The sequence below is a fragment of the Gallinula chloropus genome, assembly GCF_964237585.1.
Source record: "Gallinula chloropus genome assembly, chromosome: 18".
Classification (NCBI taxonomy): domain Eukaryota; kingdom Metazoa; phylum Chordata; class Aves; order Gruiformes; family Rallidae; genus Gallinula; species Gallinula chloropus.
The window spans coordinates 7884272-7956360 of NC_140103.1; positions in this window are offsets into that span (position 1 = coordinate 7884272).

The window sequence follows — 72089 nt, forward strand, 5'->3', positions numbered from 1 at the left end:
GGCTTTGGGCAGTATTTCTCCCAGAGATGCAGAAATCTCAAGACAGATGCTCTTTGTGAGCACCTCCAATGACAACTCCTATCAGACACCTCTGATCTGAGCAGTCACTGACCATCACACCACAGAAACCTTCTTCTCTGCCTCTCCGCATCGTGTCAACACACATACACACTAGTCATTTTATTTAACACCTTTTTTTTCCCCCATCTTTCTTGGGTGACAAATTGCATGAGACATACAGAGGAAGGGTGTGGTGGTTAGAGCTCAAATCTGAGACAAGGAAAATGTCAGTGGCTATTTTTACCTCTGCCTGAGACAAAACACATGCCTCAGAGCGGCCATTCACACTTTTTTTCCCCTCTTCAGCTCTGTTTGGAGCACTTTGGAAATGCTTAGGTAAAAAGGTGACTTGTCATCTCTTTCTACACTCTGACACTCATCTCTGTGGAAGTGGACCGCTTGGACCTCAGGAAGTTTGGCTTTTCAATTTCTATTCCTATGTGGCCCTCCAGAATTCCCAAATATCAGGAAGCTCAGATAACCCAGCTGACTTCTCTTTGTAGCTGTCTTTAATTTATCCACTCTGTCCCAAAGCATCTCCAATATTTCAGCCATCAGACTCTCTCTGATGGAAGTCTCCCCAAGTCCTTGTATATTCTAGAAGAGATGTGGACCATTTTTTGAAAGAATTAAAGAAAGTAAAGAATTGTTATAGTGAAAGGTAGAGCTGTAGTTAATCTGAATTAACCTTGAATTGAGTTATCTGGGAGGATAAACCCAAAGGTAAAGCTACCCTTACCCTGTGAGCCACCACTATTTTTCTCCCTCTTTCCTCCTTCCTTCCAAAATGTATGAACTTGATTAGAACAGCAAGGGAAAAAAAAAAAAAATCAAGAAGAAACAAGCCACCACTACCAAAACACCTCTACCACAACAGCCAGCCCTGAAAGTTTGTTGCCATGTCAGCAGGAAAAGCAATACCGGACTCTGAAAAATTAATGTGATGCTCACTTGCTGTCTAGTTCCTCCTCTCCTTGTCAATAATTCTGTTCATTCCACGAATATTAAACCTGTTTGCCAGAGCCCTTAATGTGACAAGAAGCTGATGCCTGAAAGCACAATTACTTTCAACTACACATCATATTTAATTTATTACATAACCTGGTGTTATTGGTTTTATTGATGAACTGTACAGTGTAAAATGATTATTTGTTAAAGATTTCACTGTTGTAAAGGAAAAAGGAAAAAAAAAGAAGGAGAAAAAGAGAAAAATCTTTACTGCTCCAAAGCAGCTACTTGTACATGTTTTGCTGCAAAGATTCAAGAATGGGAGTTACTATTATTACCCGATTTTTGGCTTCACACATTCTTTGCACTGCAGAACAGATTCACCTTCCTCCATCACTTGATTCAGTCCCCTACTGAGACAGGAACAGGCAGCAGAGGAGTTGAGTGAAGGTCTTCCTGATGGCATGATGTAAGTGTAACATGTCCATGTTCTGTGTCATTAAATCTAGGTGGTTTGTTTGGGCAGAACTATCTAAGTCCAGTACTAAGCTTAAACTTTATCTTTTCTTTCATATTACTGTAATGTGATAAGAGCTCTTTGGTGTCACTCATTTATACTGAGAGACTGTCTTGTTAGCCTGGCTATGATGTAAATGTGTTATGATGCTGCACATGGACAAAATGAAATGAGATTCCAGCCTTGAAAGAACGTATACCCTGATTCAAAAAGATAGCAGAAAAGGCAGTTTGCTTCATGCATATGAGAAACCAAGGACGTGAGGCATGTCAGAATTAGTGCCCGGATTAAAATAGACTTTCAATAAAGATGCAATTTCTTTGGCTTCCAAGTTGTCCACTGAAGTACCCTGTATTTTTACAGACTCTAAAGGATTCTTATGAGAGTAGTGTGAATGCTGATGGTTGGGTCACTGGATAATCCCTGCTGCCTATTCCCCATTTTAGGCTTTCTGTTCAGAGGCATAAATGACAAGCCTGACAAACGCACAGTCTCACTGGGGTAAGTGCTGAGAGGCTGAGGTCCCTCCCTGACATTTCAGCTCCCGAGGACAGGACACTGACTCACAGCTTTGAGCAGCCAACTGGACCTTTCACTGAGCCGCTATGGATCTTGCTTTCCTAATTCTAGACCCAGAGACAGTGACTGTGAATATCCTGAACAACACTGATGGCAACAGGAGATTGCAGAGGAGCCGAGACATTCCCAGCAGAGTGCCCCAGCAGAGTATTTTAGTCCTAATGCCATCCTCCTCCAGACATACACAGTTTGGGGAGGGGAAGTTCGCTTTATAAGTAGATGGATAAAAAATCAAGACACAAAGGAAATGCATTACTTAGTCCCAAGTTTCAGAAATTAATTCTCTGCCGATTCCTGAAACCATGATATCAGCTGGAGTTTTATCTCTGATTTCATTCAGGTAATAGCACAGCATTCTGAACAGAAGAAATTTTGAAGTCTGCAACCTAAATAGAGATGTCCCTCCTGATTAAAAAGTGCACCACGTTTCCATAACACACTGGGAGAAACGCAGTCTCAGAAGAATTCTTGGAATGGTTTGATACTGAAACAGATGTAATGAAGAATTCAACCTGCTGCCGAGAGACATTTCTCTTGCTAATTGGTTATAAACAATGCTACTGATGGCATCAATATATGAAACATGAATTAAGAAATAAGGAAGCCTGGGTTTGGAAGCATTTCTGCCTCATGGCTGACTGCAGATACCAGTTGAAGATGTTGTAGTAGGGACTTTTCTAAAATAGCTCTTTCCCTGTAGACATTTTTTTCTGAAAGTCTTGGACCACATGCTGCAGCTTCCCAGTTCACCAGGAACTTCACAGAGTCTCCTGGTTCCTTCCAGCTGTCTGACTCAAAAAAAACAGAAACAAAAAATGTGATCATTTTCTTTGCAGGGTTTTGACCCAAGCTCTATTTCCCTAGGTGGAAGGAAATTTTGTGGGTAAAAAACAGAAATACAAACCCAAATGGTCTGCATTTCCCAGAAAGACTTAAATAATAGGAATGATTCAACTTGCTGTTTCATTGCCTTCGTGACCCCTGGCATTTTCTGCCTTCCAGATGCCAACAAGATCTTAACTGGGATTCTGGGAAACACAAGAGACCTGCAGCCTATGATCACATAAAAGGAACAGAACAAGAAGAAAAGAAGTGAGGGGAGAGCAAGACAGAATAAAGAAGACGAGGGGGAAAAAAAAAAAAAAAAAAAGAGGTAGAGATGGTAAGATCTAGATGGCCCAGGGAATTCTGCTCATCCCCAAGACATTGGTGTTTATCTGAATAAGGATCCTCCTGCTCTATCATCTGAGTGCAATTTTCCCTCCTTCCCTTTCCCTATCTCCATTCCCTCTTTCTCTTTTCCCTTTCATTGCCTTTCAATAGCAATGTCTTCAAAATGAGCCTCCTGGTTTCCAGAGGGACTACTGAGTCATACAGGTCACCAAGGTGAAGCAGTCTGGATTGTGATTAGTTTTTCCCCAAATATGTTGTTCCTCCTGACAGCCCAGCCAGTCCCATGCATGTGCTTATGTACGAACGTGAGTCTCTGCCTGGCACAGCCACTCTGATAGCTACTCATTCTGAAGGACATGAAAGATGCCTCACCGATACCTGTTTTCCTCTGCTTACATACCCATCCCCGATTCTAGCCGTCCAAACTGAACTCTTGGGTAATTAAAAGGGAAGCAGGTAGGGGAGTTACAATTTTTGTTTTGTTTTTCAAACTCTCCCTCATCTCTGAGGAATTTGCCAGAGTTGATTTCTCAATTGCTTTTTTGATTTCTTCTCTGACGGCTTGCTCTGTGCCAGGGACGTGGCATTGACCTCCAGCAGCAGAACTCTCTCTTTGTTCCCAGCACTGTCCCGAAGCGCTCTGCAACTCATTGAAAATCCATTAATTCTGTCTGCGCCCTATCAGATTAAAACTTCTCTTCAAATAACATTTCAAATATCAGTTGCTTCACCTTAATATCTTTCTTCCATAACATTTCTCACAGCTCCACGCACACACTCCGCTCCCCTGGGCAATTCCCTTTTCTATGCGTATTGTTGATTCTTTAAGAACACACACTCTCCGCTCCCTCTTTTTGCTGATGTTCCCTACTGCATCTTGTTCTCTCCTACCTCATCCCCTCTTTCTCTCACTCCTATTCTTCTTATATGATCAGAAGCAGCAGGTCTTTTCAATGTTTCCCTGAGTCCCACACTACATCCCCAATAGAGACTCGCAGTTACTTCCAACTTTGCCTGCAGAACTTACTCAGCTGCAAAACTGAATTTGCTGGGGCCATGTTTATGAATGCACCAAATCATGTTTCTGAGTTACCCTGGAAGACCCACCCCAGTGATCTCTGTACCCACCAACTGAGACATCCCCATTTCCACTGGACTGACTCCCAAACCTTTACAGTCAGATTTCAGCTTCAGGGAACAGGGAGGCTGTGAGGTGTTTTGACAGCCCACCAACCTCACACAGCCTGGGCTATGACTTCACAGCCTCTGTCACAAGGCTTTTGTGGGTGGTAGCTCATTTTTGCTTCCATCACTGAGCCCCAGAAGTTCTGGATGCAGCATGGAGATCATGACTCAATATATCCTCCCCTTCCTCACCCAACACCTTCCAGATTTGGAACAGCAAAGCTTGGATGTAGGCTCTGTGTCCGTAGGCACGGGCTTGTGTAGGAGAGGCAAAAACAGATGACAAACACTTGATGCCATTTGAAACTCTCTCCTGACATCACTGAGGACCTTCCAGCCTCTGCCTAGAGGCAGAAATTATCCTGGGCCCAGTGGAGTTTGCTATGGATTCTCCTTTCTATGTCAACACTTGTCAAAGTGCTTATCTTAACTTCTCCGATCCCTTAATCCTCCTCCTCTCTCCTGCTGCCTGGCTGGCAGAGATCTGTATCTGCTTCGGTGGGGTGGCAGGAGGCTGGGGCAGTGCTGATAGACAGGCTTCATCCCAGGGAAATACAAGGCAAAAGTCAGTGAGAGGAAGCGCTGTTGGTTTCTCTGCAGAGGAAGTGGTGGTAACCCATAATAATCAGCTCCCACCCAGGCAATCAGTGTGCTTAGCCAGGAAAAGAGAGTGGATAAGTGAAATGTGGCTTAGAGGAACTAAGTAGGAGGGTGTAGAGCAATGCAAAGGCCAGACCTGGTGAGACACCTGGGGGTGTTTATCCCTGCCAGTTCCCACCCACAGGAAGCTGGTCAGTGTCCTTGGCCTCACTGCAAAGGCTGGGGGGGACATGGACATCTCAAGCCAGCCTTAGGAGCTGGTTTTGGGGACCCGAGCAGTGTCCAACATGGGGACTGTAAAGCTGCTGCTGAAGAGCTCATTCTCAGCTCTCCTTCCCCAACCTTTCGAGAGCAACAAGCTGTAACCTAGAGCCAGACAACACACCAGGTCCTTTTGCTTCATTTATATCCTCAAGGTACTTTTATGTCCATGTGGACCAACTCTCAGCTACCCTCCACGCTGATTTCCAACTGACGTCTCTCCAGTAAGTCAAAATACCACAGGCTCCAATCCCTGCTGATCCTACAGCGTTTTAGGAAGTGGTGCATCCAAGCATTAACACAGCCAATTATTTTTGTCCTGGGTGACTAAGGCAAGGGAGTTTGGTGGGGCAGAATTATCTAATGTGGTCTGAAATATTCAAGAGAAGCAGACACAAATCTGCATGTATTTCATTCACTGAATTTGGGAAGAGGTTGCCCACAGAGAGAAGGAATACTCCATATGGATGTAAACCTGTGCAAGGTGGAATGGACTCAACTGAGTGAGCAGTTTGCAATACATTATTTACCAGAGGAGTTTATCTTCTATTTTTGCTTACAGTACTCCTCAAAGTACTTCCAAAGAGTCCTTCATTATTCAAGGCGGAGATTTTTGTGTGCATATATGTATATATATGTATACATACCATCTCCAAGGACTTCTCAGGAGAGGTTTTAGTCTCAGTGTTTCAATTCCAATGGGTGAGTTCAGTCATATGCCCCCGGTCTTATTATTCATACTAGGAGGAAGCTGCAATCACTGCTGAATAGCCACATACATTAATTTTGAAATTCATGTTCGTCTCGAAAAATTCAGTGGTGCAAATGTTTATTGCTGTTGTTATTATTGTTTATTTTATAATAGCAGGAGGAGCTCCATTGTCCCTGGCTTCCTGGTGGACACAGAGGGGTGCGAGACAACTGAAGGAACTTCATTATATGTTTGGAGGATGCATTAATACCAACATTACCATTATATTCTTTCTTCCTGATATTTTTTTTTTCCCTGAACTGAATACTTAATTCTTTCTCAAGGACCGGCTTTAGCATATGCAGGGCCCTGTGTGAAATCAACTCAGCACAGTCATAGAGGAAAATTATATGGAGGGGAGTACTGGAGGCTGGAATTATGAAAGCTATATATATTTAAAAAAATTTGGACCCATGCTGACTCCTTTCTACTTCCAGGCATTTACCCAGGCCTGGTCTAGTGGCAGAAACAGAGAGAATTAGTTGGATCTGCTCCTTTACAAAGTAATCTTAAAAGAACTTATTTTGCAATTTTCTAATTATTCCGCCATTAGCACCCCAGTCAATAGGCAGACTGCAATCTGCTTGCACAGGGGTTTGAAGTTTGAACAGGTAGAAGGATCTTTCACACTAAAACTGTTCCCCAAAGGCTGCTGATGCTCTGAAGTGAGATGTTTTAGAGGGAGGGACAGCACCCTTGAAGCCAGTTTGCTTTCTCCTTTAATCAGGACACAGAACAACATTTCTGTGCTCCTCCTAAAGCCTAATCCCTGGATTTTCACCATTTTTGGACTAGGGACTGAAACACTGGCCCTGTTCAAAGCAATGGCAAAACTCAGATATGTCAGTCTCCCAGTGATGCCTACAGTTTCAAAAGGAAGAAAGGGGGGAAAAAAAAGGCAGAGAGACTTCTTGTGATGACCAAGAATAAAGCAGCCACAGCCTGGAAATCAAGACCTCTTTGAATGAAAGCTGGGATCCCCAAAATCTAAGGCATACCTCTTAATTAGTCTCTTCTGCAAAATATAGGCAGCAAATGCTGTCTTAAGGCAGCTCTTGGGTTTTATTTGCTTGTTTGTTTGTCTGTTTGTTTCTGAGCAGCCAAAGCAAACTTCTCCAGGGACCTGTTTGATTCCTCTCTGCAGTGTGGGCTGGAATATTGATCCTGAAGAAGAGATGTATGTTTTGTGTATGTGTGTCTGTGAGTATGCACAAGCTTGTAGGAACACAGAAGAGACCAGACAGGCTCACGAACTGGCCAAACAGCCCCAATCCCTCCCCACAGCGTGGCTGCTCCTCTCCCCAAGCCCAAGCTCAGAGAAGCTCATGCATGGCCACTGCCTCAAAACCCAGCTGTAATTTTCTGGCTAATGGAAGACGTATTGACAAAAGTTGACATTAAGTGGAACTAATTACACTGTAACTGCTAAATAACTAAGAAATAACTACCCTGTAATTTATGGTGCAGCACGGACTCCGTGCAGCAACTTTCAGAGCCGTTCTATCTGCACGGGGCGCACTGATGCATACGCTGCAGTGAGAGGCAGTCGATGCGAAACTGCCAGCTCTGCAAACACACTCTGCTATGATGAGAGCACAACGACAGTCAGGCTTCCCACAACCCACCGCAGCCCTCTTCCAAAGCAATACAATAAATGACTGCTAAGATGCTCTTCCCAGACCATTAATTTTATCTCTGGTTTTCATTTAGAGTCCTAATCCCATCTGGGATGTCCTCCCTCTCTTCAAGGTGCACGCAGGAGCCCACAGCACCTCCTGCACGCCTGGACCCCAGGGACTGGGGTACATAAAAAGGCTGGTGTCCAGTCAGGTTTGCTACCTGTTGCAACTGTGGCAACCAACCTCTTTCCACTACTGAAATAACTAGTCAGAGGAGGCATTAAGCATCCAGCTGGGAGCAGGGGAAGGCACGATTCACGTTTTCACAGGGAGGATGGGATACACCGAGGGACAGGGGGAATCTCATCCATACATCACTGTCAGGCAGTAATATCAGCATCCAATTCAGAAGATACGTCTGAGTGTGCCTTGTTCCATCTGATCAAACTCAGGATTTCTAAGGGCTCATCATTAAAGTAGATGAGAAAACAGGCATTCTGTCTCCAGAGAAATCTAGCAACTAAACATTTGTTTATGTCTCAGATAGGACCAAATCAGAAAATATGTTTTTGAAATATTTCTCTCCAGAAGTTATGCCACCGCCTACTAAAATGCTTCATTTTGATACTATTGAAACACAGTTTAGTACTTCAATACTGGATGGTATCAAAATATGTAACAGAATAAAATTAAGATTCTAATATAGAAGTGAAAACAAGTGGGAAATGGAGCAGGAAACAGCCGAAATAATAAAAAATTTAAAATCCATTTTGATTTCAAATTGATTCAATATTTTGCCTTTGAAACATCACTGGAATTAGAGAACTGCAATGAAGCATTCACATTTTACCTATTACCCAAAGAACAGCCTTTTCCCAGGAGGAAAATGTTCCCAGACTAATTTGCAGCCAAATGCAAACAACAAAATTTTTAGACTGGAAACTCATCACTGCAGAAGTTGGGTACTCTGTGGTTTGGTTGTACAGCACCAAGCACAGCATCTCCAGGCACCACCTCAACAGAAAGCACAAACGATTGAGTTGCTGGTCAGGGGGGTTGTTGATAAGTCCCAGAGGATGCTACACTGTGCATAAGAAAAAATGGAGACTTTGAAGGCAATGAGAGAAGGGAAAGAGAAAAATCACCCTGTGTTGGAGCAAGGAAGACAGAGAAAAGAGAGTGAGATTGCCAAGATAGACAGGGAGAGGGGTGCAATTCGGCACCTGTTTCTGCCTGCTTCGTTCCACCTCCATTATCATGCACCAGAACAGCTCATTCTTCTTTTTTCCAGAAAGCGTAATAATGTTCCACAGGTGAAGGAGTTATCTCGGCTTTTCTCTTTTTCAGCAAAGCTAACACTCAGTACATGAAATAAAGGTTATCTTGAAAAATAGACGCTGCAACTCGCATACAAAAGAGCCCTTTCCTGTGACAGGGAGTCTCTTCTGAAGGGGTCTGTTAGATTTCGTGCTTGGAAGAAGGAGAAGAATACGGATTGCTTGCTTAGTCCCCCTGCCAGGTTTCCAACCTGGCTTTTGAGCTGGACCTAGGACACTCTCCCCCATGCCATGAAGAGCAGGATTCCCCTGGGGAGATGGCAGGGATGGAGGAAAACAACAGTGCTGCATCAGGGATGAGAACAAAATCCAGCTTTCACATCCCTCTCTAATCAGTGAGGTCAGGGATGCTCTGAGGAGCAAAGACACCACGTGCATGTGAAATCGCACAACAAGGGGAAGGAAAAGACAAATTTCATGCATGTCCTTGTGTACTCTGCCTTTGTGAGGCCCCATCTGGAATCCTGTGTCCAGATCTGGGGCCCACAATACAAGAAAGATGTAGAACTGTTGGAGAGGTTTCAGAGGAGGGCCACGAAGATGATCAGAGGGCTGGAGCACCACCCCTACAAAGAGAGGCTGAAGGAGCTGGGCTTGTTCAGCCTGGAGAAGAGAAGGCTGCATCCCTGAAGGGAGCAGAGAAACAGGAGGGGAATCAACTTTTTAAAAGGGTAGACACGGGCAAGACAAGGGGGATGGATTAAAGCTAAAGGATGGAAGGTTTAGATTAGATATTAGGGGGAAGTTTTTTTACAGAGAGAGTGGTGAGGGGCTGGAACAGGCTGCCCAGAGAGGTGGTGGATGCCCCGTCCCTGAAGGTGTTCAAGGCCAGATTGGATGGGGCCCTGGGCAACCTTGTGTAGCTCCAGGCCTGGAAATTGGTAGCCCTGCCTGTGGCAGGGGGGTTAGAACTCTCTGATCCTTGAGGTCCCTTCCAACCCAGACCATTCCATGATTCTATGTTGGCACAACTACATACCGCACCCTGCACTGGGGGGAGCCGAGCATCCCACCTGTACACTCCCTCCCCTGGTGCAGTACACGGTGCAGGCAGGATAAGGACGGTGTGGGCTTATGTCTTTTGCTGCTCCACACCCACGGCACTGGGCTCACCAGGGCCGTGACTGCGGTGGCTGCAGTCTGCTGGCTGTGACGGAAATAACAACATAATGCGTGTTTTGATCATTTGCTTTGCAGCTGAATCGGGGCGGTTTTTAAAACAAACCTTAAAAGGATCTCTGAAGAGAAGCAGCCCATTTAAATGACTAAATAAAAGGTCTGGCTGCAGTTTTTAATGAAAGACCTGTGTGAACTAATACACTTTGCTTTGTGCCCCGAAGCTCATTAAATAACGTGCTAAGCCATGCAAAGTGATCTACAGAACGCCGCACTGTGATTTCTCTTTTTAAGTGTCACCGTGCTGAGCGGGAGGAAGGAGGACAGCTTCTGGGCAGCATCAGAGGGAGCTCAGGTGCTTATTTCATATTCAGCTGGAAGAGGTCTGGGCGTGTTCGGACCTCATTTCCTTGCAACAGCCGCCTGTCACTTTGTATGTTCTGAGATACCTAGAGAAACCCTTACAGAAGGGATGTGTTTATTTTACTAGCAGTTCCTGTCACCGTTATCAGTGCTTGGGTGAAATACAGAATTTTTATTTTCATTTAATTTTGTTTTGTTTTTAAATAACTGACAATAATTTTACAGAGCTACAGACGTTCATTTTCCTTTCTTTACACCCCATCACTGGAAGTTTCTGACTAGCTCCAATACTTCCTAAAACCCTGGAAGTGCTGACATAGCACAGAGTGACATCACACACCTCAGGCTCAGTCGTGCAGCTCTGTCAGTCAAATATTCCCTTGTTGTGAAGGTACTGGACACCAGTGTGGATGCTGCTGAAATGCTGACATTTCTGGACTAGAAAATGGGGCTCTTTCAAAGTCCTTTCCACCCCTCCAAGGATCTCTTCCCATTGTCTGCAGTGAGCTGCAGTTCAAAGACTGTCAGAGCACATAAACATGACACAGTAACTGAGAACATCAAAGAGCATTATGTTTTCTATACATAAAGAGTGACAAGCTGCCTAACTCTTTATATTAAAAATTCAGACAAAAAAACAATTCAAGAAAAATCAAAGCAAAGTCTCCAAGAGGGAGTCAGATGCCACACGTTTCTGTTACGTGCTCTTATCTTTTTTGCCTTGCAAAGTGGCCTTTAAAATCTGCTCCTAAAATATATATATCTATATATAAACCCCATTTGCAGCAGTTACATTGCTGCCTATAGAGGAAGAGTATATAAGAACCATAATATTTGGAGAGCCATGTTCTGGAATGGAAACTCTTCCACCCCAGCAGATGAAGCTGGAGGAAATCCTTGGAGAGCGCAAACTCTGTCACCACACCCCACATCCATGATTGAATTCCCTAAAACTGGGTCTATGGACTTAGTTCTGGTGCTGTAAAGAGAACGTAAAAAACAGAGGGGTGTAAGGACACAAGTGCCTCTATTCAGTAAAATAACTGAATAAAAGATACAGAGATTCAATGGGAAGCAATGAAGCCAATCTGCTGGTGGAAGGTAGACCCACGTTAAAAGAGCAGAAGAGGAATAAAGCTGATTCTCTGCCACAGAAGGCCTTGGCATGAGCTGGGCACACTTTGAAAAATAATGAAAACATTAATGGAAAGATTTTGTTTCAAAGAAGTGAAACAGTGATTTTCAAATTCAGTGAGGAGTTTTGGCCCAAGAAAAGGGAGCAGAAAGGAGTTTGGAGATCTTTAAACAAAACTTTGTGGAAAGATTATTTTTTTAACTCTTTTATACTAAGCTTTTGTTTCACATCAGCATTTTCATTTTAAAAAATCAGCTTAAAGGAAAAATAGGTGAAGAGGTTAAATAACTCTGAGAACTTCACTTCTTCAGCAAACGTAGCAGATAAAGCATGGCTTTGGACTTTTCTTTAAATTGTTTCTTTTCCTTTCATTCTCCTTTCAAATCTATTTTCAAACTCTGAATTATTTGAAGTGGATTTTGCCCTTTAACACTTTTTTTGAAGCTTCTTTTTCAAATATGCATTGGGAAAAATAAAGGGTTCTTAATATAGCTTTAATCACTGGTAACTCCTGGAAAAATACATGGCACTAACTGATGGTTGTAGGGTACCCAAAAGGGCTTCAATAAGACACCATTAACAAAATGGCCAAAGAGACTGGGCATGGCACAGGGACAAACTCCCACCTGAGCTTCCACTGGAGCACTGCAACTGGTTCACCGCACACCTTAATTTTCTACCCGCTCTGCACATCCTCCCTCTCAATCTCCTAAACACCAGCACAGATTTAAATACCACCTACTGCCTCTTTAGTAAAGAAGTGAAGCCCCAGGTAGCATTTCTGTGCACAAGGCAGCTACCCGGTGATGGCCTCAAGCCTTCTCCTTTCGCAGCCTCTGCTGCTCCCTCCAAATCCAGCCACAACAGCTTTTCTGGAGATTATTGAGTGTGCTCCATCCTTCCTGCCCTCTAAGCTGTGCCTAGAGAAATCAAACCCTGTGGGGACCTGCATGGGGGCAGCCAAAGCCTGTGCACAGAATACACCCAGCTAATCCAAACCAGAGGCGACTGGCCTGTGATTTGACTTGATTTGATTCTTTTTTTTCTTTTTTTTTTTGTTCTTCTGTGGGTGGTGTTCTTCTATCTGTTCCTATTTACAAGCTGGGGGTTATTTGAAGTGGGTTATTTATTTATTTATGCACTTCTATTATCACTACAACCAAATTGCAACCTTCAAGAAAACGTGTTTGTGAAGGGTGGCGGCGGGGGGGGAGTGTGGGGGGGAGCCAACAAATTGAAGTCAGAGAAAGGGGGCTACATCTTTATCAAAAGACAACATCAAATTAATTTCTCTCTGGTCTCAGGAACTCATGTAAAATTTATAGGCTGTTTGTTAATTTTCCTGTAGTGCCAGCAGCAGGGGTGTTTGTGATTCAGAGGGAAGGGATGGGAAGAAACGAGAGCTGAGAGGAAAGGGAGGCAGACTACAAGTGCCACAGCCTTGGCCAGGTTGACCAGGGTCCATACATGAAGTGACCTGGCTCACATGCCAAGCCTGGACGGGGAGGCAGCAGGATGAAGGGCTTTGGATGGGGGCCCACTCACTCCCTCTCCCCAGCACAGCCTGGCTACTTTAAATTCAAGCGGTGTGCCCAGCTCTCTGTACAAGGCTGCCCTTTCAACACCAACACAATGACTCTTCTTACATAACCCAACAGGCAATTTAGCAGGTTCACAACCCAAAATAGAAGGAGAATTAGTTTTGGATTAACACACCTTCTTTCCCCTCTCCCCACCCTCCTCTGCCATCTTCTTGCTCTGTTTCTTTGGTGGGCCCTGTAGCACCCCTGTGCCTCTTCCATCCCCTGGGCAAGACCAGGCAGGACAAGGGGCCACAGTCAAAGGGGGCTGGAAAAAAACCAGGGAGGTATCCCCAGTGTTTTAATTGAGGTGAGAGCGCATGGTCCTCACTGATGCTGTACAATGGCAGGGTCATTTAATGTCCTCAAAAGTCTCTTCTGCAATGAGAGACTTGCAGCTTCCAGCTTTCCTGGCTGTGACAAGCCCCATATTTCTTCTGGGACCACCAGAGCTGGGGTGGGATCACCAGCTGTGACGCTGGTGCCCTTCCTGCACCTTAGATCCTGGCAGAAATGCTTTCAGAAACACTGGGAAACTCTAAAGGATCCCAGTATACTCTTGTATGTCTCCTAACTTAGCAAAGGTTAGTCATTTCCCCAGCAATGCTTACAAGCTGAAGCTAAAGGCTACATGAACAGCACATCACAAACAAACAGAAAGCTGCAGGAATCACATGAATTTCAGTTTCGCCCCAAACTTTCCAGCTCTCACAGAAATGTAAAGCATCTGGTTCTTCATTTTAAAGACATGAGCTGGCAATACTGCAAAAATTCCCAGCTGAATGAGAATACATCTTTTTAAAAAGTGCTTCTAGCCTTGATTTAAAGGCTTCAGCAGCCCACCACTTCCCTTGCTAGCTGGCCTAACATTTTAAAAGCCCTGCTAAGCAAACATATGACTTATTCTTTCCTTTTATTTTTACCCTCCTCTTCCCAGTTTCAGAATGCGTAATCTCAGCCACCAGCCCAGGATGCTCACTGGAAACAAACATTCCCAGGTTCCAATTTCCCTTCCAGCTAGAAAGCAGATGTGCAAAACCCACCCTACGGATGTACTGGAAATGATCAAACCAACAGAAGATGGAGGTTAGATTAGATTGGATTAATAGAGAGAATAGATCAGTTCAAGAAATCATTTGTTGTTCCCCCCGACTATTGATTTTACACCTACATCTAACAAGCTACTTTATTGTTAGACAGAAAGAAGGAATGGCCCTGCCTGGGATGTAGTGTGTCCCCTCCAGTCCCTCCTGCCAGGAGAGGACCACAGTCATCCTCTCAGCAGCCCATGGCGGGGAGGAAGAGCGTGCCTGCCAGCTAGGGGCAATTTCTTTCCTCTACAGCCCTGGAGACGAACGCTGTGCTTCATAAACACACTTCAAAGATGCCACACTATTAAAAATACATGGACATCATGTGGATCTAAGCTAAATACATATGGCCTTTGATTGCTTGGCATTTCCAATTCATACAGGAACATTACTGCCATGCATTATTGATGATCGGTAGCATTTCACTGTCTCAAACTAAGGACACCTCTTTCCCCCCAACCCCCTTCTCCCTTCCTTACCATGCAGCACCCTTCGCTCAGAGACTGAACACTTTAATTAAGCTGTGATTAACTGTATACGTAATTCTGACTGTCACTGATTTAGTTCTAGAAATGCTACCGCTGCGAGTTGAGCTTGGTGCTGTCAGAGCAGGGGCTCTGCTTGCAGGGTACCTCCCACCTCCAGATCTCCCAGCCACTTGCACTGTGCCAAGGCACATCTGTCCAGCTGTTGTTTTGTTGGCGGGCACCACAGCACAGCCGGAGCTGCTTGTCGCATCGATGGTCTGTGGGGGAAAGCAGGGGCAAGGCACACAGCAAATAATGAGGAAAGGGAGATATTTGTCCAGCTTGAAAGGGCTTAAGATAGTGGAGAGAGGTGGACTGGGCCGCTGGTTTGGGCTAGGAGAGCAGCAAGGAAAGAATCCTCCCTGACTCTGCCCCATCCCCATCAGACACCTTCAGTTTTCCTGCACAAACACATCCCTGCTTCCCATTCTGCTTGGGAAAGCTCAGGCATCTTCTCTGTTCTCTCCCTGAAAATCCCAGCCACTCGTCACTTCTCTCCTCCCTGGCCAGGGGCACAGTTTGACCCTGTGTGTTGTGCACTGCATGTCCCCCACACACCGGTATGTCACACCCACAGCCAACACACCGTCCCCACGCACGTCCCCAGCTGCTTTGGGGAAATGCCACAGACAAACACTGGCATCTCTCCGGCTGTCACTTTATTAGCAGTTCCTCAGTCTGACTCAGTCTCCCTCCACATTTTATTCTTTTAAAGAGGAATTCTCCAGAAAGAAGAATTGGGGGGGAGGAGAAGAAGATTTGGAAAGAAAAAAGCAGAATCATTACAGCTGAGAAACAGCTCTTGAAACTTATTAGCTCATGACTCATCTCTCTGAAAGGAGCTAATACCTTAATTTCATATTTCTCTGCTCAAATGGAGACCAAAGCATAAACTGAAATGAAACTTTACACTAATGGCTTCTTAATTACACCCATCTAAAAGCAATTACCTGAGGTTTAACAGATACAAAGTTAGAGTTGATGCGGCCACGAGAAGGGAATTGTGCGGCAAGGTTGTCTGGGAAGAGATGGGCTGCGGGGAGGTGTAACAGCAAGGTGCCACCGCCAGGCTGCCGCTGCCTTCTCCTCGCTGCACCCTGATGCTGCAGAGCAGCTCAGCTGTACTCTCCTGCAGTCTCCCTGCGAGCACATGCATGGCACCAGCCCTGTATCCACAAAAGGAGATATTCCTCAGGAATTCACATGCTTTTAGAGTATTAGAATAGAAATTTATATCACAAAAACTCCAGCACGGAGGACTTGGCAAATGTGATGCCAGCAACATGTGGGAGATGGTACAAGGGAAAGGGCAAGTCTCTAGGAAACCAGACCTCCTGCATCCCCACTCCTGCCCGACAGCCCTTCTTTCTGCTGCTTTCACGCCTGCGGGAAGTGAATTATTCCCACCAGTCTCATGCTGCATTTTAAGAACTTCTTAATACTTATTGAAGGTTTTGAAATTATCCACAAAAGTCGCTACAGGAGATCAAGGTGGCAGCATTGCTGTTATTATTAGGAGTATTATTACTACTACGGCAGGTAGATTTCAGCAATGTTTTGTTCACAGTTTAATGGTTTGGCACTAACAAAGAGACTTCAGCAAGGCTGTGGAGCCCAGGATGCTGCAGTAGCTGTGTAGGTCTCCTGTACAATGTCTGGGAAGAATTAGCTGCCAGGAACGGGATTGAGAATGGGCTGTACACAGTGCTGAGAGCCACGTTAGCTGGGAAGTAATAACCATCGTGGAGGCGGATTTTAAATCCCAATACTCTCTAGAGCTTTAGTCTGAGCTGGAAGGAAACAAACTCCCCCTCCACATTTTATAGCCCAGAAGCCTCAGCTGGATTTAGGGACCTTCTTTCCCCTGGACAAAACCCAGGCAGGAGACATTCCTTTACCTCCAGAGCAGTGGGAGTGCAGAGCTAGGTGGTGCATCCCATCTCACTGGTGGGGATACGTTTTCTCTGGTGTTTGATATCAAAAGCAAAATCATCTTTGCAGCAGGAACTGAAAGCTACATCTCCTCCCACACCAGGGCTCTAGTCACCATGGCATACAGGCTGTGTCCTTTTATTGTCTTGCTGCTCCTGAGCATGATTTTCAGTAAGACCTGCAAAAATAAGCACTGCTGGACTTTGAGGCCAGGCAGGTTGGTGAGCTGGACACCTCTTTCTTTTCCTAGAGAAGCAAGAAAAATCTTCCCCTTTCTGGGATGTCCAGGTAGGACCTTATCTTCAGAGGCAAAGGAGACTATTTGACTCTCACAAGAACCAGTCCTAACTGAAACCAGTCTTTGGTGTATCAGGAAGATGCTGCAATTATTAAACTACTGGCTAAAAACAAGGTGGAGTTGAAAGAGGAATGGCTGCTGCTCATTGTGATGGAGTCATCCCTGTGCCTGCCCAGACCCCTCAGACCATGCAGAGACCCACCAACAACCGTAGGCAACAAAGTCCCTGCCAAAGACTCGAGCACCCACATCATTTTGCCAAGGCTTGCACTGTGCATCGCACCACTGAATGAGATAATACAATTATTGGATAATTAGAGTCATCAGAAAGCGTTCTGCAATGGCAGGCTTTTAATTGACTTCCCCATTAACAGTTAATGATCAGGCTCTGCCTCCTGCCAGGATGACCCCCCACTTCTCTTTCCCCCCAGGGACAAGCAGTTGACCTGAAAGGGAAAAGGCACAGCTGTCCAGAGTTCGTTCATGGCTCACGGGTCCTTCCAATTTGGGCAGGGAAGCAACAAACTGAGACTAATAGAAGGGAAAAAGAAGGTTTCTCAAACTGGCTGTGGGGACAGGGAGGAAATCCATCCTGAGCAGGCTCTGATTTAGCTGAGCTGGCCAATGCTTGTGGCCCTCTCCGTACCAAGGCAGCCCCTGCAAGAGGGTTGGTACAGCAGCACGCGTAGCAGCAGATGCAGTCAGAGTCCCATTCTTCTGCTGTCAGCTCAAAGCTCTCCCCAGTACTCACCCAGGATCCTGATGCTTTCCTCCTCTCTGGTCTGTTTAGTAAAGAAGTCCAGAGAACACGAATTCAATTTCACAGCTGCTTTCAGGGTGCCAAACACCTGGTGTTTCTTTGCACTGGAACTAAAGCTAAACATTTCCATCATATTTCACAAAACATAACTGGGCTGAAAGCTCTTGCTTTGGAAGAGGAGAGTGGAATTCTTTATTTTTTGCATTTCTCTCCAGTGAGGAATGAATTACTAGCCTCACAGCAACCATTGGATACCCTTCTGTTGAAAAATTTCTCAACACAATGCACACTGCAATGCCTTGGTGTAACGGGATCTTCTCATGAGAAATATTTAACCCTCATGCTGAGCTCCCATTTGGGTACTGAACACTTGGGGAAAAGGCAGAAGCTACTGCATCCAAGCACAAATCTTGCTGAGGATTTTCAGTGTCTTTGTGATCAATCAAGTAAGTTTTTTTCCAGCAGCAGTGGGAATAAAGCCAAGTTTCCTTTTCTTCCTGTAGCCCAGTAACCCAGGTTTCCCACCAGCGACTCCAGAGGCCCCAATTCCTCTTGGCTTTAAAGCACTGCTGGGGCAGGAGGCGGCAGGTTCATTAGCTAAATGGCATCCAGACAGAGCTGGTAACTGCTGAACTCATGCGTCAGTCAAGAGCAGCACCAGTTTCAGGCTCTTTTCACTGCCAGCTTTGCAAAACAGGTTGGAATTTCATACCATTTCCTGTTCTACTGCATAAAATATGCTTGAAACTGCCTAATTTATGTAAAAGTTACTTGGGAAGGACTGACAGACGAAGAGACAGAGAACATGACTGTGGAAACTTGGTTTCCTTAGGAACCAATTTAAAAATAAACCAACTTTCTGCCAGGGATGTGATGCCATCCTCAAGAGTCCAGTGCTTTCTATATCTGCAATTGCAGCTTTTCCTTTGGTCTGAGGAAGATATGCATGCTGTCCTCAGATGGTTTAAAACCAGGAATAATCTGAAGGACCCGAGATGTTTTGGGTTCGGATCGACTGATAAAACTCAAGGCTGAAATCTGCAGAGCCTGATTTATACAAGCTGAAGACCTGGCCTTCTGTGTTTCTGGAAAAAGAGAGCAAGTGGCAAACAAATATCTCCTGGTGCATTGATTCACCTTCATTTCTGGGCATTAGCTGGCAAATGGCACCCGGTTCAGATGGCTGTAAATGTGAATTTGAAACTTAAGCTGAAAGGCTTTGTGGATGCTGGTTGCTGTGAATCCCTGATGCGAGTCTGTCCATAGGAACAGCCAGGATGAAGGCAATGTAGGGTGCAGCCAGCTCTCCAAACTGGGATCTCAAGACACACTCAGATTATGTGATTAACCTAACTGTAAATCAGGTATATTGATGCTCTGCTGGCACTACGGGAGCACAAAACCCCCTCAAAGTCAGCAGAGAATCTTTGCAGTACCTCATGAAAAGTACTCTACATGTTTCTACTGGGTTCACTGCCACGGTCTTTTTTGTTGAGGATTTAGTTACAACTCATCTGGGGACCTGGGGTACACCCCAAAAGTCTTGCACGAACAGCTGGTGATGGGATGTGAAAGCACATGAAAAACTGTCAGGATCTATTGGGGGTTTTAAAATTCTTTTTTCTTGGCAGATGGATAAAGACAGAAATAATCCCAAACTCTGTTCTTTCTATCTGCAGGTCAGCAGATAGATTAAGTGACCAGTAAAAGCAAGAAGTGCCAGTTGAAAAAAAACAAAGGAAGCAGTGACCAAACTGTGTCTTTCTAGCACATTATTTTACTGTCTAGACTGGTTTTCAGATGTTTTGTTGTTCTGTATGCCTTGAGGCCATACCAAAGCTGGGATCCCCATGTACAGGCTGCTTTGTTTAATGAGACAAAATCCTTCCCCCCAGGGACCCATAATCAGAATAGGCAGGACAAACAAATGGAATAAAGTCGCTGTCTTCATCCCGTATGTACTGATGGAAACAGGACCCCAAAGAGATTAAGTGACCTGCCTGAGGCCACCCAGAAAACCTCAGGTGATGCCAAGGAAAAAAACACTCATGGTCTCTGAATCCTAATACCCAGATTTTTCTCCTAGACAGATATTCCTCTCTATTTCCAGAAGAGTCCAGGGAGATCCCAGTTAAGACACTGCTGCTCTCTCTCCTCCGACAGTGGCCCTTCTTCACGGAGAAATCCAGCACATGAGATTCCTCCTTCCTTACAGAACCTGGATGGTTTCCTACCTCCCTGGAGTGGGGGAGAGATCCTTCCCTGAAGGCGCTGGGAGGAGACGGTTAAAGGGGTGGGGGGATAGGGGAAAAAAAAGTCACCAGCCTTTCTGACGCTGGAATGTAAATAGTGTTTTGCAAAAGAGCCATTTATCAGTGGAATTATAGAATCTGTTTGAAGATTCCCCTGGAGGACGCAGTAAAAAGATGGCTTGTATGGAACTTAACGAGAGGTTTCCTGCAACACGCCTGGGCTCCGTGTAGGCAGGAGCACTTTGCTGAGAATTAAATCCGCGTTGGAAATGTTAATAAATGCAGACACATGTTCTTGTTTGTAGGACGCGCTGTGCCTCCTTTATTTATTTCCTTCATTTTATTCTTCGGGATGTAGCTACAGTGCCAGCCCCTTTGCCTGACACATCCCTGGGGAAAAAGTTGCCATCTCTCTCATTCCCATCCCTCGGGCTGTTCTGCAGTCCTTTAAGCCTACTGTACTGCTGCCAAGCCTCTAGCCAGGAAGCACAAAGGTAACCGTGGGGGATTGGATGATTTAGTTTCTGGGCAGAAATCAGCTTTCATCAAGGGCTGAAACAAAGAACTAGAGGTATAGACTCAAGACTAGCCAAGGCAAAACTACCCTTCTAATCAAGGCTGCGGAAAGGATTCCCCATCTGCTCTGCTAGCAGAGGGATGGAGGACAATGAGGACTGGTTTCCAAGCAGAGATGCCCACTTGGATTGAGTGTCCCTCTCCCATGGCCAGAGCCCCAGGTACATCCCAGGCAGAACAGCTGATCAGCTGTTTCTGCTGCCTGGACAGAGGATGCTCTCCAGCAGCTGAAAAAAAAAAAATAAAGTGAGTTTTCTTCCTCACTGGAAGAAAACCTAAACACAGGCATCAGCTCTTCACAGCCCTAATCTGTGCCACAGCTCACATCACCATCTTGGCCCATTTGTACCTTCAGACAAACCCTGTGAACTGCCTGAAGGACTGAAGCCAGCAGGAGAAGGTGGCTTGTCCCTTACAGCTGTTTCTAGGAGCTGCACAGATCCCCATGCATTCATGCAAATATTATTAATTTATTCCCTTCTTTTTTTATTCTTTCTGGCAACTCCACTAGTAAAGAGTGGAACATGAAGGTGCTAAAAGCTCCTTAGGTCTCTGCTGAGGTGCTCAGCTTCCTTGAAAAAAAATCACATACTTCTATTTAAGATTCCAAAACAAGTATTCACATCAATCCCTCTGTTCTGTGGGGAATTTCAAGCCCAACTGAATCAGACATGCACTGAAAAGTAGTATGATATAGCTTCTAAGAACCTTCATGCTTACCAGCACTGACAGTTGTCCCTTGCTCTCACCCCACACATCAGCAGATGGAGTAAAAGACTACAAAGGGCTCACCTTGCCCTCTCCATGTAGAATCTTCAGTGTCTGCCTCCTAATCTGCCCCTCCTCTCCAACTGCAGTCCTTCCTTCATTTGACCAACCCCTTCCCTCTCCATCCCACATTAATCACCTTCCCTGGACAGTTAATAATCTCCCTTTCCTCCCCCCTAGCACAACCATAGTCCACCAGCATCCTCTTCCCCACAAAACAGGTTTAAAGGGTGTCTTGGGACAACCCCCCCCCACATCCCTCCTGCAAATGACATCACTGCTCTCACTGTCTCTCAGGCTTCAACTCAAAGCAGATTTCCCCCCATCTCTCCATTTTTTTGCTCCACTTCCTTGGTCCTATTTAGTATAGAAGAAGGACAAAATCAGTTAACCAGCCCCCACTGTGTCTGTCTGAGGGCAGTTCAGCCCACCAAAACCCAATGACTGAAACTCAGCCTTGAAACTAATCTTTTTTTTTTCCAGTTCATATTATTCTCCCTTTCTGTAATTTAATTTACAACATAATTTCATATTCCTGCTCTAAAGCAGGATAACTTCTCTCTTTATATGTACATATATTTTTTTACCCTGCCAGGTTGGATTTGTGTCTGATTTTATTTTATTTTGTCAAACAAGGAAGCTGAAGTCACTTTGTTTCCTTGAATAGAGCAGGAGGATAAATCATTGCTGGAGATGTGCTGAGGCATCTTTCCAAACTGTGGATTCTTCCAAGGGAATGGAAGAAAAGTGTTTTAATCGGATGCTTTGGCACCTGAGCCTGCATGAGGGATTGGCCTTTGAATGTTTGGAGTATTAGATCCATGGAAGTATATTACACCACATTAACGAGTATTGATTGTATTGCTCCTTCTGGATCTGGGACAAATATTCACAGGTGTATGAAACTGCTGAAAGGGTCAGAGACCTTTACTACATTATTAACTAGGGATTTTTTCCAATGAGATTGTGGTTCACAACTGGGAATGAGAGTCTGCACAAAGAAAGAGCAGTAACAGTGACCCTGACCCCATGGTAGATCCTGAGCAGGGGGTCTTGGGGCCCTTCCCAAATGCCTTTTCATTGCACTGTCCTGGTCTTTCATAATCTGGATAAATTTTGCAAGAAAGAGCTGTGAAATTACTTGCTGTGCCACAGGTGAAGAGTGACAAAAAAAAATGAGCCTCACTCCACCCCTTTTTTCCCCTCTCCTCTGAAGTATCAGACAAGCCTCCAACTAAATGAAAGCTCCAACTTCACCATATACCACATTCTGTCTTTGCCTAAAGCTTTGTGATATCCATTTTCTGCTCAAAATTCATTTTAATCCTCACCAAGAAACACCCCTCAGCCCAAACCTAAAGGGAGAATTCTGTTCCCTGTTTAAAAACCACAGAGAAGAATCACGATTTTTCCAAAGCAATCCAGGGCTTGGGAGGGTGGAATAATAAATAAGTGTTCCCAAGTTAGCACTGGGAGTTTTCTGAGATGATTTTAGAGAGGAGAGGACACAGTCCTTTGGCTTGCCCTTCTCCTAGCAGCCTGGGGAGTTCCTGTCTTGCCTGAAAGTCTTTTTATTATGAAGAGATGATTCTTCTAGCAGAGGTCATCGTGGTGTGTGAGCATCCCTAAGCACCACTGGTACAAACCAGGTACTGTGGCTAAGTCGTTGGAATTCTTCTTTTATCTTTGCTGCATGTAAAAACCATGCCTACTGGTGAAAGCTACTACCAAATGCACGTATAAATACTCCTCCCAGCCAGCAGTACCCCTTCATCCATTCTGCAGAGGGAATCACCAAAACCATTTCATACAAGATGGTTGAGGCTGCTACCAGCCCTTAGGAGAAAGGACCAAGATCACCTTTGTGTCAGCAGCTGAAATATCTACTGCAGGGGACATATTTTCTTTCCCTGTACTCCAGACACTTCTTTGGTTGGACATTTTCCTTACAAACCAACAGTTTTAAACATTTTTAAAATTTTTTTATCATTGTGAACAAGGTTATTTACCACAGCCTAACTGCTATAGACCATTCTTAAAACACAAGAAAAACCCCTTGTTAGCATGACAGTCAAAGGAAGAGCAGGTCATCTCTGTATCTCAATATTGAGACTATCCCTTGGCCATCTTTTTGCCTGACCACAAGAATGCAGCTCTATTTCTGTCATCATATCACTTCTGACCTCATTGTGTACAATGTCTACAAGATCAGCTTTCCTACCAGAGTTTATTTGATGGACCCTGCCTCAGGTTCTTGCACCAAACTCGAAATGGGAGTTAGCAGCATGCCAAATGGCTTCCATCTCTATTCCAGCACCTAGACAATTGATTCATCTCAGGCCAAGCCAGTGTGACAGGTATATCCATCCATACAAGGACATTTCCCAGGTAGGATGGGCTGCTAAATGAATGCACCAGATTGCAGCTGACACCCATAATGCTGATTTTCCCCTCTCCTTATAATCATAATGGGATCTCAGCAATAGAGATGGATTTGCTAATTTCCATCTCTTCTCACTTTCTCCTTTAATCACTGTCAGGCATAAATTAATTTCTGCTTAAAGAGCTTTCAGGTAGAGATTCTGTCATTGCATAGAGCACTTAGAGGTTGTAAATCAGGGTAATCCCAGAACATCTCCTTCCCAATCTGAGATCTCAGTGCATGTAAGTATGAGTCATCAGAGCAATGTCACAGCCCTACCTGGGGTAGGGGAGAAAGCGAAGACAGTTGAACTCTTAGCGTGGGACTGTCAAAAGCAAAGTAACAACTGCTACTAAGTCACCATTTGAGTGTTCCTGCTTACATTCCCTTCTCAGGCCTGTATTTATCCCACCTCTGCCAAACAACAAATCTAAGTACAGCATTGTACTTGTGTTCAGTGGAAGTGGAGAGAGCGGAACGCGCAGAGGGCAGCTCAACCCTTATAAAAGCTGAATTACTGCTCAGAGGACCCTGTCTGTCTTCATTGCCGCCGAGGCTGATGGCTTCTCAAAGACGGGGGTTTCAGGGTGTTTAAGTATAGGCAGGGTGCACGGTACTGGAGATCTAGGCTGGGTGAAAGCTGTACGGCCACTGACTAAACCAGTAGGAGTAAAATCATTAAGAAAATATATCATTTTTCTTAAAAAATGCTAGTGAATAAATTATCGTTTCTTTTCATTAAAAATTCAGTGGAGATGAAACTGTGTGCGGTGATAATGAGCAAATGTTTATATTTGCAGAGAAGTGTAACTACATAGAGGGAAAGTTATTGATTTATCCACAGCTTTAACACATTTTGTGCAGCTACTTGGATGGATGTCTGTCCAGCTGGCTGCACAACTAGCAAGGGAAGAGTTGTCACATCCTAAAAAAATGGGCACATATCACTAAAAATTATTTCCTGAGGAAATTTAGACTATTTTTTAGGGTGTACTATAGAGTTATTCATTTAAGGGAAGCAAATCTGAAGACAGCATCTATGTCATTTTCTCCTACTCCTGAGTTTTCAAACAACAGAAAACATAGGGAAAAAACCCCACAAACCTTTCCTCAATGTTTCACTTTGTCTAAGATTTACTTTTCAACAACAACAACACTGACAGATTAAAAACTGCTTTCCATTTTTTTCTAGTTTATCCTTTTTTTAGTTTATCCTCTTTTTTTTTCTTCTTTCCCCAATTCTCACCATAAGAGATTGATCCACTTAACTAGGAGGAGGATGTGGGAACACAGAAGTGCCCAAGAGGATTTCCCCCCCTGCCCCACACCATACTCCACATGTCTCCTCCAGAAGACCTATTTTTTCCAACCCAGCCGTTCTTGGTTTTCTACTCTATGGGTTTCTAGACCATCCCTTTCAGTAGGCTCTTTACCTTCTTTCCCCATCTTTTCCTTCTCCATTAGCACCTCTACCTACAGAGGCTCCATTGCCCAGGCTGCCCTCATCTTGCAGGCTACCAGGAGGCCAGCTCAATTCCCAAGCCATGTTCCAAGGCAATGCCCTCTCCTTTCCCCACCAGCATTGTCTTTAAGTGTTTTCAAACGATGCAGTTTCCAGGCTCCCAGGCAGCCAGTTGGCACTTTTTCAAATGAGCCACTGAATGGCAAATGCAGAGATACACTGGGATAAAATGAGCTCCTCTTATTGATTTTCCAAACCAATATGGCACTGACGCTGCCTCTTTGTGCCATTTCCCTCCTCTGCCAGGAGGCATTCACACCTCTTCCATCATTTTAATTAGACATTACACCTGACACAAATGCCGAGTTGATTAACCTTAAAGGAGCTGAATAGGTTCTGTGATCGTTAACACGGGCCCCTGACATGCTATAACTCATGCTAACATGTGCCGTTGCACAAACTCACAGCTTCTTCAGCTCACTCTCCAAAGCCACAATGCAATGTAATAACATCTACAGAGAGCTTTTTATGAGACTGTCTCACATAATAATGCTATAAAAGCAAGATTTAAAAGATGGATTGCCCTGGACTCCACAGACTTCACTTTTTAATGTTTACATAAATGCACCTTTCCTCCGGTGTTTTCAGATAACAGGCCTTCCCAAGTCATGGAAGTCAAGGCAACCATCAGCTTCCCCAGAAGTGGTTCTCAGCAGCAAGCTGAGTGCTCTGAGGGATTCTTCCACCACTTCCCAGCTCCACCTCTGCTCAGATGGGGGACAGGAGGCAGAGGCAGCATGCAAAGACTTGTTTGTTCAACTGTAGCCCTCATGTGAGTTCCTAATTCACAGGAAGAACCTCTCATGTGAGCAGAAAGCCATCCAGCCTTAACGTGCCTTTGTTAGCCACAGACAAAAGGAGAAACGTTAAGTTGTGATACGTATAAGTGTTGCCATAGGAAGTTTTTCTGCTCAAATGCAACTCCTTGGTCTGTGCAAAGACAGCTCCAATGTGCCCTTGACCAGGATAAGCCTAAACCAGCCACTGCCTGGTGCAGCCCAAGTGCAACTGAATCATTCAAACCTAGGCAAGGGAACCATTATTGGCACAGATTTCATTTTGTGCCCAACAGCCTCAGAGGAGGAAAGCAGCCCAAGATGCACCAGAACTAGGCTTCCTGGTTCAGCCACGCTATTTGGTGGCACATAAAGGGTGTGACATCATCCAAGATTTTCCTGCCCTCATGTCAGTCAAATCTGATTCAACTTTTTGGAACAGTAAGAGGAGAGGTGATCCTTCTCTGCCAGCAACTGAAGGAAGAGGAAAAAAAGATTGTGAATGCCCCTATGTATCTGTGTTGGAGGGACAGAACGAGCTGTGTGGGGAAAAGAAAGAGGGGAAAAAACGTGATTTGGTATGGCTTAATTGATCTGGGATGAAGAGATACTCCTCATTCAGCAGGCATCATTCCACTGAGATTGAGAAATTGCTGGAGATGTATGAATTCTGACGAGATGCCCTGGTAGTTAATCGGCAGCACTGATTTTGCTATGCCTTCCTCTTTCACTTGTTTGTTTATCTTTGCCCTGCATTAAAACCTGTCAAGCCTGCAAACAAGACAATGTTTTTTGATTAGGCTGCTCAGCTGCCAATAAACCAGGGCTGGGAGAATTCCCACCTCCAGTAAAGCAGAAAGGTGTGTGATCCTGTTAGGATACAGCTAAGGTACATCATTAGCAAAGGAACTCACTTGAAGAGGTCTACCACTTCAGGTTGCTGCTGCCTTGAGCATCATCTTAAGTCTAGAGACCCCCATCCACACAATTCACATAGGCTTACTTAGGAAGAGCTCTGGAGCTTTGTGGAAGAGCTACCTGTCCCTACTGTGAGCAGAAAGCACTCAAGCCTGGATCTGATGCTTAAGTCCAGCCCTAACTTCACATCCTGCACACATACAGAGAGCGTAGTCCCAAAGCAGCAAGAGCTTTGTGTTACTCCTTTGTGGTTTGTTTACCTGCATTGTGGAAATAGAATAGATTTGTTCATGCCTTTCAAAAAACTGCTGACAATCCAAACCAGACATTAACAGGCAAGAAAGGCTTCTGCTACACAGCCTGAGATGTGTAAGAATGAGGCAGAGGTGACATATCATCAGGATATCCTCTTTGTTACTCCACATGCTCCCCCTGGCATCCAAGCTGTCTCATTGGACCCTGTTGCACAAGACTCCACCTGCTAAGCAGTGGTGAGATGGACAGAAGATGACAGCCTTCTGCTGATTTCACATTATTGGCTTCTTCAAGGTCTGTCCAGTTCTGCTTCTCAGACAAGGCAGCAGTGAGACACTCATGTCAAGTCTGAAAAAGCTGCTGCTACCTTGCATGGCAGCCCAGCAGAATGGAGGGAGAGGGTACCCACAGCTGGCTGCTGAGCAGCTTTCCTCCAAACTCCTTCTCTGCACTGGCAAGGCAGATGTCTTGCCAGGTTGAACCAGCACAAGTGGAAAACAGTGAACACAAACACATCTGTGGTGGTGTCAGACAGAGGAAGATGTCGGTGGTGCAAGATGACAATATTGCTCAACCCTCTTTCCACTAGCAGTAATGGAGTTATGTTCTCAAACTGCCATGCAGCCTGGGGGATAGCTCAGATACACAGACACAAGGAGGACTCGCTTGTACTGCACCCACTTGCCTTATCACCAAGCCAGAGCCCCTCTGAGTGGGCAGGAAGTTGGGGGATGGACATGAATGTGCCAAGGTGCTGGTGTTGCACAGGTGCAAAGAAACAGACCTGTGGTACCTGGAGGGGCAGGAGGGGTTGAGGAAGAGCCAGTCAATGCAACTTGCATCTACCTGAGCCTCCATGTGTTGGCTAGTTGAGTGTACAAACCCTGACCAGGAATCACATTCCAAAGGGCTCCTGATTACACCTTTTCACATATAAGTGACCCCGTGTCCTTTTCGCAAGCCAAGTATTTTCCTTCGTGGAACAGCTCCATCTTCCTGTTCTCTCCTCCACTCAGCCTGCTTCAGGAAGCCTCCTTCTTTCCCTATTTGCATAAGTGATGATGCAGCCATCCCAATTATCGAGGGAATCCACTGCTCTCCCCCTTCCAGCACCTCCCCCCTAGCTGCTGCTCTTTCCCTGCTACGGGTTTTGCTGGCAGATGGAACTGGAGCCTCCTCAGCCCACTGGCTCTTCCTTGAAGAAGAAGAAAGTGACAGCCCTGCAGGCAGCCAAAAGCGGCCGAGCCATGGCAGCATGACTAATCTGTCAGTCGGTAGCATCCCAAAGGCCAGCATCAAGGTTGTGCTCACACAGCCAGCTCTGCTAGAGGAAAAAGGGTGCTGAGTATGGGCTGGGGGCATTGTTACCCTCGCGTTGATCAAGTGTGCCCCACACATGCTTCTGAGCTGCAGAAGCTGCCTCTTGCATCTCTCCTTCTGTACCACAGTCTAAGGTTCAGGGAAAGTTAGCTCTGAAGCATCCAGTTGGGGGGCAACCAGAAAGACAGGGTATTAGCAAGCTCATACATATGGAAGGATGACCTTACCAGCTCCGCTCAGCGCTCGCTCTGCAAATCAGATATGATTTGCAATCAGCCATAGCCATGCTTTTCTCCATTTCACCCTCAAGTCCTGTCCTTACAGCACTGCTTACATATGTTTTTACCCATTTTTTCTTTTATTTATCTGTCCTACTTTTATCCCCATAACCTCAGCAAATTAGCAGTTACTTGCAATGCCTTTTCTGCCAGATGCCTCTCACTGTGTTAGGACTAGGCCTTTCACGCACATGATATGTTTCATAGCACTCTTTGTTTGCCTATAACAAGTTTGATGGCAGAGTCCAGACAACAATAACCACAACCATAGCAGGGCCCATTTAGCACGGTCTGGTCTGTACATAGCTTGGAGTTTTTTATATACATAGCATCAGATGGTCTACCCATGTGATCATCTTTTTCTGTATGCCTGGAAATGCTCCAAAGAGCTGATGAACCAATTGGGATTATAGACAAGAGTGAATTTAGTTATAGTCCCTGAGGGGAAACGAGCCCTGCATGGAAGGAAGTAGGACAGGGGAGATGAAAATAGCCTATCGGGAAAGCAAGCCAAAAACCTGCCAGTATACCAAGCAAAATGCAAGACAGCCTTCTCCCTTACTCCAACCCCATGGACTCCAGCATCCCACAAGCCATCAGCTGAGCTGTCAGTACACAGTCAGCAATTCTAGGACATCCATTTCAAGACCCAGAGCTACAAAGCATGAAAGCCAAATTTAGCAGTGTAGAACAGAGTGGGGGAGGATGGCAACGATGGCCATTCCACACAGTGCAAGGCACTAAGCAGCTCCTCCTGTGTCCTGGGCAAGAGTCTTTCCCACATTGGACCCCTGGTTCTGCTCTGAAAGGACACCACAGCAGAGGTAGTCAACCACCCCCTCCTACAACAACCTTCTGCATATGTACTCTCCAGGGCCAAACTGAATCCGACTGCTACTTTAAGGCTCTAGAGATCTTGCCCCTCATTCCTACTTAAGAGACCCTAATCTGTGCTCCAGGGATCACCTTCTGCTCTACCTTCTTGTTAGATTGGTTTTAACATTTCCTACTTGCTTGTTTCCTTCTCCCAGCCAGTCTCTCAGTTGGATCCAACATGCCCCATCTGCAGATACCCCAACGCAGCCTCTCCAGAGCAGACACACAAACAAACACAGCCCCAGCCAGGGAAGAGGTAAAATCCCTCCTGCAGATGGATTCCACGAGAGCCTTTCTCCAGGCCATTGTACCACAAACACTAGCCAGATGGCCTCACCACACGATGGCCCACCACGTTTTGTAAGCAGCAAAGGTGCCAATTATCTCTTCCTTCCCTGCTCCGAAAGCCTCACTCTCCCCACCAAACATGCACTTCCAGTTGTCCTGCTTTCCACATTCCAGGTTGGCAATTAGAATCTGCAACCTCTGAGCTTCTCCACAAACTGATGAGCTGCTAAAAATACAGCCCCTGCAGGCACCCATTCAACTTCTATTTCTGTATTTTTTTATTATTTATTTTTTTTACTTTGACTCTTTTTTTTTTTAAATCAATTTGAGATGAACAAAGCACTTCAACAAAGGCAAGGAGAAAACGCTGTGATTGTGAAGATGGATTGCTGCCATTTACTTTGTTCATTTTAATTATACAAAGTCATCACTTAGCAGGGAGCCTCAGGATAGGAAAAGAGAGCACAAAGAAGTTACCATATCCCACCTCTTCACTTCACTGTGCCCCATTTTAAAGCTCCCTCTGATATCCCAGGCAACAATACCTGAGCTAACACATCCATGCTCTTAAATCCTTCCATATTTCATTAGTTACTCACCTGCTGCATCCTCAGTCTGAAAAGCCCCACAGGTCCAGTCCTCCTTGTACAAGCACAGCAGAACTCTTGCTTTCCCCCAAAGCCCCACCACCATCAGCTCCTGCAAGTGGGCTGGACAACTTGTTTATAAACTTTTCCCAACCAATCCTCTCCTGCCACCTCCTAAACTGGATCCAGCTGGGGGCTGCAGTTGGAAACAATTAAGAAGCTTCAGGACAATTAAGAAGTTCACAGCAGAGACGTGTTGAGTTGGTGTCTGGGTAAGGGCAGGAATCAGGACTGCTTTGCTCTTGTCTTTGTTGTCAACTCACTGCCACCTGGGACAAAGGACATTTCTGTACTGCATGCCTGTTGACAGGCAGATAATGAGTTAATTCTTCTGCCTTCATCATCTTTGCCTCCCTAGAAGTTTTGATTTTCTCAAAGGTTTGATTTGATCTCATCCTTACAGATCACCCTAATTGTCAATCAAGGGCTATTGGTAAATGCTTACTGACTATTGCTCTGAGTTTGCAGCTTTTTTACTGAGTGGTTTTGGTTTTCACTCAGAGATTTCTCTGCCCGTTATCCAAGGGTCTGAGGACTCTGAGTTTAGATATTCTCTCACACCAATTGCCACCTTGTTCTTTGTTGTCAAACAAAGATTTTTCTCCCTCGTAGTTTTATCTCTCCTAAACTGTTGCCTTTCTTGTTTAACCAGAGGGTTTACAGGCATTAACCATGTGTCCTTTCCCTCTAAAGCCCCTGGGTTGCATTTCCATTTGCTCTGCTGCTTTTGGCATCACTATTAGCTTTTTCACAGCCAGGATCAGGTCCTAACATTATTTTACACATGCCTTTCTAATATTTTATATATACTCTCCAATTTTTGATAACTGGTGACATTGTCCAACCTTCAGTATTTGCAGGCTTCATCTCTTAATTCTAAGTTTGTTCCCACATTCCCTTATTACCCTCTTTCATTTTGGATTGTGTTCAATGGGTAAGACTTTCACAGACAGCATGCTGCTACTGCTGTTGTGGCTGTTGGTGGTTGTTGCTATTTGTCTTCAAATATTTACAGCATTTCTTCCAAGATTTATTTCTATTCCTCTTCAATCTCACTTGGTAAGGATTTTGCATTGACCTTCATTAATAAAGTTTTGGGGGTTTTAAAATTATTTTGCTATTTTTTCATTCTTTTTTTACATGCACAGGTAGAATTGGATTTGGATGAGAGTAGAGGTTTTTGTTTCTAAGAGAGCTCTTGCAATTTTGGTTCAAAGGAAATTTGATTCCTGAAGATATGCCAAATTTTTGAAACTCTTCACAAAATGACTTCACTAGAGCAAGTTTTTAAACAATCAAAGTGATTTGTTTGGAAAACATTGAAAGTAAATTGACCTTGGAAGTGGATTGAAACATAAAAATTGTCACTATCATGAAAGTTGATACACTTGGTCATTAAAAATAATAGCAAGAGCAATAGAGCTCTAAATTTTAAAATAATGTTGTTAAGAATGAAGGTTGTAGAGAAGATGTGGACGTGACAACATCCTGCAAGCTGGTACTGCAGAAAGGAGTGTCAATCCTCTCTTCATAGCTCTAACCCCATCCTTTACTCAGCCTTGCTCCCCAGACATCTCCAATACCTGGAGACATCCTGTCTACATAGATCACAGAATCACAGAATGTCAGGAGTTGGAAGGGACCTCGAAAGCTCATCTAGTCCAACCCCCTGCCAGAGCAGGATCACCCAGACTAAATCAAACAGGAACACATCCAGGGGGATTTGAATGTCTCCAGAGAAGGAGACTCCACAACCTCCCCGGGCAGCCTGGCCCAGGGCTCCGTCACCCTCACAGTGACAAAGTTCCTCCTGACATTCCCATGGAACTTCCTCTGCTCCAGCTGCACCCGCTGCCCCTTGTCCTGTCGCTGCCATCCCTGAGCAGAGCCTGGCTCCAGCCTCCTGACTCTCACCCTTTACATCTTTATAAACATTAATAAGGTCACCCCTCAGTCTTCTCCAAGCTAAAGAGGCCCAGCTCCCCCAGCCTCTCCTCATAAGGAAGGTGTTCCACTCCCTTCATCTTGATGACCCTGCGCTGGACTCTTTCAAGGAGTTCTATGTCCTTCTTGAACTGAGGGGCCCAGAACTAGACACAACATTCCAGGTGCAGTCTCACCAGATGCCCCCACTTTTCACCTGAATGATTCCTCTGAACCTCTCCTGGTTTGAAGCCATCAGGTACTAGGGAACAGTGGAAAGAAATTACCCCCATTAAAGGGGATGGAAATGTTTTTATCCAGGGAGCAGGGCAGCCTGGTGAAAGCAAGGTTGCCTCCCTTTGAAAGCCCAGAAGAGTGTCACAGTGTTCACCTGTCTGTGCTCCTGCAACATTACTTTGCAACTATTTGATGAAAAGAAGTTTCCTTGGCTGGCACAGATAAAATACTGGGGACCTTTACCTAAAAAAAATAATCCATGAACATAACAGTTGTAGAACTGGAAGGCCATCTTTCATATCACAGATGTGGGAAAAGCTCTTTGTGGCAAGCAACCAAAAATGACTGAAAGGAGGCGTTAAGGACCATTCATTCAGATACTCTGTATGATGGACCACAGACAAGCGCATCTATCCCAGCTTTCAGAAAACAAGTGACTGTGTATCCAATAAAACCCCACACTTACTTATGTGTGGGCATGCTCCTCTCTACTTCAAAGCCATCAGATTAAGTGTTTACAACAGCTTGTTATCCTGGTGATTCTTCAGCCCACTGCCCAACCAGCAGAAAGAACAAGTTAGAAGTTATGACAAGAGAGAACGGCAGCAGCAGCATGGTCAGCAGCTCAGTGCATGAGACTTCAAGAGACTGATAGGAGGCTGAGCCAGCTTTGGCAGCCTGCTCTTAGCTCTTTGTGCCTCAGTTTCCCTATCTGCCACAAGAAGAATACCACCGAACTCCAATGTGAAATGCTTTGAGAATCCAGTTTCCCAGGACTGTCCCATGACAGTTTCTCAGGCTATGCATAATTTGGGATTTTGCCCTTCCCCTACTGTTTTCTGGAGTTAGCAGCAGCACTTTGTCTCATTTCCCATCACTCAGGGCTAGTATTAACACCTCTCTGGAGGTGTAAGCGTATCTACATGCACCTAATTAGACTGAAAAACCTACTAGCATGGATGCAGCTCTTGCAGAATATATTAGGAGTAAGCCTGGTGCCAGGAACTTTTTTGGGACTCAACAGGCACACCTGAGGTCAGAATTAGGAAAGAGCAGACAGAGGATTTTTGCCGCACAGAAGAGCAGGGGAATTTGGGAGTGAGGAACCCTGCACACAAGGACTCAGCCCAACCACCCCAGAGCAGCAGAGCCAGCCTGGCCTGCTCCAGCTCTGGCAAGGGACTGGGCAGGGCTACTAGCATTTTATGACTGAGAGCAGCCTGCTGCCATGGGCTGTGCCTGCTTTGCTCACACCTAGACCTGGATCTGTTAGGAACTTCCATCCGAAAGGAGTCACATCCACTCGGTGGCTCCCAAAGCTGCTCATGACTTTCAGCAACCCAGCCAGGTTTTGCTTTGCTTTGCTGACCTCTGTAACTCAGGGACAGGTGGTTAAGCCTCATATATTGGGGTGGGGGGGTGGGGAAGGAAGACTCAGAGCTGGCTCTGCACCTCTTTTTTGCAAAGCATCCCTCTTGGGAACCCCATGTCTGCTCTTAGGTCTGTTGAACAAGCAATCATGGGGACAGAGCGGGAGCAAGACAGTGAGACTGGGCTGCTGGAAGGGATAAAACCCCACACTAAGGACTCTCTGTCCCTTGCTCACAGCTTCTCCACCCCTTTTCTTGCATTCTACTCCAGGCACTCCACCCATGCAGGTCCAAGCATCAAAGGTGAGGAACAGGTCTTCAGGGGGAAAATAATTTGGGAGGGAAGTATAGAAAGTGACTGTGGTGACCCCCCTTTTCCCATGGCCACCCACCAAAGTGACACAGGTCTGTCATGAAATGGGCAGATGAGCGATGCTGCTGCGTTGATGGCTGAATGCTCCCCTCTCCCTCCCACACATCACAGCTGCACGTACCGACTAGCCGGGATCTCGCAGGCCAGGGTTCTTGAAAGGGAGGTTACGCAGAGGAAAATGACATCTGTAAGTGAAGAGCAGCACTTCATTGCTTTTCAATCCTTCTGCTGATGCCAGTTCACAGCCTGCAGCGGACTCCAGAATACACCTAAAAATAAAACAACACCTGGGCCCTCTGCTGCTGGAGAGAACAGCCACAGTCTGCAATCAGCAGCATTTGTGGAAGCGCTCTGAGCACCAGGGAGGAGGCAGAGGGTCAGCCCGCGGCCCTCAGGTTCGGACGCTGATTGCAAACATGGGCGATATGGCCTATGGAGCACATTTCCCTGCTGCTCTAGGCGACACATTGTCATTCCAGAGCAGATCTTTGCTTGATCATAATCATACACAGACACAGAAGAGGGAAGTAATGTTAATGCATTTGCTGAGCCCACCAGCATGGAAAACATGCCTGGGAAGATGGGGTCTTCCCTTAACCGGCAGGGCGTTTTTGGTGGCTTCTGGATGTGGCTTCTGTGAGAGCAGGAAGATATGAACAGCAAAACAATGACAGACTCTTTGCTGACATGCAGGCAGGATGGGGTACATCTCTAATCCCCTGGGAGAGAGGGATGACTGGAGTATGTGCTCTGTATTTGATTGATACCTTAGACAAGTGACTCCCAAACCTGGGGTCACGATGCTCATGGTTGCTGTAAGGCTGCACGACAGGAGGACATTCAGTCTTGTCATGCTTGATTGGGCACATGTCACGACTCAGAGGCAAGAAGGAGGTTGAAAAATCATGCTTTTAGCAAAAACATCAGCATTAGCAAGGACTTAGTGTTTGTAGGGATGAGTGACAGAGAAAGGAAGATCAGGGAGACTCTACATTGAACCACCTCTCCATGGTACTAAAGGCAAGCATAACATTCTCACATAAAGGAAAACATGCAGATAGGAAACAAATACTATTCATCAGCTACAGGCTGGCCCAGTTGGGTCACTGGATGCATGACCTGTGTCACAGTTGCATAAACTGGCCATGGTCCTAGTGCCAAACAACATGGCTATGTTGGGACAGCATAAAGGAGCTGTGTCTTCCACTTGAACTTCTAGTGCATTATCCATCCTTGAACATGCACAGAACATCACCATGTCTCCAATGGGTTTCAGAGACTTCTTGTTTCCAGAACAGTTTGGGTCAGAAGAAAATTTTAACAGAATGTGACAGATCTATCTGAATTGAATAAGATACATTTCTTTTGACCTCCAGTGGAGCTCTGCGTATGCTGAAGCAAAAATGGTGCCCGTGAAATTTATACTGGGAAAAATCAGTTCTTGGAAACCAGCTTCATCCAAGCCTTGAAACAGCAGGTTGATCAGCTACCTAGAAACTGCTAGAAAGAGACCCTGTCTGAGGCTATATTTTTCATATGTGAGTGTGAAATCAGGTCTCCAAGACCTCCGAGATACTGTTGGCAAAAATGTCCATGAGAAAGGGAATAAAACATTTTGTCTCAAAAGATCACAGGATAATGGCAAGGAGAGAAGCAAAAAGGTTGTCTGATCTGCTATTGCAATTCTGTTAAAAAATTCACTACTGGGTGATTCAGAAGAAGGTTTAACATACCTGCTCATCAGCTCAGATCTAACACATTTAATTGTGCACTTCTTCCCATGGGAGGTCATTTTTGCCTAACCCTGTCTGATAATTAGATTATGTTGTAGAGATTTAGTCATTATAAATTTCATCCTGTATCATGTTTTGTCTGGACAAAGCTCTCAATGAGGTTGCAAACGCTTTGATTCCTCCTAAATTATTAATTTTGGTAATATCCTGTAATTCCACAGGTTCAGTTCATCAGCCACGTGGAAGGTTTTCCCATGCTGTCTGTTTTGTCACCCCCATTGCCATGTGATAGAATACCAGGTCTTTTGGGCTGGATTTCTCAAAAATAGGAGTATTTTTATGGGCTAAGATCATCCCTTTCATAGTACCACCCACAATTACGGGCTTTTGTTTGCAGAGCAAACATCCTAGGGAGAAAAATCCAGGGAGTTCATTCTCTGTATATACTGGGTAGTAAATGTTCAACTTAGCTGGGAAACAGGTGAAAAAAATAGTTAAGAAGCTCAGATACAAGGTAGAATTTGATGGTACCATGGAAGCCAGGGTGAAAGGATGGATCTTATGGTAAGAGTCAGGAGGACAGAGTCAGACTCTTCTCAGCAATAGAACAAGGGGCAATGGGTCCAAGCTGGAGCAGAGCAAGTTCCACATGAACATAATGAGAAACTTTTTCCCTTAGAGGGTGATGGAGCACTGGAACAGATTGCCCAGAGAGGTTGTGGAGTCTCCTTCTGTGGAGACATTCAAACCTGCCTGGACAAGTTCCTGTGTGATTTAGTCTGGGTGATCCTGCTCTGGCAGGGCAGTTCGATTAGATGATCTTCAGAGGTCCCTTCCAACACCTAACATTCTGTGATTCTGTGATTATCTGCTCAGGTACAGCGAGAAACCTGTTGGTCACACACAGGTTTACCAGGCAGTGTTTAACTTAATTTCAGCTAAAACGCAGCAATATTTCTAGTAACAAGCTGTGAAAAGAGCATGGGAACAGACAGGAAGATGGACAGGAGGGAGGAGGATGAGGGTGGGGGAAAGAAGCACAAGAAGGAGGCCATCTCAATGGTGAACCCTGGGCTAAACCCCATCCCATGCACTCCCAGAGCAACCTGCACACCCATGGGCACAGAACCACACCAGCACATCCCACCTCCATCTGCGTGCTGGCACATAATTCCATGTCTTGGAGATCCCCCAACATGCCTCAGAAGAAGGCTGGGAACAGCTGATGGTGCAGCCCTGCAGCTCTGGGCAGGAATGACTGAGACAAAGCATAGTAAAGCCTGGGGGGTGCTCAAAACCCCACGAAGGGAATGAATGCCATGATGACCACCAGCAGCTGCCTGTGAGAAAAGATGATGTGCTTAATCTGGTTCCCTCTCCCACATACCTCTGACTCGACACCCTTCCAGAAGCACTGCACCCCCATAGCAGCTTTCACTGTACATGCCTCTATCTCAGCCCCTCTCTAGCCCATGCTTCAGGCTCAAATGCTTCATCTGTGCTTTGGCTTTCCCTCCACCATCCCTGGCAAATACCTCTGGAGCTCAGCCATTCCACACCATCCTCCATCCTCTCTGCTTCCCAAAGACCACTCTGGGCTCCAGCACTGCAGACCCAACTGACATCCTGGCTGCCTCTGGACTTTCAAAGTAAATCCAGACTCTACTCCCTGACGTGTCTCTGTCAAAACCCCACTCTGGAACAGACAGTGACTGCTTTCACCATTAGCTACCTCCCTGCTACACGCTTCCCTCCTCTCTTCATTTCCTCCTCCCCTCGGGATATTGATGCTGGCTGAAGTTTCCCATTAAACCAGCCACTCTTGTAGAAAGGGGAGTTGACATGATTAATGCCATTCGGTGGGGAAGGCAGCAAGTGCAGCCAGAGAACGAGGAGACAGGCAAATTCCCATCAGCCAGTCATTAGCATTTGCCCCAAAGAGGCAGCAGGCACAGGATGGACACAGTTTTTCCAACTCTGCAATATGCTGGACTCAAACTTTTGAGGTGTAAGAGGGAAGAGAAGCTGCTTTATATCTGTTAAATTGTACCTGAACTGTGCTGTCTTGGCCCCAGGTACGGAGGAAGAAGTGACCCTCCTAAGCCTGTCCCAGTGCAGAATACACAATTCGAACTTCAGGTTGGTCTCAAGGAAGGTCAGATTTATTTCCCATTTTTTGAATATTTAGCTGGTGTGTGTTTTGCCTCTCTGCTCTTACAGTCACTTCTTTCTCTCTCCCACATTTCCCTCTGCCATTCCCAAGAGGTCCCCATGAGCAGCTTCGCTGACAAGCCCATTCCCTGTGATTTTTGTCACCAACCCAGAAAACCCCAGAGAGGGGATCACCACCTTCTGACACCACACTATCCTCACCTGCAAGGGGATGGATGGTAGCCCCCAGCTAACACTCAGCTGAGTGAGGTTCCCATTATTATACTCAATGGAGAGGAAAAAAAAATCTCTCCACATGATCATTAAAAGCAGGAATTTGGCTTGTGTGAGCTGGAGGAGCCTGTTTCCCTTCGCTGACTAGCAGAGGCGGCTATGGTGATTAACTTCTGGCCTTTGCAAACTCCCACCACCACCACCGCAAAGTGATCAAGCTCCTATACCTTCCCATAATAGTTTTTTCCTAATCACCCTCACTATTTAAATAAGGAAATCAATGAATAAGTAACTAAAAAAAGGAAATCTCCTAGTTTTTAAAATTAATTAGTTGCCTTCAGCATCCAGCCATTGATTCCCCTTATCCCTCTTACAGACTGAAAGGTCTTTCAGTATGTCATACCTCCTCCTCCTGCAGGTCCCTATAAAGGACTCCAATAGTTTCCAAGTCCCTTTTCCTTCCTCAGTTGGTGGGTTTACAATACTTTGCAAATCATTCATGAAAAATACTGAAAAGGGCAGTTCTGGTACTGATCCCTGTGCAAGCCCCTTGGTGGGGTTTTGTTTTGTTTGTTCCTTCTTCCAGGTTAGCCAATGGCTTTAAGACCAGCAGTTATCCAGTATCAGGTGAGTGAGTGTTCTTAATCCATAATCAAATTAGCACCATACTGTGCCAGGGGGGGATGGGAACAACTTAAATGTCAATCCTTTATGTTCAACAACACTTTCAGCAAACAAAACTGCAGCCAAGGCCAGGTTAGACTGGGCTTCAGGCAACCTGGGCTAGTGGATGGTGTTATTACATAACAACAGCCTCCTAGTATATTTTAAAATAGTATTACTATGCAACACACATCATTACTTACCATGCTGTAAGGTTTATTAGCAACTAAAGTCAGCAGACCAAGAGGAAGTTCTGCTAATGCTACAAAGGGTTCTGGTGCAAGTTCTATCTTGAATTTTCATGTGTAATTCTTATCCATGGATATAGAGTTCCCACTGGTCTCTTTCTTTCTATGAGATCAAGGCTTGGATTCCAGACAGTCGTCTTCTTATTTCATGTGAAATTGTGGTGGTTTGGGGTTTGGCTATCTAATAAACTCCTCTTACAGAATCCCCAATTTGCAATCAGCATTTTCTCTGCCTGTGCTTTCTCTTCTAATCAATTTTGCTTGTAATTTTTTTCAACTTTTGAAAATTAATGCTTTTGAGGCAGCAAATGTACTTATTACTAGTTGTGATCCTCTGTTTGCCCATATTGAATTTCTCAACTATGCAAACATCTGGTAAGTAAAGAATAGAGAAAATTGTCCAGAAACTTCTTACATCACATTAAACAAAAAACCTAATCAAACAAAAAAACCACCCCAAAACAAACAAATAAAAGTATAGTGGTGAGGTGCTGGAACAGGCTGTCCAGAGAGGTGGTGGATACCCCTTCCCTGGAAGTGTTCAAAGCCAGGTTGGATGGGGCCCTGGGCAACCTTGTGTAGCTCCAGGCCTGGAGGTTGGTGTCCCTGCCTGTGACAGTAGGGTTGGAGCTCTGTGATCCTTGGGGTCCCTTCCAACCCAGGCCATTCTATGATTCTATGTAAAGAAGCAATTCTATAGTAAAGGGATTTTGGAATGGAGGAGAATTTGAGGCCATGCCTTCAGAAGCAAGTGAGAAAAGAAGGACAGACACCAAACTGTCAGAGCTCACTACCATGAGAAATATCACATGATACTTCCACATAACCCATGCTGGTGTTGCGGCTTCAAAACTGTGTTTGAGTTTTCGGGATCACCTTACAAAAATCACAGTCACAGAATCGTCTGGGTTAAAAGGGACCTCAGAACTTCATTCCTGCTGAAAGCAAAGTGAATACTGAATTCAGACCAGGCTGCTGAATTCAGACCTGCTGTTGTGTCCAGTCAGGTCCATAAGCATCCCAGCAGGCATCCAAAACCAGAGATTAATGGACTGATGGAGGAATTGCAGTGTCAGAGCCCAGAAGTCAGTTAAGGCTGAGAGAAATTTGTTGATTAACCCACAGAGCAGAAGGAAGATGTCCCTGCTTTGGGAACACATGTGAAGTAGGTGCTGCCTTGGGGCACGGATGTAGACAAGGTAGCCTCTCAAGGTCCCTGAAAATTCCTTTTCCTATGACTTGATGAACACCACTGAAGCTACTATCAGCTTCCAGCCTAACCCTCCCCCTTCCACTTATCTTGATTCCACATAATAATTCCTTTTCCAGAAGAGTTACAAGAAGTGTCACACATGACACAAGCTGTTGGAAAAACTGCATTTTTAAAAGTTATTCTAACTTCATCAGAGATGTTTCAGGAGATAGGCTTCACACAGGAAGACCTCTTGTGCCTCTCCTCCCCACACAAACACAGTGTAAGGCTGCATGGGAACAGTGCTTATGGAGAAACCCTTCCCGCTCTCTGTACCATATCTGAGGTTTGCTGAAGACCACTGCCATGTTTTGCCTGGGCTTGGTTACTATTAGAGGCTGTAGTGATATCCCTCCACCAAAATCTATGCACTCATTTTGTTCCCTTAATTAAAAGCTGGTCTGTCCTGGCTCTTTTTGCAGGCAACAGAGAGAAACACAGACTTGCCACTGCCTGTGCATGGTTCTAGGGGAGACTAATCGTTTTAATTAGACTTTTTATTAGTATCTGAAGTTAGGCAGCTTGAGTATTTCTCCCTTGATCTAAGTGCATGCCAGAAGCCTGGTTTCTGTGTTATCAATTACACTGAAGCCTGTATCCTTTCAGTTCCACTTCTCCTGCTTTTACCTATAGCTTTTTCTCTACATTATGTGATTTGGCCACTGGATTTCAGGTACCCCAGTTAAAGATTCCCTTTTCTCTCTGAACTTTCACTTCTTGCTTGTTAGCCAGCATGGGAACCTAGTTAATCAACGAAGCAATTTCTGATAGCTCCTCCAGACTGAAACATTTGCACTGTGAGGTACATACGAGTGCTTCCCAACTAATTTGAGCTGGAGCAATGGCCCAGCTCTCTCCTCCCTCTCAGCTCCTCCACTTTCTTCTTCTTTTAAGCACACCCTGAGCTGACATTTGGTCTACTTTGGCAAGAGGCTGAAGTTCCCTCAGCTGTGAAGGATGAAGCTCAGTGTCCATTCTTCGTGTTCCTCTTTTCTTATGCAAATTACCTTTGTCTGGATCAGGAAGTGGCCTGACAGACACCCGAATCAGGCACAGAGATGAAAAGAGATTGTTATCAGATCTATGCTCCTGACTTAGATAAATAAGCATTGGACATGATTCTCCACTCATTAAAGTGTCTTCCTCAGGAGATGGCTGACAGTTCATTAAATAAGATGAAATGTTATTATTTAAACTCACGACTGATCAGACTGGGTGGAAACTTAGCCCACTGTATTCATAATTTCCTGCATTGACAAGCAAGTTCTAGAAAATATTCCTCTGAAATGGCTGACCCACTTAAAAATTAAGATCCTGCTGTCACCGGTAACAGGGTAAGTCCTGTCATTTCAATAGTGCAGCTCTGTGCTTGGGGATTTCAAATAATTACCCCCCCACTACCAAAGACGATTGGTACCACAGCTCCCAGCCCAGCTCGTGCAGTGCATCCTCACTGAGCTAAGCCAGACCCAAGTCCTGAGCTCCACTTTCTCCATCCATATGATCACGTCTTCCAGGCATGTTGCCCCTTCCTCCCTTGCCCATTCTATCTGAAATTGCAGTCGGTGTGAGCTGCCTTCCACAAAGCAGGACTCAACAGTAACAGGCAACACCATAAACTCCAACCCAAAATGACCATCCCTATTTATCCTACTTCATTTTATACCCCAAATCCAGCTTTTTAACTTCCTCTCCGAAGAGGCCCTGTATCTGATACAGGGTCATACATCTTTAGGACAAGTGTCTATTGATCAGCAGTTATCCAATTTACAATAGGCGTGTAATACAACCTGAACTCAGTGGGCTCAAGAGGGAATTCAGTGTGATACCAAGGAAAGCACCTTCCATAAGCTCCTCAGTGCACGCAGAGCATATGTTACGAGCTGCTATTGCTTTACAGCAGGAACTCTAGCCCCAAGCACAGGGATGATGTAAGCACAGGAGGACCACCGCTAGAAAGTAACCCCTCTGTACCACCCCCACCACCAGTAGGGAGGTGTGAACAGTTCTGACCACGTTTTGACAGTAAAAATTAAAAAAAAAGATGAATTCATGCCCAAGAAACTTTACAGAGAAAGTCTATTAATGCCTCCTAAACCCCCTGCAACATGCAAGGGTTATACTATTTCCCCCCACCCGAACACAAAGAGCAAATACCTACTTTCATGAAGAGTGACCTTTACATTGCACTCGGAGAATGAAAGAACAAGGCAAGAATAGAGGCAGATCTTTGTGAAAGGGGATCTACACAATGCGTGCATTGACTCTCAAGGTTGGTGTTGGACTGAGCCCAGAGAGGGTACTTGTCTCTACAGACAGCAGAGCTCTTCAGAAAAGGTGTACTGCCTTGAAAACAGAGGTGCACTGACAACACGGCTCAGTGACAGCAGAAGAGCTGCCTGGGAACTTTTCAATAAGCCTATTATTCTTTGGAAAAGTCCATTTCTTTGAAATCAGAACTGTTTGCAGGAAAGGGTCAGTTTTAATAAATCCTCTTTTCTTTTTTTTTTCTTTTTTAAAGCAAAGTCACAGTCATTTTTAAGTTTTACTCTTAGTTTTTTTCCTCTTTTTTCCCTCCCCCAGATTGAAATGTGCTTTCTTGCAGCCTTTCCACTGATTAAAACTAAGCTAAAATACCAACATAACCAGAAAATACAGGACACAAGCAAACTACACAGAAACATTTCTGTTGCCCTCATCAGAACGCAGTTTTGCAAAAAACTTAAGGCTTTCAAGTTTGTGTCTAGATATTTTCCGTGGGACAAGAAGACCTGTTTCATACAGCTCAGCATCATGCTGTTTCTTGTAGTAATTTTGCAGGACATGAACACTGATGTTACGGGTAAGGTATCTCTATTTCCTACCTTCCTCTGATTTCCTTTTTCCTCTTTGATGTTCACCTCCTACTAGAACATTTGCACTGATATCATTCTCAGGCTGAATGCAACCTGATTCACATCTCATGCCAATTACTCCAACATTGTCAGAACTAAGCCAGTTTACACCAGCTGAGGAATATGATTATTTAACAGTAGTGTCAGTCCTCTGCCTCTTCCTTCAAGATTTTGGGCATGGGTGAAGGCTTTGAACAAAAACTAACTCCTTTCCACCCCTTCAGAGAAAAGGATAAGCAACTGCATTAACTGCTGTATTAGTTTAAAAAAAAATGGGGGTGGGGGTTTAAAAAGAAAAGAGAAGATTAAATTATAGCTGAAAAACAGTGGATTTCCTTTCTGTTCTTCATGATGCTGAAGAAGGGAACCTGTATACCTTCCAGACCACACACTCCTTCATATTAGAAATGCAGAACAGAGAAGATGATGTACAACTTGGCAAACCCCATTCCTCGTAGGCCAGGTCCCAAAAGACACAGTGGCAAATAGAATTAATTGACTACATTGGTGGCAACCTCTCTCAAATCTGCTTATGACTAGCAATGATCAGAGCTGAGCAAGACCAAAAAACACCCAAACCTCACAAAACAGAGGAGAAAGGCTCTGAGCGCCGTGGTCTGGGTGGTTCATGGATGGGGATTATAAATGAGGGCATTTCATAATAACCAAAATAACTACAGATGTAACTTTTGCTGGAGACTGCTGGAAGGGGAATAGTGGCACTTGAGTAATGCAGTGTGGAGGAAAAAGCAGCATCCTCTCCAGGTGGAAGGAGTGGGGAGAAGGGAACCAGCTTCTTCCAGAGGAACGGGAGATAGCAGGAGTCTAGTCCCAGACAAGCTGTGTTGGGACTGGCAGCAACAGCAAAAGAGGATTGCTGGTAGTTTGCAAAGCAGGGGGAAAGAGTGACATGAGTGAGAAGGGACTTTTTCATACATGGCAGGAGCTGGTGGCAGTCCATTTCACTTGCTTGGGATGCTTTTCTCTCTCATAGATTCCCTTCAGTTCTCAGCTCACAAGGACAAAAGCAGCCTGCTCCCAAATAACTTCTCTAACCATGGTCCCCAGTCTGCAAACCATGTAGGAATGGCAGCATCAGGAAGAGAGGATGCTTCTGGGGCAGACAGCCACAGTCAGCACATTGCTCCCCTCTGGTCTCTGCTCTCCTTCTGGCACTTTCAAATGCTACAAGAAGCAGAGAACTCCTTCCCATAGAGCCTGCAAAGAGCAGCCAATCTTCCTCCACCACCACCTGCCTCTTTGCACTACGAGTCTGCTTTATGGGATCCCTCCTGTCCTTTCACATCTCCAGCTGTCGGGAAAGTTGCAAGCCCCAGCAGCCAACAGCAGGTTGGCATAATAGACTGCATCCAGAAAGGACCTGCACCCCCAGCCCACCTCCATGCTTACTTGCCTATACTGAGTGTCCCCATGGTTCCTCCCAAAGCCACCTCTTTCCTTCTCAAATCACATCTCCACTCTTCTAGCAATGCTTTTATTCTCACACCCCCCATTATCCCTCCCACCTCCTCAACAGCTGAAACCCCTCATCTCACAGCTCCTCCCTGAGGTGGCCAGGGCTGAGTGCAGGTAAACACAGCACCAGCTCACCACACGCCACCACATCACCGTTTCTCAGGGGCAAAACCAATTTAGCATAGTTCCCTACCCTGACTGCACTTTCCCACATTGCAACTCAATTTACTGCTCCAGATATACGGAGGGAACAGCCTGAGGGCTGTACTGACACTGGACCGCGTTTAAGAATAAATCTTTTAAAACTGATCCACTTGAGCCCCTACACAGAGTTGCACTGACATATCCACCAGGAGAGCAGCTTGCAGCATGGAAAAAAAGGAACAATTGGCTGGAGAAGGGCAGGATCCTCTTAAGCTGCCTTTGCCGCCAGAGAAATTGAGATGCAGAGCCATCCTTTGCCTTGTGTTTCCTCTGCCTTGTTTACCTTTGGGCAAGGACTGTGTTTATAAAAAAGCAAATAATTGGCATATGTTAGAGACGTGTCCAACAAAAATGACAATTAGGGGGAATGAGAGAGTGGATTAGAAGTTTGTGCCTCAATCTCCACTCATTCCTCATTCAGCAGCGGACTCAGGGATCTGTCTTCGGTTTTGTCTGTGCATTTGCTTGTTCACCTTTCTATGTGCTTTGTTTCATGGGAGCTAATAAATACAGACACAGATATGAATGATACAAATCTTCCCAAAATTTCAGGATATAACTTTAGCCTTTTGATCCAGGACCCATCTGAACTCAACCCCAAGTAAATGGATTTTTTTTTTCCCTTGTAATAACTATGTTAAAAAAATACACAACCCCCCCCAAACTAATAGTGCTGCCCTTCTACTGTTTTTAAAGTACAGAGCTGCAAATACATCTGATTCCTGGCCTAACGTGTGACAAGATTCACAAACAGTGATAATATCTTATATTAAAGCAACGGATATTGTTAGAAAGAACTTTAGCACACCTCATTTTCTTTGAGACGCACATCATTATAACTGCAACATGTTTGGCATAGACACAAACACAGGGGCTCGCAACCCCCAGTGGGTCCTACAGGCACAGATCCATTATCACAATATCCCAAACACAGGAAAAAAATTGTCGGGGGTAACAGGGGGGGAGGTTTTTATTTGTCTTTTTGTTACGGTCTTCAAATTGAATCTGACACACAATATCCAGATTATCTGCTCAGCATGAAAACAAAGAAAGGTTTGGGTTTTTTCTTATTTTTTTAGATGAAAGCGGAGGTGTGTGCTGATATCTTGAGGGCCGAAAGTGTTTCAAACACCTATTACCATAAATTAGCCCTAAAGTGTTGGAAGCTGGCAGCCATGCAATGATCTGATCTCCCTTCCCTGGTTTACAAACCAAGCAAGAAGCACACCGACAACCAAGCAAGAAGCACACCGATGTGGACACTTCGTGTCCTCCACTGGCCTGCGTCATTCTGTGCTTAGGGAAGTCTTAGGCTGGGGTCTGGAGAGGAGGCTTTGTTTGTTTGTTTGCTTATTGATCTGTGCCCCAGTGAGAGAGAACTCAAACACCACCTTCTTATCAAGTAACAGAACTGAAGTCTGATGTTTGGATGCAAATATTTGAAGTATGAGCTGAGGAGACACAGGGGACAGGGGATGGAGAGGAGGATATATCCAAACTGGAGGATATATCCATACCTGAAGCTCAGACCCTTACATCAGAAGCCCATCCACCTTCCTTGTGGATTTCAGCCACATTCTCTTTCGTCAGTCAACAGAAGTTTCAGCCAATCCTTTTTGACTGGACACTTTTAGAAGCCCTCAAGGCTTCATGTCATCGGTGGAACTTGGGTCCTTGCTCTGTCAAGAGGACAACAACAGGTGTGCACACCACCAGGTTCTGCAAACCCCCTCCTGGCCAGAGGAACTCAGACTTGTTCCCCCATAGCTCCGAGAGCCAGTGGCATCGAAAGGGCTGTCACCTGAGGACTAGATATGTCTCCTTGAATCCTTCATCCCAAAGATATTTTGTGTTAATAGGAAAGCAAGTGTCAGCCTCCACACAGCAGTGCCCTGTAGTGCATTTACACTATGTGAGTGTTAAGCGTGCACACACAGACATATGCACCAGCCAGATCCGTGACACATCTCCACTCACAAGAGTGAAGGATGCATATAAATTGCTTATACAGCAGCACTTCACACTCATATTTTGAGTGTAACTGCCTTCTAGGAGGACAGGGCAAGCTCCAGCCCATTGTCTCCAATGGTGCTGGGCAAAGCCTGTAAGTGCTGTATGCATACAGCCAGACAAGATAATCCTCCACACCATCAGGAACCATGCATTAAAGACATGCTGTCTTCTCCTCTACCTGGGTACTCACAGAGCGCTCTAATCCCTGTCACCCACCAGGATGTATTATATCCGTACTAACTCATTTCACAGCCCGTAAATTACAGGCATATCCTGAGTATCTTCATCTCATTAGAGAAGGTTAATTTAAGCAGACAATCAACAAAAATACAGAAAAACTAGTTTGGAAAGAGGATTTTGCTGTGTCTCTGGCAGACAATGAATTCACAACCCCAACATCTGCCACCACTAGAGAGAAAATGCTGGAGGAAAAAAAAAAAAGGGAAAAAAAATAAGAAACTCATTGCTATTTCCTCTGATGAATGGTGAATTTCCAATTAGCATTTTAATTACTCAAGCCAGACTTTCAGCGGGTTTGATGATCACAAGAAACTCCATAAGCAACAAGTCATCTTGGTTTGACAACACGTGTCGGTGTAATGCATAATGCACTTACCGGGGTTGATCTGTGAGACTTTGTTTTCCTCTTGGAAAAATCCTACAGCATTAATCGCCTTAAAGTTTTTATTTGTACTTTTACATACAGCCCTGTCCCACCCCAGAAAAAACTACAAGGCTGTTGTACCTGAGGTTGTGGATACAAACAGTATAGCTTTTACACTGAAATAGTCAGACAGGCTTCATCTTACCCCATCTCCCCACGGGGAAACACACGATGCTCAGTGAAAGGAGAAACTAAATGACAGAGATTTTCTCTACCTCCCCTTTCCCCTTTCTGCCCCAGCAGCTTGCTTCCCCTACACCCCCTTTCCTCTCTCCTCCTTCCAATCCCCGGCCTTGCCCCATCCCTCTCTTCAACCCCTCCTTCCCACCTACGCTTTGGTAGGGTTTCACCAAAGCAGCCATGTGCAACACTTCCAATCCCCGCAGAGAGGCCAGGGCATGGAGGAGTTTATTATATCATAAATTAGAACATGAAAAACTAATACATTTTATACATTTGTCAGAGGGGAGAAAAAAAAATCCCTGCTGCCAGGTTCCTCATAGCAAATCTGTCATGTTGGAGCGAGGCTGCTGAAAGAGAAGTATTTACAGACAGATAGAGCCCTGGCGCAGAATAGCAAAGCTTGCTGCTGGATGCTGCAGGGCTCTATCAGAGCCAAGATAGAGTTCTCAAGCCAAACCACACACAGGGCCACCGCAAGCACCTTAGCTCTTCTTGTGGGGTCTAAAACAATGCAAAGAAGAGAGCTGTGGTGAAGCTGCCTGCGACTACTGCGGACTCTCGGAGTGTCTGAGGACTCGGGAACTCTGATGGTGTTTGCACAGCAGGTCTGAATTTACCTGGTGCTGCGTATCAGAAGAAAGGGGGGAAGAGCCAGATCCCAGATGGGATAGTTCAGAGGAATTTTCTGGGAAGTCTGTTCTACCTGCCAGGTACCCAGCCCCTCAGCTTTCTCTCTCCGTGCTCATTCCTGGTGGATGGTCCCATTTTAGCTGTTTCTCCCCAGTCCCACTACACATCCAGTTCCTGTTGCATTGCATTTCTGCTGCCTGAAGGGTGGAACTGCCTGGCACATCCAGTGATGATGGCTTTCATATCTCTCCTTCCACAATTCAGAACTCGGGTCAGGAAGGCATTTCCCAAACATCATCTCCCTTGAAATATTCAGCAAGTCAGACTTAATTAAGATAAAGAAGAGCAAAAAAGCAATTGTAATTAAAACTTAGAGTTGTCTGCACGGATGTGAAAGTAAAAGGAGGTAAATGCTGAAGGAGCACTGTGTCTGAAGTTGGTATTCACCCACAGCCAGGCATTTTATCCAGAGGATGTAAGACAGAAGGTGGCAGTGCCTGATGACAGCAGAGCTGAAATTGCACACAAATGACCTCACACAATGCTTGCTCCAGCCTTGTGCAGCTGCTGAGCTGGTGAGTGAAATGCAATAGCTGCTGCTTTGGGAATTTAAGCTTTCAGCACCTCCAGCCCTCAGGACACTGCTGGAGAAAGACTCGTGAGGCTGATGCTTTTGGGAATATCTGTCTCTGTAGGGGCAGAGGGGTACTCGTAGGCAGCACTGGCAGAACGATGGGTTGTAACAACAACAGCCACGGAGATTCACCTGACCTACTGTCCTCTCCTGACATCAGCCAAGAGCTAAAAGCAGCATAGGAGGAAGGCAAGTACTTAGCAACTATTCCTTTGAATGCTCTTCCAGCTGCTGGAAAACTGAGCAGGAAGTACTTTTGCACTTGTCAGTCCTTCAGTGATCATTTCTTCCTTGACTCCTCCCCAGCCTATCTGTGCAGGAGTCACTGCACGAATCTTTTTCAGATCTGTGCTACTGGCATCCAGATCTCCTCCCCCCAAAACAGCCCCGTTTTCAGTGAATTTTGTTCTCTCCCCACTTCTAGCTCCCTCCTTCCCTCCCCCTGCCCAGCCTCTGTGCTCCATGTGGGAGAATGATCATTTGTAATCCCAGAGTAGGGGACAGACATCCAAACACACAGCCATGGAGAGGAGCCAGATGCTCTGCTGAGCGTGCTTCACCACAGCTTAGATCCATCTATCTCCAAAGCTTTGCTCGACTCCCAGCATTTCGTCCTGTGCTCCAGGCCAGGGTGGTTTATTCAGGTTTATTCTTGGAGGCTGCCAGACAAAACACTCCAGATTAATTCCACTCTCTTCCTCTCTCTTTTTAGAAACTTTTAATTAGTCCCCAACTCAGTACCATTATTAGTATTTGTTATTAAGTATTAAAATCGTTCACCCCCAGCTCCATCTCCCCCCGCTTCCCTCTTCCAGCCCTTTGTTTTAATTGTTATATTTTTTCATCAGTGATCAGCCAAGCTTCCCTAATGATCTAGACTCATTTAAAGGGTTTATAACTCCGGCACAAAACTCCAATAAAAAAGCGGCAGACTTGCTGGGAACCTCCTGGGGCTATTCAGCAGCCAGGAACACAAACTCATTTACTACTTGCCTGTTTCCCCCTTTCCCTAGCCGCCACCACCCATCCTGCCAAAACACCCTCCCCTCCACATGCACAGAAAACCCTCACTTTGCCTTTCTCTGCATCTTCTCCCACCCCCTCCCTCCCAATTCTTTTTCCCTGAGGATCAACAGGAGAGATGTGGAAAAAGCCTCAGTGAGGCATGTGGTGAAGTTAACAGCGAATAGACTGTTTCTCCCAGCCTTCCCTTGCCGATGCCAGCATTCCCCGCTCATCTCAAGGGGGAAAATATGAAGTGCCGTAGTGAGACTGAGGAAAGAAATGATCTGCCTGTATTGCAGCAGTTGCAAGATACCCCACTAGAGATCCTAAAAGCCTTTTCTCCAAGTCTGCAAGTCAGCGCTGCCTTTTCCTCGCTGCTCTTTCCTCTCCGCAGTAGGTATTGATGTGCGCACCCGAGACAAAGGGTTGTTTGGCAAACTCTCCCCATCTCGGCCCAGCTGCCCGCTGAGTACAGACGTTGCTTCCAAACCCGCCTTCAGCTTTGTGCACAGCCAGAAGTAAGTTCACGGGGATGCAAACAGGAACAGGAGTGCAAGTTGTTCTCCGCTTGTGCGAGGGTCTAACCTGACCTACTGGGCCCTTTGCCCATGGCCTTGGCCACTGGGCAGTTAGCCAGATTTAGGAGCAAGCTAGGAGGACACATCTTCCCCCCTGCCCTGTGATCTCTTTGTACTGAGCTTCTCAAGGAAAATCTCCCAAAAGTTATTCCCTCTAAGGGTACACACAAAGGCCCTCTGAAATGGAGAGGAGGGAAGGGAGCGTGAACAATAAAAAGGAAATCAGTAAAGTTAGGCAAATGTGGAGGAAGCTGGTTTGCAGAGGGTGGATTTATTTCACCTGCCTTTATATCTGCCATATGGATGCTCACATCTGAGCTACTCCCTGTATAAGCAATAGGGAAAATAAGGACTTTTAACATCCTGGTTATCCTGCCCTTGTAGCCCAGCTGAATTTGGACCTTTTTACATCGAATACCCCAGTTCTCCCAGCCAGTACATTTGCCATAGTCTTCCATTATGGAGCAAACGATGCCATTAAATGGTCTTGCTTTGAAGTCACTATTACTCCGAGAAATGTGCCTGACAACACTCCAACTGCAATGCCCATCTGAGTCACAATTGTATCGATACAATCTACAAGCAGTCTTTTGTGCTCATACAGAAAGGGTTCAGCTGAAAAGCCCATCAATGTGTTCAGTCATCTTCAAAAAGCCAGAATCATTTGGTGGGAATGAACAGTTGGAACCCTTCATTTAGTCGTTTGAAAAGGACAGCTGCCCAAGGAACTTTAGCTCCAGCCTCCCTAGTGTGCCTGCCGGACTCCTCCGAGAGATGATTTCTGGAGCTGGTTGAGCTACTTTGACAGATTCCTCATCAGCAGTTTGACTTTTGGGGAGAAGGAGATAAATAGAAAAAAAAAACAACAAAGCAAAAAAAACCCCAACCCACCACAATGCTCCACGAAAGGTGGAAAACATCATGTTTTGGGGTGTTTAAGCAACACTAACAGGTTTTAAACTTGCGCAGAAAGTGCAGTACACTAAGCAGGGTGTATGGAGGATGCCTGCAATTAGAGAACTGGTTGGCGATACAAAGCTGTCTTCTCCTTGTTTCCAGCTGCTACATTTAATTAAAAGAAAGCTAAACAATCCATTACATTAAATTACTTTCTGAACATTACTTTTCCACATAGGCATTTGCAATGGTTGCCACAGGGATGTTATCTGACCACAGATTGGAAAGGAGATAAACCGTTCTTGAAATTATTCCGTTCTCGCTTGGATTATCACCCAGACGACCTGGCCAGGCATCACATCTCACTGTGTGAGGGACAACAGAAGCTGGTGGGGTTTACCAGGCACATGAGGGGCTTGAACAAACTTATAACCCCAACCTCATCACGTTTGATTGTCATATCGCACGAATATGTCAAATCACAATAACAACCTGGCAACCAAAATGGGTGTCTTTCATGCTCCCCCTGCCCATCTATCATGTGTCATCTTCACCATCAATTCTGCAGTTAATAAAATCATACCAGGAGACAGTTACTACCTCCATTGCATCCTGAGAGTTTCTAATCAGTTCCAAGCAGCCCACGTATCTTGTTTCTGCTTCTAGCTAGCAGAAATACTTTACTGATATTAGAACCCAAATGTGCCAGAGATATGTTTGCATACGGCACAGAAACACGATTTGTAGAACAGTTCCTTGCCACTGTGGGCATTCTGTTTTCCTTTCAGTTCTAGTTTGGAGAAGGGCAAAAAGATCTGGAGTCTTCCTTGCTTCCACAACAGAACATGGACGTTGCTGTGGGCTTCCAACTTGTCAGGCCACAGGACAGACTTTGCTTCCCAGGGTTGTGCTGTTTTCCTTCCCTGGGAACAAAGCCAGTGTCTGGACTCCAGCAGGGAAGGGGGAGATGGTGGTTAAAGTCCTCTTCTGACTGGTTCTGCACTGCAGGCAAGTCACCGCTTTGTCACTCTCTGCCATTTTAAAAACCTTCAGTTCTTAAAGCAACTACCAAAGCGTGATTGGCTCGCGACGAAACTAACCTGGATTGACTTCAGGAGCAGAAGTGAACAAAAACAACCTACTGGCTCCATCCGGCTTCCTCCCTTACAGCTATGCCCTTATTTGCTGCACTCCCCACCATTTTCCCTCTGAGAAAATTGTTGCCAAGTGGCTATTTTGAACATGGTTGAGTGCAGATTGTTAAAGGCAAGACAGGCTTCTGCTCCTGCCTCGCAGACTATTTTTGCTTTATTCCCCATCTCAGACAGCAACGTTCAGAGGGTAAGTATCTGTTTACTGTTTGTGCATAATGCATTATGGTATGAAATTGTCTTTTCTTCCCTCATTTACGGCATTTGCACCTCATCCTGTGATGACCTCACAGCAGCAACATGGACCTTTATGACCACGAAGCTGCATTACTATCATTCTCTCTCTTAGCTGGCCTTCCAGAAGTGAAACACCATTGGCTTTGGTTTGTTCGGTGCACAGCAGGAAATGTGTTCACGGGTTGGAACCAGCATGATAGCTTCGCTCTGCTTCACCCTATTTGATGCCTTACAAACTGCTGGACTGGATTTTCAGTTATTAACATCCTCTTAACCCAAGCAGCATTAGCTAAAGCCATTCAGCAGTCTCATCCAGATACGTATCTTACTCAAATACCAGCCATGTTCTGAATTATCCCATCCGCTCTCTGAATTTGAGGGCACGGGGAGTACAAGACAGGAATCACAGATTATGTTGATGGCCATGACAGTGGGGGCATTACTAGGGCAGGGAGTAGGAAGCTCAGGTTTCACCTGCACTTCTTCATTGCCATAGTAAACACCATGGTTTTGGCTTTACAAGGAAAAATGTTACCAAATAATTTCCCATGTGAGTAGCATTCAGTTACCCCTAGCTCACATCTTCCTATGGAGGAGTTAATCCTGCAGCTTTATGGAAACAAGAAAGGCATCTCTAACACTAGGGACTCCTTTGTTACAGAAGAACCAGAAGCCCACCCAAAAGGCAGTAGGTCAACTATAATAACATCTGATTTTTTTCTCTATGCCCCTCTTTAAGTTTCCTCCAGCAGTATAAGCTATTCCTCCTCAAAGTTATCAGCCTCTTCTTAAATTTCAATGGTCATCATACTTGACTGTATTTGTACCTGTCGTGCCCCAGTAGCACCAGGCAAATGTGGAGTGAAAAGAATGACACTATTTAAGCCCTGCAGTCAGGTCCTCAATGTTCTCAGCATCTGACTTTAGCCTGCAGAGGTGTGAATCAAAGTCTGGTTTCCCATGTGGTCATGCCAGATGGTTGGCTCAAAACCCATCATTTCTTTACAGCAAAACTCACTAGACACAGACAGTAACCATAAGATATATTGGAAACTTGCATCTTGTATAATTTAGACTGCCAACACCCATGCAAAAGATACTTCACCCTACTACTTATGTCAGCTCTTCGAGGATGGTTTCTTTGCTGAATATGTCCTGAAACATTTCAAGGCAATGATAAAAATAAACTCTTACAGTTAGCCTACATCTTCTCATTCTAAAAGATCTTGTTGTTACTTCTGAACTTCGATTGTCAAATTACATTCAAGGTTCATTTCACATGCCCTAAAAAGCAGTACTGCTTCCAAGGAATGCTCAAAAATAGGTATGCAAAACAACAGAGTACACACGATTATTTCACTATCTGTGGCCTTTTGTGATGGGCTTTGGAGTCTATCGAGGGTGGAGGTCTCCAGCTATGTCACCTTGTACCTTCGACAAAAGAATCAGGAATGCTGAGTAAGTTTCTGCCCTGGTGAGGTTGAGAAGGGAGCACGTTATTCAGCAAAGCAAATAGAAATTTAGGAAGGTGACAGCGTGTTGAATATAACCACATGCTTGGAAAACCTGGCACTGTATATTTAGTGACCACAAGAGGTCAGGACATCAGTTTTCCATCGCATCCTAAAAGCACCATCTCTAAAAGCCTGGAGCCAGAATACTATTTTAGGTATGATTGTTCAGTTAGGAAATTTCATCTTTAAACATTCCTCAGCAGCATCGGTCTATGTTCCCTCAGCAGCAGGGGTTAGCTCAGGAGCAAGTCCTCCCTTCCCCTGCAGCAGTGTAATAGTTGGGTTTGCCTTTCTTCACATTCCAGGTCTTGCTCCTCAGTTTGAAGGTATGCACCAGGATTCTATTTTTCACTGAGAGCCAGAATCAACACTTCCACTTCCCTGGCACAATGAGACACCATTCGTTAAGAATAAACCACACTGGTGACAAAGCTGTCTCAGGTGTGACCCAACGTTGTAGAGTTTCCTCCTACAGAAACCGTGAAGCATCACAAACCTCCCTTTCCTCCCCTCCTAATGCACTTCTCCAGCATGAATAAAGGTCAGTATAGGAGATGGCAACTACATTATATATTTCCACTGCAAATTAAGACATTTTGGTCCAAACGCAGTTCTGCATCTATGAGGGGTCTACATTAGGGAGACAGGGGAAAAAGGAGCTGTACAAAACAGCAATCTATTTTGCATGTACATGTGTGTTTATATAACTATAAGAACTAAATAAAATCCCACACGTCTCTTTCTGCAGCACCTCTATTAATGTACTTTTTTCTAGAGAGTGTCCTGTCCAGGCACTAACTGGGCTTGACCCAGTTTGGTGCATAAAACCAGATGAGATTACTGCCTGCGATCTGAGGCGATGAATTTTTCATACGCAAAAAATCTTGTTTCCCTGGAAGGCCCAGCCTTGGTCCCCATCTCTGGCTGCAGCACATCCCCTTTAACAGGTCCTGCTTTGTGAAATTGCATTTCTTTGTTTACTCTGCATGGTGCCAAGAAATGCCTTTTTTATTTTTTCTTTCTTTTTTTTTTTTTTTTAAGTGAAAGTTATTAAGCTACTTGTGGTATAAAACCTCTAAATGCCGAGTCCGTGAGAGGGAATTTTAACTGGGTTAATCTGACACAAATGAAAAACTATTCAAGGCTTGAGATGACTGTAAAGTTTAGTGTCACGGCTTTTTCAGTAGAAAAAAAGGGTTCTCAGCAAAATTTCATTTGAGCATTTGAAGTTACTTATTTCCTTTAAAGTCAAGTGTTGGGTGTGTTTTAAAGACACAGTAGCAACTGAACTAAGGGTTCTGTTCAATGCCAGGGGGGCACATGGGGCAGAAAGAAGAGCAGGAGGGATGGGGGAGGTTTCCTTACTGAGGTGGGGCAGTGGGCATCTGCTCTGAATGCATGAGACGGACCCTGTATGCTTGCTTGTGGCTGAAATGGAAATGTCATTCTCTTGAAAATTAAACTGCAAGTGAAAAGACTGCCATCATTTCTGTGACTATTACCTGCAGAGGAAAATGGGAAGGAGAACCTGACTGTGATACAGGGACCTCAGCTGTCTGAAAGCATTCCTCTGCTTGTTCAAATCCATTACGTCTGAATTAAAGACATACTGGGGATGCTCCTCATCTTAAAACTCTTTTTCATTTCTTTTTATTTGCATGACTGGAGGCAAAAGGAAACAGGATTTGCCAGTTAAGCTGTGCCAGTGCTCAGAGGGGTGTCCCAGGACAGCGGTAGGCCAGTGGATAAGCTTCAGTGGGCAGAAAGAGACTCGATGAGGAGATCTGAGGACCATTTCAGAACTATGCTGCAATCCGGTGGAGTCTTAGCACCTTTTTCTCCTTGAAGGAGTGAGGGGTGTGGGGTGTTGTTTTCACTTCTCTGCAGCAGCTGGGATAAATGGGCTGAAGCTTCCCTCTACTTTTTGCTCCAACAGTCATGTATCAGGTTTTCCACAACTGAACTGAAACCCATGATTCATAATCAGTTTCGTTTGCGAAATGTTCTTCTAATTGATCAGACGGAGACCAATTTCAGTGTGGGAAACTGAACCCTGAGAAAATTAATTACCCGCCAGGCTAAACCCATTTCCTTTGGCCCAAGTACAGCTTATTGTATGTTACTGAGAGATGACCTAGCTGTCGAGAGAAAGGCAATGCTATAATTCTTTCTAGGACACGCTACATTGGCAGCAGATAAAGTGCCGCTGGCTGAGGGCACTGGCTATGCAGAGTGGGGAGCTGGCGTAGGGAAAGGGGTAAAGGGACAGTAAATACACAGCAAAAGGCTCAGAGGGAGTAAGAGATAACAGCAAGTAGAAAATATACCAATTTTAAAAATCCCAGAGTCTCCCAGGGATTAGTCACTACAGAGTTTGCCTTTGGGGACAAGGGGGTTTAACATTCACTGTGCATATTTGGAACTCGTTTTACACCTGTGAGATATGGAGGAATGTCACAGACCCTGTGCAAAAGGCAAAGATGGAGAGAGAGATATTTTTGCTGTGGTGCTCTGGTAATGAGGCTAGTGCACCGAGCAAGTCTCCACAGCCTCGGGGCAGGAAAGCTTAGAATAAATGCTGTAACCGAGCAGAAAGCACCAGGGAGTAGAAGTAGGCTCTCTTCCCTCCTTTAGGCTGAAGACATGCAGAAGATCCTGGGACTCAGGCGTGGCTCCAAAGGGATGGGAATGAGTGAACCCACGGATGCAGCACTGCCCACTGTAGTTTCACTACACGTAACTGGCATTACGATACCAAACTCAAAGCCCTCCAAGACAGGACGCGTTATGGATTTTTTAATTAAAGTCAACTGGGTAATGAAAGTAGCTGGGGTATGTTCCCACTCTGTGAATGGATAAATTAAAGCCCACAGAAAAGATGACAGACATGGAGACTGTGAGGAGAGCAGGTTTTAGATGGAAATTCTAATGACTGCTCTCTTTAAGCTAATGACATCCTGCCCACACAGCTCTGCCAGCTTGGAGGCTACCAAAATAAGCACAGGAGGAGCATGGATCTCCTTTTTGGGCTGGAGCTTCAAGAGGAATAAAGCCCAACATTAGTGTTACAGGATACTCTAGCCTGCAGTCCCCTGACAGTAAGAGCCAGCTACTCCCCAGCTGCTCCAGGTTAATAGAAATACTTCCTTGGCCAGACCCCAGCACAAAACAAAATAGGATTTGTAACCGGAGTAAAGCTAATCAAAGAAAGAGGACAAAGGTTTATCAGCAGCCAGAACTTTTCAGAAGCAAAGAAGTTAGTGATGTCTGGGTCAACAATGTCCTCTTGCTTCAGAGAGCCCTCAATGCAGATTGCTTGGGGAATGCCATACCTTGATGAAAAGTTTTAACCCTTTGACTTTTGAAAGGACAGGATATAGATTCAGAGGTATTTATTGGAAAACCTCAAATTCAAACAAAATAATCTCTCTGTTGCCGGCAGCCTTTTATCAGCAGCTGTGTGGATGTGCTCAGGAGCTCTGTGTAAATTCAATGTACTTAAGAAACAAAGGTGGAGTAGAGTGACCTCCTCAAATGCAGATGTTAGGCTTCTTAAAAGCCCTGGGTTTCAAGGATCACAAAGCTGGGTTAAGGCTCCTAGCCTGCCTTCCTCCTCTATCCACCTTTTTCTCGCTCCAAGAGGGAGGCTGGCATAGCTGAGAAGCAGCCTCAGTGCATTTTTCAGAGGAAAACAGAATTCTACAGCCATTACTAATGGCACACCACGGGATTTTCTTCCTAAAACAGGCTGTTCCTTTTCACACACACTGCATCAGAAGCCTCTGTTTCCCTAAACCTGAAATGCTTCAGGGCTCCATCTCCCTTTCAGGTCATTGGGAGCAGGTGACAAGCTGCTATGGAAGAGGGAGGGAAACCTGCATGTGAGTCCTGCAGGGGCATGGCAATAAGCACATAACCAAACTGAAAACAAGTTTCCACCAAATTAACAATATCAAGACAATAGATACTCTGTTTAGGATGTATTTTTGACTGTGACACAGCCAAAGGGCAATATAACTGGAAATCACAATGGATGGGAGCTGATCTGTTGATGTTAGTTTCCAATAGATCCTGATAGCCTACCAAGTAGACACCACACTATCTTCCTCTCAAACCAGATCTCACAGCTCCTTCAATCTCCTGCAGCAGGACTGTTTTCCTCTTATTAACTGTTACTGCTTTTGAGTTGACTCTTCTCCTTCTGTGTGTACACCAGGAACTGTATGAAATATCAGCTTTGGAGTGGGAAAATCCCATTTGCATCATGGCTGTGAACCCATTCTTTTATAGCCAACTGTGTCTGTCTAGGCAAGTACAAGTACACCCATCAGCAGAGTTTGTGTCCATACTTGTCCCTCAGATATATTGCAAACCCACATTGCTTGCCTTCAGCTCTCCTGTGCTTCTCTGCCCCTTGCCTTTTCTATTTTTCAATAGCAAAAGAAAAGTAAGAAAAAATAAAACATTTTTGAGGCTTTCTTCAGAAAGATAAAAGCTGTTTTCCAAGTTCTCCTTGATATCAACATCTGGAATAGACTGATAGAGATCAACACTCTCTTACTGAAAAGAAATTCAGGAGAGCAGCTTGAGGTGAACAGTGACTCTTCTGGAGAACGTTGCTAGTCCAAGTGCAGCTCACCTGGCCATTCATCCAGAGCCCACTGAGGGGGAAAGGAGATGAGATATTACTCCATTATGATCTGGAATGTATAATTCATACAATGCCAATGAAATAATGATAAATGGCTAAATTGTTCACAAAGGCCATTCTTCATACTTTAGCCCATCTAAAAAAAAAAAAAAAATCCTTTTTTTTTCTTTTCTTAACTTTCTCTTGATGACTCCCTTCCCTGCCTGCCCTTCCCTTGCAGCCACTTGGCAGAGATGCTCTATAGAAGCAGAAAACAGCTGCATGAAAAGCTAAATCTCCCTCTCAGTCTGTATGGACATCCCAGTGTGTGTGTATGTATGTGTGAGTGTAGGGATGTAGGTAACCAGCTCTCTTTATGTATATCCCTCCAGCATTTGATCAGTTTAAGGTAACCTATGGTCATGATCTTCTCACATGAGTCATCTGCACTGTAGTCTCCTCCTCTCTATACAGCGGCCTAGACGAGTAGGAGTAAGGAAGGAAAATACTACATTATAGATCAGTTCTTGGATTGTTTGGTCAGTTGTTTGGCCTATGTGAGACAGGGGCATGTGAGAAGCACAAGGTTCTTGCACATGCAATGCCCTTTTGAGTCCAGAGAAACAAACTGCTGCTCCATGAACTCTTGGGCTGGACAGGAGAACTTTTCCTGGTAATTCACCTGCTGCTGATTCACCTGGCCCTGCACGGGCAGCAGCTCCTCTTTATTCTGGGGAAAAGCAAGCAGCAGGGAAATAACTGCTGGAAACAGGAGTTGGTAAAGAAATTGCACCTTGAAGAGCCCCGGCACTGCTGTTAGACTGATGGCGAGCGGTAGAAGTATCCGTCATCCCTCCCTCTGAGCTGTTGGACGGGGGTAATATAAACCTGGAGGAAAACTTGTAAAGATCATAGCACACGGATGGATGGGTAGATGGATAGACAGATCACAAGCAAAAATAACAGTTTCAAATTACATTTCTGCTTGTGACCTCATTTCCAAAAGTCCTGAGTGTTCACCTCGGTGGGACGTGCTGTGGGAAGGGTCCTCTGGGGATCTGTCTAGAGGCAGGTGCCTGCACTTAAAGACCTATTTTTGCAAATCTTAGATATGTATATTTGGAAAGGTAAGAAAGCAGCAGCCAAGGATATGTTCTAAAGGTCGAACCTTTCTTTCTGCTGGAGCTTTCCCTCCTCTGCTTGCTTTTATTTCCAGGTAGTCCCTAAGGACAGATTGAAACTCCACAGCTCTGAGCACATCTTTTGTCCTGCTTAATCATTGTCAGCAACCCAAAGAGGAGATAATGGCGACCCATCTTGGGGACTCCAAGATCCTGATTGTTCAGAAAGGTCAAAGAAAAGCTAGGCTTCTAATCTTTGCAAAAGAAGAGATTAGCAGGCAGCCTTGCTGAGGTGTTGGGGGGGGGGGCGGGGGGGGGGGAGAGGAGAGGAAGGGAGAAAAAGAGGAGAAAGGTGATATAAGGCTATTTGGGTTTGACTTGGATACAAGGAGCTAGAAGCTGTGAAACAAAGCCATGACACTGAAAAGAAAGCAGGGGGGAAATTCCTCTGCAGAATACACTACTGAAAACAGGAGCAGCATGAGGAACAACTGGGGAAGAATATGAAAAGACATGAGCTATGGGGAAAGAATATTCTGGGATAAAACTAGCTCTTTATTTCTCCAGCATTCAAGGTTGCTAGCCTTCACCTCTGATTCCTGTGGGAGACTGGTACTGTAGCTGTTCTGGCTGAAAACAGGAATAGGACAGAAGGAAAGAATGGATGGGGTTTCTCCCCATCAGTCTATACAATTTAATGGTGATTGACAAAACTCAGCCAGTTGTCTGGGCATCCTCTGTAGTCCACAGAGGAATCATCACCTGTGAAAGGCAATTCCACCCGTCATAAAAGCAGCGACTAATACAGAAGAGATGAATCAACTCCAGAGGTGCTCATCAGTCTTCTCTGGTTAAAGAAAAAAACACCAAACCAAACCACTTCGGGGATCAGTTCAGGACAGAGGGCAAATCCCACCTCTCCTGAGCGAGAAAAATCCCACCCTTAAGCTTCTGATTAGTCTTCTGTACAGAGCAGATGCTGGTAGTCTGACCCCATGCCATCCCTCATGGAAGGACCAGAAAGTGCAAGAGCAGAAATCAAATGTGAAAGGCTTGTCATACACATCACACGATCTCCTTGTCCAGCTCTATTTTGTCTCTGTAACACTTGAATGATAAAGGAATCTGTTAGAGACCGTGATTCCTGCTCCAGTTTTGAGGATATTCCAGAAGCGGATGAGAGAAGCATAAAAATATTCAGTCCCACATTTCAAGCATTTGAGGGTTTAAGTTATTTTATGCTGGAAGTTTGGCTTGGACACATCTTTAGTAGCTGCTAAAACGAGACAGAATCTCCAAAACTTTGGAAGTATTCCTAGTGCAAGAAATTACCGATTTCCATATTTTTGTTGCTCTTGATGTTTTTGACACTCAAGAACAAACTGTCTTCATTTAAATGAGATGAGAAAAGTATCTCCTGCAAATTGTGCCATTTCTTTTCTCCATTATGTTTTTCTGCATCTTCTGGCAGCGCTGTTACAAAACCAACAGCAAACGGTCGAGTGGAACAGCAAAGACAATAACTTTAATGGAAAGAAATTGGGAACTGGAAGATGACACAGATTGCATTAGGAAAAAAAAAAAAGTGAAATAATATTTAATTTCCCTGGTCATAAATAATATGTCCGCCCACATTACAAGCACATCAAAGATGACAGGAAAAATAGTCAGTGACATGAGAAAATATCATTATTTCTTCATTAAATGTTTTATATATTTATAAGTGGAAAAAAATTAAAAAGACACCCTGACAAGCAAAAATATAACAGCTGAAGGGCCATTGAAGAAACGCATTAGGACTATCTAAGTGTGTAGATGCGTAAATCAAAAGGAAAGAAAAGATCTGCCACAGGCAAAACTTTGGCTATTGTTAGAACCAAGTTCCATCTTAGAAAAGCAGTGGAACTGCTGCTGATGGACTCCAGACACCGTTCAACAACCAAGATGCATGGGACGTTCCCATCAGGGCTGCCTTTCTAGGGAGAGAAAGGGCACCTCATCCGCTTACTTACATTGGATAGTAGTGGATGGGCAACGAGGACTCGTACCCAGTGCAACACCTTGCAGAGGGCATCAAGCCAAGCACAAAGCTAGAAGCACTGGATTTTTGATGTTGGTTTTGCAGGGTGTGGAATGTTTGGGAAGGTCATGGAGGCTGGGGTTGGAAACTTTGAGGTAGGGTTAGGACCCAGCAGGCAAACCTCAGGGGCACCACTGTTTCGTTTGCAAAGGGATTTACATTCTATGTGTGTTACTAATCATCTCAATTGATTAATTTCTTGTGCACGCTATTTCTCACCCTCTATGGAGCCCAAAAGTACCAGCAGTGGGTCAGCGAGGGCAAAAAAGGCTCCATATGAAAGATGACCTTTACAGAAGAAGGGTTGCACACTCCTGCATGGCTTTTCGTCTCTCCTCACTGCACTCAGGGACAGTACCCTCTGTAAGAACTCAACGCCGAGATGCTGATTGTTTCTGTCTCTCTAATAATCCATCCTCTTCATCCCTCTCCAGTCCTGGTGACCAGAGCACATCTATTCAGAGAGACATTATCACCGTCATTTCTGCTCCAGGACACATACTCATCAACAAGAAGTCAAGGTCACGACACCCCCAAACGCTCAGCGCACAGACTCATCTCTTCTGGCCTCCGTGCTGCTGAGAACCTCCCTCCTCACACTCGCACTAATGGCACCATTACTGCTCCCCTCCAGATTGTTTAACAGATGCTCTTGATAAATACTGAAGCAGCTGAAATTCTGTAGGAAATGAAGCGCGGCTGCCCAACCGCCACGGTTGCTAGTGAAGGATAGGAGACACTTACAAGGTCTTTGGGATGGGTATCACACCAGCAAAGGTATTTGGCCCCTTCACCAAGACCAAAGGGTCTAAAGTCAGGGAATGGAATGGGAATTTTATAAACCATCCTCATCTGCCAGGTTACTGGCAAGGGTAGGTGCTCCTAGAGGGAATATTATGAACTGTGCCAGGTTACAGGGCTCCCAGCTGCATCTGTGCAAGTAACGAATTCACCGGATAGTAACAAACACAGAATCTACACTTTGAATAAATATACACAGTGTATCTGTATATATACATTGATATTTATATTTATGTGTTTGTATTTGAGTTTTACTGATCTCAAATAACTGTCTAATGTATTTGTGAAGACAGAGTGTAAACAATCCATCTGGGGGACAAGTATTTTGCTTCAGCCCTCTTTAGTTACACAGCCAGAGAAGTTTTCCAGGTGTCCTCTCTCCCCACCAATGTTTAATGGTCCCGAGCAACACACAGATTAAGATTTTTTCCCCCTTTTGACTTGCAAAAGTAAAGCAACCTTACAAAATGCAATGGCCTTGTGAAATCCATATTTCCTCAAGGGAAAAGGTTTAGTTTAAGCCAACATCCCTCCCACAAAGCTTCCCCTGCAGCCAGAAACAGCATAGCAAGATACAAGCACCAAGTGACTGCAAAGGTGTTCTTTGTATGAAACAGAGGACCACTTTTACTCTGCCAGTCCCTATACTAATATAGCCTAGCCCTCATAGATTTTCATCAACTTTAAACATAAACTTCTTCAATGTACTTTCAAAACCATGTCTAACATCTCTCAGATGCAGTTTCTCTCCCAACAGACTGACACTTTCCCAAGGTTACTGGGGCTGCTGGTGGAACAGCACCTGGGGAGATTTCAGGCCAAGAACATCTTTTGTTTGGGAGATATTGCTGGATGTTTACCTAAGGCACTGTTAGGACCATTCCCTTTGCTACAAAAGCCCTAAGCCCCTCCTTACCCCATTTCTGGTTTCCCTAGACACATCTGACCCCACCTGTCTGCAAACATGAGACACCAGGTTGCGAGAGCAGTGAGGAAGAAGCTGCTGGAGCAACCACCTCTCCAGTACAGAGAGAACAAGGTGTGCAAGGGTGCTTGGAGAAAAGAGGGTGTCAAGAGGGTGGAAGGGGTCCTGCAGACACCAAGAGGCAGCATGTAATGGAGTGGAAATGGGAGAGGTGAGACAAAATGAGATGGGAAAAGGGAAACATACAATGTGGAAGAATTCAGCCAAAATGGTCATCAAGTCTTGCCAGAGAGGCTAGAAGGAAAGAAGCAAACCTGCTACTGGAATTCCTTTGTCATCCCCAGCAGCATCTCTTCCAGAGCCTCCACTCCCTCCCCTACAACGTACACCTATCTCCTCTGCTTCACTCAACCCTTCTGGTGAGGTTGTGTGTGCACAGGTATGGGCTATGGCATGGGGTGTGGGGGGGTGGAATTCATTGCCCTGGAAAAAAATCTAGCCCTGATGTGGCCACATCCCTGTTTTGTCCCTTCCAGTTACACTGTGGTTTAGATCTACACCTTGACTTCTTCTCCAAAGCATGGGAGATTTTTACTGAGTGTAGTAAGGACAGGATGGAGAAAAGAAGAATGAGGAAGGCTTACTAAAGACAGGCAGAGGATGGTGACTGTGTTGAGAAAGGAAAGGATGATTTGCTGGGGCAGTAGCTGTGGTTTAGAAAAGTGAACTTCCATTTCCACAGCAAATTCCTCTTCTGAATTGGAAGCAGCAACCTCAGTGCTCAAACCTTCCCGCAGAAGAGAACTTGTGTTAAAAAAACCCCAACCCAAATACCTAAAATTCATATGGAGACATCAAAATGCCACAATGAGAAGCACTCTGTGCTACTAGAAGCTATTTAAAATTAATGCCTTAATGTAATATAAAATCCATACAAATTAGATTGGAAAAAATGTGGAAACCAAGTGTTTTTCTGTTCTCCGAACAAAACATTTTGTCATTACCAAAATGAAAGTCAAAACAATTCATTTTAACTGTTCTCCATCAAACATTTCATTGCAATTGACTTGTTCTTGTGAAACCTTGTAAAAAACCAAAACCCTTTAGCTTCCAACAGCAAAACTTGCAGGTTAATTACGATTAATGGGGGCAAAAGTGTTTTTTTTAAAAAAACAACCCTTGGCTATCCAAACATGAATAAAAGAGAACAGACACTACAGTTCCCTTGGTCTGGAAAGGGTCCTAACCCGCTTCAGGAATAGTTTGGAATAACACTTCAGCCTGGAAATTACTCCTGCTAATCCTCTTCAGCTCAGCCCTGTTCCTCCTGCTCCTGTGAAATCCCACAGAAGGATGGCCAACCAGCACCAAAAGGCAGCCTTCAGATGGCACCAAGTGCTACCTCATGCTGCTAAGTTACGTGCTGGCAGACAAGCATCTTCCCTTACACTTGGGACAATTCTGGGCAGGGACAGGGCGAGTGATTCTCCTTGCTGCCAGGAGGATGTGGGATGCATTGGCTGCTGGCTCGTTTTGTGGTAATTAACAGTCAGGTTCACCGACTACAATGTGCAGATGACTTCCAGTGAGTTCACAGATCCACATGTCCGCCTCCTGTCTAAATTAAATTAGCGAAGCCACCAGGAAACTTATCCTAAAATATTTCATCTTAAAACACTGGCAAATACACTAAAGGGCACCGCCGTGTGCCAGAGTAAGTCTTTTGGGTCTAAGGACTGTGCTCCTCTGGGAATCAGGCCATTAAGTATGGATTTAAGTGCTTTGCTTTGGGCACTCAGCTTTAATTTGGTTTTGCAGTACAATTTACCATGGCACCCCTTACCCCTTACGCGTTCAGGAGAAGGAGACGTGTCTCAGCCCTGGGGGGCTGCACTTGCAGCTCAGCCAGCCCCCACACTAGGGCTCTGCTCTCATCTTTGCAGGCACCAGAGCTCCGGATAAAAAGGCATCTCATGATACAATCAGCACCCCTTGGCTGCTGTCTGCACCCCAGAACTCCCAGCCCTGCAGCACTGCAACAAGGCAAGGTGGCATGGCCAGGGCTGGGCAGCCAGTGCCACCACCAGCTGAAGAAGCATGGGCATCCCCACTACTTCTGAGCTGTAATAAAGATTTTATGCACCAAATTTAACCTGTTTCACTTCATTTGCTGCGTTCAGCAGCTCACATTTTGATTCATTGCAGGCAAGAGCGGGCAAACCCTGCAGATCTCAAGACAGTCACGGGAAGGACAACAGAGAGGGGAGATGTGTTCTCCTCCAAAGTTCACTTGGCAGGTTGCTGCCTTGCAGATGATACTGGGATTCGGTTTGTCCCCATGATAACCTGTTTTTCCCTCATGGAGGGCTGCAAGGAGCAGCTGGGCCGGCAGGAGCTGTGTGCTCAACACCCATGGTCCTGCACCATGGGAGAAACACCTCCCTGCTGCCCTGGCAGCGTTTCGTGATGGTTGCTGTTGAACTGGCTGCCTTTGCTGCCCACACCCACCCTGCTTCAGATGGCAGCTCTCCATACAGGGGATCCGTTTCCCTCTGCCTCGAGGAGGAACGCCAGTGGGTTTGGCATTCACACCTGCACCTTGCTTTCAGAGAAGGTCATTTCTATCCCAAAACCTGGACTAGTTCAGGGTTTAAAAAAAACCTGAAATCTCTCACTGTCTTCACTTGATCAGTTCACAAGTATGAGGACATCTCCTGATCCCAGGGCTGCTTGATACTGCAAGAGCCTTGAAAATCAGTAAGGATCTTACTGCAAGATACATCCTGTAAAGTGTTTCTGGTCAAGACAGAAAAGACCCTCTTGACAGGACAAGTTTGTCAGGTACTGAGTTTCTTGAGACAAGAAATGTCTTTCTATGATACTGATTTCTCCCTCATTGAGTGGATTCAATAAGAATGGGACAGGAGCCTCTGAGGTAACAGGTCTGGGGGGAAAAAAACCCCCACCCTTTCCATCACTTAAAAAACTTCATAGAAGAACAAGGTAGGTCAAACACACTCTGAGGTTTGCTCTCACACACACACTTGCTTTTTGTCTCCAGAGGAAATTAAACTAGCTCTTGGCTGGAGAACCTCCAATGGCTGAGCCACATTCATGTCACAGCCTAGAGAGGCAGGGGACGATGAAGAGGCAGAGATTAACATGAATTTCAGCCTCAAGAGAAGCTGCAGCCTCAAGGCCTCGATGTAACAGGGAGCTTTATTATAAGTAGAGGTGACGTTGTGTATTCTTTGCAGGTCAGAAATTTGGTTATGGAGACAAATCCTTAACTGCTGTACATCAAAAGCTGTCCTTGGAAGTTAAAGGATTGTATGTGTGGGTGGTGTAAAGCAGCCCAGCTCCACTCATGGTCACCAACTGTGTCCTCAGTGTTAATCACCTATTGATTCTGAACAGAGCAATACCCATTTACAGTAAAGCCAACTGAGCTCTCACTCTCCAGTTTACTGCATTTACATTTCGTCCTTTCCTCCTGCCTCTCCCCACATTCATTTTTCTATTTGCACCATTTTCCAGCCCCTCCCTCTTTCCTTGTTTTCCCACCTTTTCCTCCACAATACTTCATTGCCTGTTTGCCTATCTCCACCTTCTTGCAATAACTGCTCTCCCGCACATACCACCCAGTTTGCTTACTACTTCTCCTGTATTTTTATATCCTTGCCTCTACACCCTCCCCAAGCCCCTACTCCCCAATCTTTCAAACTCCCTTTCCTCTCTAGGCTCTTTCACCCCCACACTGTGGAGGGATGGTGGATATCCCACTCCCGATAGCTGTGATTCCTGCTAACTCCTTGGCCAGGGTCAAGGAGGGTTTTTTTCATTATCTTTTTATTGCAAACAGCCTCTGCATACAAGAAGCTCCATTAGTAAATATCGATGCACAGCAGGCTGGGTGCACATAGATTACCACGACACATCAAACAGCAGAAGTGACAAATAGGCAGCTGTGCGCAGGCAGCAAGAAGAGCTGTGTTAACGTAAGCAAGAAAACAGAGCGAATGCAACAGGGGAAATAATTAAAAACAAATACATCGGCAGCTTCCCACCACTGGAAGGCAGACGGGAGATGGGGGCGTCCAACTCTGGAGTGGAATCTCCTGCCGAGAGACTGCTGAAGTTCTGAGTACGCTGTAGCAACTTCTGCAGCTGCTGCTCTCACTTCACAGAGCCTCATGGAGAAGGACTCAGCAAACTGATTTTCAGGCAGAATTTGCTCCTCAACACAACACTCCTATAGAAACTTTGGTGCTCTCGGGTAGGGGTCTCAGTGGGGCTGTGCTTATGTTGGAATCTAATGGCTTTGACCATTGCCTTTGGTGGGTTTATGTACAGGACATAATCTCCCCTTGGCACGTTCATATACATGTTTTGGTTGAAGATATTGTTAGAGGCACACTAATGTGAAGGGACCCAAGAAGAGGAATGAGAGAAACAAAAAATATATGCTGAAGACAATAGAAAGGAGCATTTTAGGCAAGGAGGCAGAGAAAAGCAGTACTGACAGCAGCAGGAGAACTAAGGAGGAAACTGGAGAAGTGGGGCACATAATGGTATGGTAAGGAGAGGGATCAGAAACCCACAAATGCACGCATACAGAATGAAAAAGAGCAAGGCTCAGGTTTCTCACTGGTATAACTTGGTACAATTCCATCAATCCCTACTGATCTATGTCCAGTCCATTGACTTTCATGGAGCTTTATGGATTGATAACACCTCATCTGGCTCAGGCGCTGTGGGCTGGAATCCAAACAAGGATACATGATACATAGCATGATTCCTTTCTAGGGCACAATCTCTTTATTGCTCCCAATTCCCCAGACTATTAGCTAAATACAACTGGCAGGAACTCGTGTTATTGTCAGCAGATTTCCCATTCCCGTCACCTCTCCAGACCATACACTGTGTCAAGCCCCATAGCCAGTATTTCCATGTCTGCACTGAAAGCTCAGATTTACTCACCTCAATTTACTCTTCTAGACCAATATGAAGTTATATTCCAGCCTGTTCTGTACCTCCCACTTCTATTAGCTCTCCCTTACACCTTTTAGCTATGGCTGAGTCTTTACTCACTTCACAAACAGTCCCGTTGTTTCTCCCACAGTTTTATTTTCTTTTTTCCCCCCTGAGAAATGAGCAAAACAACCTCTTGTAGAACCAGTTATGAAGACAAAATTAAGAAGGTCAAAGCCTCCTTGATTTTGCTTAGACCTTGGCCCAGGTCTTCATTTGATCCATGCAATGAATACATTTCTTGGATTTAGCACTACCAGGCAACTGTTTGGCCCCATCTATTAATCTTAGGAAGTACCACAGAACTGAGAAGCAATGTAAAGGAGATGGAGCAGGGTGTGTAAGACTAGTATTAAGTAGCAGAAGGAAAGCCTGCTCTCTAAGTTATCCTTTCCTGCACCACACTTGCTTCTGCTGCCTCACGAACAGCATCCTTCTTCCCTGTGTGTAGTTCCCTAACTTCTCAGTTCTGCATGACTCATTGCCCCGAGCAGCAATGAATTGTCTGCCAGGTTGCTACTTCTGGGGTATTAACAGAATATTGAGAAACTCATTTCTGATCTCCCTTAAAACCGTTTGGTAAATGGATCTGGCTCAGAGAAAGGATGAAAATAATGTGTGCAATAAAACGGCCCCAAAAAAAAGGAGAAAAAAAAGAGAAATGAAAGAAAAAGATGGGATTTCCAGAGAGTCCTGACTGATCTCCACTTCATTATTGAAAGATTGGACTATTAAAGGGACACAGTAGGCCTGAAGGAATTGTGCGATCATTTGTGCAAATGGTAATTTCAGTGTTCAGTCTATCATATCCATAAACATAATGTGGCTGGGACTGACATGAGTTATAGCAAATCCCTTTCCCAGGAGGCTCCATGCCACTTTGATGCAATGCTTAGAGCGCAGAGAGCTGGAAAGTAAGAGATGCTTCCTCCCTCCCATGCTCGCTCTCTCAGCTGAGCTGATGGGCGAAGCCACTCTGATTACAGCAGATTTGTGGAATTAAATGGAGGAGCCGTAGTGCTGACAAAGAAACTGTTCCAATTCCAGAAAAGCTCATGTCTGTCTTGTACTTACTCGCTCACACAACCGAACATGCAAAATCTGCTCGGTAAATAAAGATGTGTTACTCTGGCTCAACACACTACTTTGCTGAAGTGCTAATCCCAAGGGAAACGCATGCCAAATACTTCCCCTGCTTTACAGATGTGCTGCTTGGCTATGTGTGTCCTCACACACTTGTAGGTGAGAGAATACACGTCCTACACCAAGACATCGCTCTTCTGCTCTTCGTGAGCTCAGAAGCAAGCAGTGGTACCCGGGATTTTCAACCACTCCTAGTAAAGATGAACTCCCTAATCCCATTGACCTCAATCCCAACCTGATTTGCAAGAACTGAGCATTCTTTCTGCTCTGTGTTCTCACAATCCCAGGCACAATCTGTAGCGCTGACAAGTTGCTGATTAACTTATGATGTAAAGATTCTGGCTTTCCTAGGTGCAGAACTACATCCTCCATTAAGGTCAAGTGACACATCTTCCCTGCATTATCTCCAGCTACTCTTGATGTGCAAGAGGTGAAGCACTTTAGGGTCTTGGCCCTGCAGCCACCTGGGCCAGGTGTTGGCCACCAAGTACCAGAGACCTGGCTTGTTTGCTGGTGCTTCCCCAGTTCAGGATACTAAGACACAGCAAAGACCAAGACTTCACTGGACACAGAACAGCCCATACCCACAGGCTAACAAAGTGTTTTGTGGCGCTGAATGAAATTACCAGTAGGATTTGCATTTTCAGAGTCCAAATACTACACAGATGTACCCTCAGCAAAATAACAAGGTGAACGAACCTAATGAAAGCCAAAATAGAGTGCTGTGACATCCAGATATGACAACAGATAGCTCTCAGATTGTTGAGACCCCATCAACAGTATTGTGAGTTCACCTTAACGCACAAAACCGTTGGTTACTAAAACTCAGTCCTAGATGGGAATAGCCTTGAACTCAGAACAATCTGGTTCTGTTTCTGACCCACACAAATTAAGCTTTCATACAATTCCTGCATTGAGATAAACAAACACATGCTCTTTCAGTTTTCTACTGGCAAAGGGCAGAAATTTGTGCTTTATATTCATTGGTTCTGGAAAAAATAAAAGTTTTAAATGTCAGACGCTATGTATTTATTCATCTGGAATCCAATTTCTTGGACTCTTATTTGTCCAGAATTTTTGAGTAACTTCTTTTCGAAGAAGAGGGGCAACATTGCATCGATCCTGAGGCACATGCTGTGCTTGGGGCTGTGGTTTACTTGACTTCCCTGGGCTACACAGAAAAGTGAAGGGATATGGGCTCTGTTGGGGAGTTTCTCTGAACAGTGGACCCAAATAATGTTCTTTGCTCACTGATCTGTAACAGATCTCCACTTGGCACCTGAGTCTCATATTAACATCATAAAGAGCACTTAAGATACCATCCCTTTCTCTGAAAAGGGGTGAACTTCATTGTTCTTTCTTGG